The 72,089-nt window shown below is 44.6% G+C and overlaps 1 protein-coding gene and 2 long non-coding RNA genes across 3 annotated transcripts; all 3 read left to right on the forward strand.

Moving 5' to 3' along the window:
* Positions 1 to 8,221: 8,221 nt before the first annotated feature.
* Positions 8,222 to 38,949, forward strand: LOC145337317 (immunoglobulin kappa light chain-like). Its single transcript, XM_080182117.1, has 3 exons — positions 8,222 to 8,513; positions 8,604 to 8,824; positions 38,800 to 38,949. The coding sequence occupies exons 1-3, from the start codon at positions 8,222 to 8,224 to the stop codon at positions 38,947 to 38,949; spliced, it is 663 nt and encodes a 220-aa protein (XP_080038243.1).
* Positions 38,950 to 43,409: 4,460 nt separating this feature from the next.
* Positions 43,410 to 52,509, forward strand: LOC145337308 (uncharacterized). Its single transcript, XR_013885338.1, has 3 exons — positions 43,410 to 43,709; positions 52,268 to 52,369; positions 52,475 to 52,509. It is a non-coding gene; the product is annotated as an uncharacterized LOC145337308 (long non-coding RNA).
* A 572-nt stretch (positions 52,510 to 53,081) lies between these two features.
* Positions 53,082 to 58,320, forward strand: LOC145337335 (uncharacterized). The gene is made up of 3 exons (XR_013885345.1): positions 53,082 to 53,119; positions 57,172 to 57,221; positions 58,161 to 58,320. It is a non-coding gene; the product is annotated as an uncharacterized LOC145337335 (long non-coding RNA).
* Positions 58,321 to 72,089: the final 13,769 nt, after the last annotated feature.

A 72,089-nucleotide genomic window follows, 5' to 3' on the forward strand; every position in this document is an offset into this window, starting at 1 on the left:
CAGCCTCCAACAATCAGTCGTGGACAACTCCTTGTCCTGGAAGGAGGAGGCGTTGGCCTAGTGACATTGTCGCGGGACTATTAATCCAGAAACTCAGCTGATGTTCTGGGGGACTGGTGCGAATCCCGCCACAGCCACTGACAGAATTTGAATGAGATACAAAGAAAACCTGGAATTAAGAATCTACTGATGACGATGAAAATATTGTTGATTGCAGGAAATCCTCATCTGGTTCAAAAATGTCTTTCAGAAAGGAAATCTGCCGTCCCTACATTGACATTCTGATATACACGTGACTCTAGAGCCACAGCAATATGGTTGACTTTCAACTGCCCTCAGGCAACTAGGGATGGACAATAAATTCTGGCCAGCCAGCGATGCCCATGTCGCACAAATGAATAAAAAGAAAACAGACCAACTAATTCCGGGCAGACCTAAGAACGTTTTTCATTAAATTGGCAATCCTGCAGCAATAGTTGATGTTTGACTTCGTGTGCGTCCCTGGGAACAGCCCCATGCGCATAGAGTCCTGCGTCACAGAAATGAACCAAAGCTTAAAAAAAACACATCATCTCTCTCCAGAGCTTTCTTTGCAAAAGAAATGGACATTAGACTTTTCCCCTTCACAGTCATGTGGAGGGCAACATGTTGTTCCAGCGAGTCTTCGGGCATGTTGGAAGGATCTAACGGCGGGGGGGGGGGGGGGTGTTGCTTTTCTCACCACTAAGGAATCTCGCTTGGAAATTGTGGCGATGAACCGTTTTGCAAAATGGCCCTGAAAGTCTACTCAGGGAAACATCGTTCCACCCACGGTGACACATTGGTTAGCATGGTAATTTCTCTATCAATCTCAGCAAAAGGAAGAAGATAGTCACCAACTTCAGAAAGCATAGTAGATGACGTGCCCCTGTCTACATCAAAGGTGATGAAGAAGGGATGGTCGGGAGATTCAAATTTCTAGGTGTTCAGATCACCAGCAACATGTCCTGACCCTTCCACGCTCATGCAATAGTTGAGAAAACCCATCAACGGTTCAAGATGTTGTGGAAATTCGTTATGTCCGCTGTGCAACTCACCAACATTTACAGAAGGCCCATGGAAAGCATCTATTGTCTATGTATCACAGCTTGGTATATGTCCTGCTTCAAGACTGCAAGAAATTACCATGAGTCGTGAACGTCGCTCAGTCCATCTCGCAAACCAGCCTCCCATCTATTCACTCTGTCTACAAGTCCCGTTACCTCAGAATAGCAACTAGCATAATGAAGGACCCAACACATCCTGGACATACTCTCCTTCATTATTTTCTATGCGGGATATGACACAAAAATCGCAAACATGTACCAACCGACTCAAGGACACCTTCTTCCCTGCTACTATCGGACTTTAGAATGGTCCGATCACTTGGGTCAAGGGTGGAGGAGGGAAAACACAATGTTAAGATGGCGGCGCGGGCTCGTTGGGCTGAAGGGCCCGTTTCCCGTGCTGTGTTGTTCTTTGATCTTTGTTCTTTCTTTATTAAGCTGAACTTTGTCTGCACAAAATCGGTAACTGCAGCATTATATTCTGTGCCCTCTCTTTTCCTTATCTCTACGTACTCTTTGAATGGTATTTTTTGTGTGTATGGTGCGCAAGAAACAACACATTTCACTGTATCCCAATACATGTGACAACGGAAAATCACGTCATTCCATCCGTCTTTTACTTGCTCCTTTCTACAAGAAGGTGGGTATACGAGATCAGTTGCCAGAAATTCCACAACACTTTTGATGTTTTTAAATATTAAAGTTATGCATTTATTAAAAATGATACAAAAATTACACATAGAAAATTACATTACACCATTAATAATGATAATACAGAACATTTTCCAGCAAAGATTCGTACCTGGTTAGACTCATAAATAAACATACCTTTCGGGTGCAGTCCCTATAGCAACTTAATCTATAAAATAAATCCAGTAACATTACCACAAGCCACCCAGTGTTTATGTCGGGAAGAAACGTCCAAAGATTCTCAAACTCACTCGTCCGTGGAAAGATCCAAACACATTGAAATCAATCATGTCTCTCTAAAATTATTATTATGGATATTTCTAATAGAAACCCATTATCTTAACATTGTTTAGTTGGTTGTTGAGACTCTTCGATATTTAGATTGACCGTTTAGTTCCTGTTCCTGACTGTCGTGGACCCGTTCGGAAATGTGAGATAATCCACTTCTAGCCTCCTTCTTGTTTTTCTATCGGCCTTTGTTCAATGAAGAAAAATGTTTTAAGTGCCTTGTTGTGCGCCCCCACTGAACCTGGGAAATAGATTAAAGCAAATATATACATATATACAGTTGTCTGAAATACTTCAAATGAAAAACCATGCCACTATTTTTTAAAATTAAAATGTCATTTAAGAGAAGTAGACTACTTGATTTGTAAAACAGGGACACAGTGCACCCATGGTAATACCCTTCGACATGTCCAGGCTAATGTGTATGCGATACAGAATAGAATTCGGAAAATGTGGAATTAACATTCACTTAGTAACAGAAGTAACTGGATTAATCATCCAGAAACAGGCCCTGGTTATAGAAACCCTGTAACCGTGATCGATCCCTCAATCTGGAAATAATTCTCTAAATTTGCACACCTTTATTGTGGAGTCCAATAGGCGTAGAAAAAGGTCATAGGTAGAAGAGGGCATTCACAATGTTAAAATGGCGGCGCGGGCTTGTTGGCCGGAAGGGCCTGTTCCCTGTGCTGTGTTGTTCTTTGTTCTTTGATGGTCATAAAGAAACATTGCAGGTATTACTCTCATTTAGGGTATGAACTGTGCGCCCACTCTGACCTTGTCCACTTATGATTCCGGACCTTTGAGATAGCAGTTATGTCACCCCATTGTATAAAAATGGGACAATAAGAATAGATCAGGAAGAATCGCCTAATATTCATAGAGACACCAAAAACAACAGTAGAGAAAAGTGCGAAGTTCACGCTATTGACTTTTCAAAGTAGTTGTTAATAACATCTGGGGGGCCTCTTCCAAGTTTAGAGGAAATGCATTCTCTTCCCCATACCCCTCCCGACCACTCCCCACTACCCACCTCCCCCGCCGGCCCCTACCCCCGAGTCGGAAAACGCTGTAAATCGTCAGACTCAGGAAATCACATTCGGCAGAGGCGATCCGAGACACTACCAACACCATCCCTAAGGTGGCGCTAGAGTACTATGAAGTCGGAACGCAGTTAGAATCGCAGATTTATACATTGAGTTCCCAACATCTTCTCGGGAGCACAAGACGTTACTTGCCAACAGCACATCCATGGACAAGGAAACGTTCTGCTATTTGCCTCATACTGTCCGCCTCAGCTCATGCATCAATATTCCTCCATCTTGAAATCCACTTGAAGGATGCACTGACTGAGGAGAACCTTAAAAAGTACAATGTAACGTCGTTAAGGTACAACACAGGAAGACTTGTGTGACAAACAGCGAACGCAGCATGCGATAGACAGAGCAAATGTCCCTACAATGAGCAGATCATTGTCAACTGCAGTCCTGCCGAGAATGGAGGTATTAAATGCGATAGTTAACAGGTTAGGAAGCTCCAAACATATTTCTAAGCTCAATGACGGGGATCAGGCTCATCAGTGCAAAATACAAGGCTGGATCTGTTCTAACAAACTTCAACTAGAAGTGTCCAGTGGATGACGCACCCCAGCCTATTCCAGGAATTGCCAATATCACAGATAAATGAGTTCGTTAGATTTGATTAAATTATCTGAAAATAATAAAGTGCAGATGGCATCATTCACAACCATTTGAAGTTTTTTGCAGTCTTGGTCAGAGCAGGGGCCGAACCAACCTGTGAGACATCCAGAAAGGATGTTTTCTATGATACATCTGTAAAAGTTGGTGAGAGGCCTAGCAGAAATGCCGAATTTCCATAGCCATCTGAGAAAGTGAAGGCGTTGGTGGGGCTTTCCTAAACCTATCTTCGGCATGGAGGGACCAGGACAGATTGAAGGTGATCTGGACACCAAGAAAGTTGAAGCTCTCGGCCACAAGAGTAACAATGTTTTTGGTCAACATTATGAAAAGGATCATTCGCTCAGTTTTCCTTGAGGGAGCTGTTCACTCAGATTTCAGGTGGGGGCCGGAGGAGGGGGGGCGGGGAGGGCAAACGAACTACAAGTGGCGTTTCAAACCAATGCAAGTTGAAACAAAACATTAATTTTAAAATGTACCTGCTAAACATCAGTTCTCACCTGATCAGCTGTCTTAAGACTTCAAATCCCAATGAGAATAAGGAGTAGAATCCTGATCAACGCAGCAGTTATTGCAAAGGGTCAATATACATCATTCTACCAGACAGAATACTTGGAACTGTTAATGGGGCAAATGTTGATGCTGTTGGATTCTCTCATTGGAAACATGACCTAGTTCTGCAATGAATTCAGTGAAACGAGCAAATTCTCTAAGATCCCTCAGGATCCCCTGTCACACAATCTTCAGTAGAAAGATGGGGAACGCACTTTGCCACAAAAGGGTCATACATTCATGGGACTTGGCATCGCTGGCTATCCAGCAATTCTTTTGCCTATCCCTGGTTGCCCGAGGGCAGTTGAGAGTCAACAACATTACCGTGAGTCTGGAGTCCCATATAGGCCAGAACAAATAAGGGCATCAGATTTCCTTCGCGAAAGAATGAAAGAGTTGGGGTCTTGTCTAACCTCTTAATGCATCTGGTGTTTGATCTGGTCCCAAACTGTGCAGTTTTGGTCGCCGCACTTGCGCAAGGATATATTGTCCTTGGAGGGAGTGCAGAGGAAGTTCACTAGGCTGATACCGGAGATGAGGGGGTTGGACTATGAAGAGAGACTAAATAGACTGGGCCTGTACTCGTTGGAGTTTAGAAGGATGAGGGGGGATCTTATAGAGACGTATAAGATAATGAAGGGGATGGATAGGGTAGAGGTAGAGAGATTCTTCCCGCTTAGAAAAGATAGCAGGACTAGAGGGCACAGACTCAAAATAAGGGGGATGGGGGGGCAGTTTAGATTGGAGTTGAGGAGGAACTTCCTCACTCAAAGGGTGGTGAATCCCTGGAATTTTCTGCCCGTTGAAGTGGTGGAGGCTACCTCGCTGAATATATTTAAGTCACGGGTAGATAGGTTTCTGATAGACAGGGGAATTAAGGGGAGAAAGAGGGAAAGTGGAACCGATCCACTTAAGATCAGCCATGAACTTATTGAATGGCGGGGCAGGCTCGAAGGGCTAGATGGCCTACTCCTGCTCCTATTTCTTATGTTCTTGTGTTCTTATTTCCTTCGCTGAAGGATATTGGTGAAGCGGATGGGATTTTCCTGGCAATCGACAATTGTTTCATGGTCATCAGTAGACTTTGAATTCCAAATATCTTCTATTGAATTCATTTTCTTCCAGCTACCGTGGCGGAATGAGAACCAAGGTCACCAGGGCACCAGTTGAGTGCCTGGATTAATAGTCCAGCGAAAATACCACTCCGCCATCGCCTCTCCTTCTTTCATATGAAGATATTAGTAGAATGAACTTGTAGAATGGCTTCTGGCTACTGGGAACTGAGTGCCTGAACTGTCCTGCATAAGTGCATGACCTAGAATGAAAATGAAGCGAGTCAGTCGACAGGGCCAACAGAGGGTTTGGTGTGGGAGCAAAGTGGCCCATTCTCTCTGGTCAGGGCTCCTAGCTTCTACCCACACAAGGACGGCTCGCATGTTCTGCCGTCTGCAGAAGATATCGAGGGGCAGAGGTCGCCAGCCAAGATTCTATCCACTTTACACCACTGATGGAAAATTATTCGAGCCAGAAGCTCTCAGCGATTTGCTTGTTTTCACCGTTGAGACGCTGCACGCTCAGAGCTGCCTGGGGAGGGCACACCTTGGCTCTCAGCTTCTCACCGCAAGTAGCAGACTGTCTGCTGCCAGCTTTGATATAATGAACAAAGACCAGGCTACTGTATGAATGACCTTATGTACAATGTCCTCATGAATGCGAGACTAGGTCCATGTGTTTCTTCAAGGCCCAGTTTGGAAGACAAGTTAAAGACAGCCTGATTAACTCACAAATGAAGTATTGTGTCAGTTAGCGGGCAATGTATTCTCTCTGTACAGGGAGCGTCGAAATAACTCACTAAGGCTGCAACTGTGCATTCCAAAGGTATCCACCCACAGTCCATCCGGTATTTTACAGTTTCTGTGCAAGCAGATTGTGTCATGACCGAGGGATCATACATGAGGATATAGAACATAGAAAATTACAGCGCAGCACAGGCCCTTCGGCCTTCGATGTTGCGCCGACCAGTGGAACCAATCTATTGACACTCCAGCCTAAACTTATCCATATGCCTATCCACTGACCATTTGAACGCCCTTAAAATTGGCAAGTCCACAACTGCTGCAGGCAGGGCATTCCACGCCCTTACTACCCTCTGAGTAAAGAACCTACCTTTGGGTAATCAGTTTAGAGTTAATTTATTAGTCTTGAGTAAAGCTTATATTAACACTACAATCAACTTATTGTCAAGTTTGAAATCCCTCCCCCTAGCCGCGCCCCCCCAGCCGCCCCCCCCACACCCAAACCCCCACCCCCACCCCCACCAGCCCCCACCCCCCACCCCACTGTCGCCACAGCCGGGCTCCTGTTCGGGTCGATGGACCGCACTGGTACGTCTTTCAGAGAGTGGAAGGGACCCAGAGCATCCAGAGGAATCCCGCGCAGACACGGGGAGGACGTGCATACGGACAGTGAGGAAAACCGGGAATCAAACTCAGGTCCCTGGTGCTGTGAAGCGGCAGTGTTAACCACTGTGCCACCGTGCCGCCCCAGTTTTTGGACTGAACTGAGGAGAAATTTCCTCACCCAGAGAGTGGTGGATGTGTGGAATTCATTACCACATGGAGTAGTTGAGGCCAAAACGTTATGTGATTTCAAAAACAAACCTGGAGTGTTGGGTACAATTTTGGTTGCCCTTATCTGAGAGAATAATCTTACCCTTGCTACACAGGAAGGACAGTGATGGTGCACCAGGCTGATTCCTGAGATGACAGGTCTGTCAAGTGAGGAGAGACTAAGTCGGTTCGGATTGAATTCTTCAGAGATTAGGAGGGTGAGAGGGGGTCCCGTTGTAACTTACAAAGTTCCATCAGGTTTAGACAGAGTAGATACAGAAAGAATGTTCCTGAGTGTGGGGATTAGCTTGTGATTAGCTTGTGGCCCCCTCGGTATGTCAAACCAGTCAAGCTCTGTGTGGATGTTCTATCACTTGGCCCCTGTGACGCGTAGGCGGTGACCACAGTGCGTCAAATGCACGTGGCATCCAGCGGCGCAACGTCACCAGCACTACGTCATGCTTTCCATTGCCTCTTGTCATAGTTTCCACCCAATCACAAAGTGCAACAACTCACTGGGACTGAGACCAGGTGAATCCTTGACAGCTCAGCAAAATCAAACTGGTGTGAGTGGAAACAGGGAGATATTACCCATCTGTGCAAAATGTCCCAGCAATCTTTATCCCTGATACTCATTCTCCATGCGTTGTGGGCTCATGGTGAGTGTTTGCCAGGTGAGACATTGAAAATGGCAGCAGCCATGTTAGTTTTTAAGCATTAGTGTCACAAGTCGGCTTCCAGGGGAACTTCACAGTAACTTCATTACAGTGTTAATGCAAGCCTTACTTGTGACTAATAATCTTTATTTTGACATCGACACCGCAATGAAGTTACTGTGAAAAGTACCCAGTCGCCACACTCCTGCGCCAGTGCGGGTACACCGAGGCAGAATTTAGCACGGCCAATGCACCGAACCAGCACGGCTTTCGGTGAGTGGGAGGAAACTCCCATGCAGGCACGGGGAGAACGTGCACAGACAGTGACTCAAGCCAGGAATTGAACCGGGGTCCCTAGCGCTGTGAGGCAGTGGTGCCAACAGCCATGCCGCCTGGCTACAGCACTGCAAATGCGGCTCAGTGTTCGGTAGAAAGGATTTTCTGCTTCCTCCTTTCAAGTGAAGAAAACACAAATTGGGAAATAATCTAAGGAAGTATCATTGAAGATATTAACCAGATTGTTCTTAATTTACAGGCGATTTTTTTTTCAAACGGCAACTTTCTATGTCGAAATCTGTGGTAATGTTTGAATAATCTCTCTAGTTACAGATTCCGAGTCCTCGCTAACTCAAAGGCCCATCACAATGACAGCTGGAGTCGGCCAGACGGTGGATTTAACCTGTCACTACATATATGAGGTGGAATCCGTGGCTAGCTATTTCTGGTACAAACAAAATGTTGGTGAAATCCCGAAACTAATCGATACTCAATCCTGTCCGGGGGCCGATTGTAAGTTTGTTTCTAAAAAAGGCCACGACAAACGTGAATTGATACTGGAAATTCGCAATGTCCAGCCGGATGACTCAGGTTCCTACTACTGTGCTGATAAGGATAGCTATGCACCGCTCCAGAATGGACCCACACTACTGGTTGGAGGTAAGAGAGCAAGTGAAATGAATTCGGATTGTGCACAGCAATACCATTTGGTGTAAATAAATCGTAAACTGTGTCCCATTTTCTGTCCAGACAGGTCTACCAACAAGACGGCCCTGCTGGTATTTGTCCCGCCGGCTGGGCCGGATGTGAATGATGCCGTGCCCTTAGTGTGTTTGGTCAGTGGAGTTTCTTCCAACCAGATTGATGTTTTCTGGAATATTTCCGGTCGGGTCACTGAAGGATCGAGTGATCCCGGGACAATGGAGGGGGACGGGACCTACAGCATCAGAAGTCATGTCATGGTGTCGGGGGTAACCTGGAAAAGCGGCGCTGTCTGCACTTGTATTGTTCAACTGGGGACTCCAGGGAAAAACTGGACGAAGCGTGTGTCGAATTCCAAAACATGGAGAGGTGAAATGTTACTTTGTATATTGAAAGTTTCTATTCAACTTTAGAGACATTTAGATTAATTTATTAACGGATTGATCCCATCTTCTGGGAATATATAGAAGTATTTATGTAAATTTATATAATTTATATATATATATGTGTGTGTGTGTGTGTGTGTGTGTGTGGAAGTATATCTTTGAGTGTATGTGCATTTGATTTTCTTTGATTTATTTTTGTCACATATTCGTATACAGTGTAAGTATTGTTCCTTGTGCACTATACAGACAGAGCATATCATTCATAGAGTACATAGGGGGAAGGAAAGGAGAGGACACATAATGCAGGGTTGCAAGGTATAAAGAAAGGTCACCTTAATATGAGGATGGCCCATTCAAAATCCCAAGAGAACAGGGAAGAAGCTGTTCTTGAATCGGTCGGTATGTGATCTCAGACTTAAATGTTCGTATATATACCTGAACGTGTGTATACAGTTATATATCTGAGTGTGTGTATATAGATAAATATTTGAACGTTTGTTTACATAGTTATATGTGTGAGCATGTGTACATAAATACATACCTGACCTTGTGTGCATTTGTCGATAAATACCTGAGCACCTGTGTGTCGATGTGCGCGCAGAGGTAAATATCTGAGCGTGTTTGTGTCTATGTATGTGTATAGGTAAATACCTGAGTGTGTGTTTACATGTGTGTATATAGATAAATACCTGAGTCTGTCTTTACATATGTGTGTATAGATTTATGTCTGAGTGTGTGTGTGTTTATGTGTGTGTACAGGTAAATATCAGAGTGTGTGCGTGCATATGTGTCTGTATAGGTAATTGTCTGAACACATGTGTTTCTATATGTATGTACAGGAAAATACCTGAGCATGTGTATGTCTATGTGCGTGCATAGATAGATATCCGAGCGTGTGTAAGTCACTGTGTATATACAGGTAAATATATGAGCGTGTTTGTGTCTAGGTGCGTGTTCAGATAAATAGCTGAGCATGTGTGTGAACATGTGTGTGTACTGATAAGTATCTAAGTGTGTGTTTCTGTGCATAGGTAAATATCTGTGCGTGTATGTGTCTATGTGCGTGCAGAGATAAATTTCTGAGCATGTGTGTATATATGTGTATTTATTGATAAAAATCTGAATGTGTGTTTCTATGTGTAGGTAAATATCAGATCTTGTGTGCATATATGTGTGTAGGTAAATATCTGAGCGTGCATGTATATGTGTGTATAGGTAAATATCTAAGTGTGCGCGTATATGTGTGTGTAGGTAAATATCTAAGTATGCGTGTACGTGCGTGCATAGGTAAATATGAATGTGTGTGTATATGTGTGTACAGGTAAATATCTGAGTGTGCGTGTATATGTGTGTATAGGTAAATATCTGAGCGTTTGTGTGTCCCTGTGCATGTATAAATACATATCTGAGCCTGTGTATGTGTGCGTATAGAAAAATATCTGAGCGTATGGGTATGTGCATGTATGCATAAATATCTGAGCGTCTGTACGGATAAATATCTGAACGCGTGTGTGACTACGTGTGTAAAGATAAATATCTGTGTGTGTGTACAATATATGTCCGTTCTCGTGTGTGTGTGTGTGTCTGTGTGTGTAGATGTTTATCTGAACATTTGTGTGCATTCGAATTGCACCTGCCCCAGAATAGGTTCGTGTTTGTTACATTCTTCTCCGTTTCGCTTCGTATTTCTGAAAACATGTGCAAATATTTGAAATATGCAACCAGAAAAATCTCATTCAGCTCACTATCTTCGAAAGAGCTATCTTTTTCGGCCCATCATTTCCCCCTAGGCCTTTCAAGGTAGCTCCTTCATATCCAGATGTGATTTGCTCCCGGGAGGTTATTACTTGCTCCCGTCTCCCTTTCCGGGAAGTGAATCTAGGCATGACCTCTCTAAGGAAAGCAGCAGCGACCAAACTTGTTGCACCATGGTTGATTCTGCTGCAGAGGGGAGAGATAGAAAAGAGTGTCAGTGCAATACTTACAGGGGATTCAACTGTAAGGGGAATAGACTGACGTTTCTGCGGCTGCAAACCAGAATCCAGGATGGTATGTTGCCTCCCTGGAGCTGGGGTTAAGGATGTCTTGGAGCAGCTGTAGGACATTCTGAAGGGGGGAGGGCGAACAGCCAGTGGTCGTAGTAGCCATTGTACAAGCGACATAGGTAAGAAAATAACTGAGGTTTTAACAGTAGAATACACGGAGCAAGGAAGAAAGTTAAGAAATCGAGTTTCAAAGATAATGATCTCAAGATTTCTACCGGTGCCCCGTGCTGGTCAGAGTAGAAATGAAATAACATATCGGATCAATATGTGGCTGAAGAAATGATGTCAGGGGGATGGTTTCAGATTCCTGGAGCATTGGGGCCGGTTCTGGGGAGGTGGAACCTGTACAAATTGGATGGCTTACACCTGGGCAGGACTGGGACTGATACAAAGCCGAGCGTTGGCTAGAGCGGTTGGGGAGGGTTTAAACTAATATGCCAGGGGACTGGAAACTTACGTAAAGAGCCCTAGAAGGAGCGAGCTAGGACAGAATGTGGGGAGAATGTTCTAACTGAATCAAAATGAGGATGATTTTAAAAGGAAGGAGAACTCAGGAGATGTTATGAGAACTCAGGAAGCGTTAGAATTCAAAAACAAGGTACAAACACGAGCGTAAGGATACTTTATCTGAATGCTTGCGCATGAGCCGCAAAAACCCAGTCTGCAGGTGCAGCAGGTGGTCAGGAAGGCGAATGGGATGCTGGCCTTTACAGCGAGGGGGATTGAATATAAAAGCAGGGAGGTCTTGCTGCGACTGTACAGGGCACTGGTGAGGCCGCAGCTGGAGTACTGTGTGCAGTTTTGTTCGCCACACTTGCGCAAGGATATTTTGACCTTGGAGGGAGTGCAGAGGAGGTTCACCAGGCTGATACCGGAGATGAGGGGGTTGGCCTCTGATGAGAGACTAAATTTGGATCTGTACTCGTTGGAGTTTAGAAGGCTGAGGGGGGATCTTATAGAGACGTATAACTCAATGAAGGGGATGGATAGGGTAGAGGTAGAGAGATTCTTCCCGCTTAGAAAGGACAGCAGGACTAGAGGGCACAGCCTCAAGATAAGGTGGTGGGGGGGATGCAGTTTAGGTCAGACTTGAGGAGGAACTTCTTCATGTGTCCCCCCCATCCACTGTCCCATGGCCATCCACATTGAGGGAAACTCATTTAGCGATAATTTACCACTGCCAATCAGCCTAATAGCACATCTTTGGGGTGTGGGAGGAAACCGGAGCACCCGGAGAAAACTCACGCAAGCACGGGGAGAATGTGCAAACTCCAACAGACACTGGCCCAAATCCACGTGTCTGCACAGCAATCAGTGATAGCCACTGAGCTGTCGTCTTGCCCAGTATCTGGTCCAGTTTAAGCACACACTAACGACATGAGCACACACTAACGACATGAGCACTAATGGATGAGGGGGGATCTTATAGAGACGTATAAGGATAATGAAGGGGATGGGTAGGGTAGAGGTAGAGAGATTCTTCCCGCTCAGAAAGGACAACAGGACTAGAGGGCACAGCCTCAAGATAAGCCGGGGGGGGGGGCAGTTTAAAACGGAGTTGAGGAGGAACTTCTTCACTCAAAGGGTGGTGAATCTCTGGAATTCTCTGCCCGTTGATGTGGTGGAGGCTACCTCGCTAAATATATTTAAGACACGGGTAGATAGGTTTTTGGTAGGCAAGGGAATTAAGGGTTATGGGGAGAAGGCGGGAAAGTGGAACTGAGCCACTTCAGATCAGCCATGATCTTATTGAATGGCGGGGCAGGCTCGAAGGGCTAGATGGCCGACTCCTGCTCCAACTCTTATGTTCTTATTCGAAACAATATAAATGAGTTGACGTCACAAATCATTGCAAAAAAGTATGATTTGGACGCCATTACAGAGACATGTTTGCAGGATGGTCACGGCTGGGAGTTGAATATCCAGGGGTATCAAGCTGGTCGGAGTGAGGAACAGAAAGTTAAGGGAGATGGTGAAGCTCTGTTATTTAATGATGAGATTAGGGTGGTAGTGAGTGATAATAAAGGATCTATGGAAAATAAAGGTAGCATCCATGTTGAAACTAGAAATAGACAGGAGAAAAAGTCTCTGATAGGCGTAGTCTATAAGCCACCAGATACTGACATCATGGTGGGTCGAGAAATAAACAAAGAAATAACTGAGACATCTCAAAATGGTGCAGCAATTAGCATGGGGGATTTTAATCACCATATCAATTGGCCACACCAGGTCGGTCAAGGCAGCCTTGAGGAGAAGTTCATAGAATGTTTCCCCGATAGCTTCCTTGAACAGTATGACGTTGCCGCACCAAAGACTGCTACAAAAGATAAATGTGCACAGTGTTACGGTTAATGTATGAGCACGGATAGAGGATTGGTTAACTAAAAGAAAACAAAGAGTGGGGATAAATGGGTGTTTTTATCTGGTTGGTGATCAGTGGCTAGTGGTGTGCATCATGGATCAATGTTGGGACCACAATTGTTTACGATTTACATGGATTATTTGGACTTGGGGACCGAGTGTAGTGCGTCAAAATTCGCAGATGACACTAAGGTGGGTGGAAGAACAAAGTGTGCAGAGGATGCTGAAAGTCTGCAAAGGGATATTAATAGTCTAAGAGAGTGGGTTAGGGTGTGGCAGATGGAGCACAATGTTGGTAAATATGAGGTCATCCATTTTGGTAGGAAAAACAGCAAAATTGACTTTTATTGAAATAACAACAATGCAGCATGCTGCTGTGCAGAGGGACCTGGGAGTCCTTGTGCAGGGAGCTCAGGGGTTGGATTGCAAGTGCAGCAGGGAATTCAGAAGACAAATTGAATTTTGCCCTTCATTCTAGAGAGATGGAGTTTAAAAACTGCGAGATTATGTTGCAGCTGTATAGGATGCTGGTGAGGCCACACCTGGAGTAATGTGTACAGTTTTGGTTCCATATTTGTGAAATGATATATTGGCACTGGAGGGGGTGCAGAGGAGATTCACTAGGGTGATTCCGGAGTTGACAGGTTTGGCTTATGAAGAGAGACTGAGTAGACTGGGGCTATAATCATTGGAATTCAGAAGAAAAGTATAAGATTATGAAGGGAATAGATACGATAGAAGCACGGAAGTTGTTTCCACTGGTGGGTGAAACTAGGCATGGCCTCAAAATAAGGGGGAGCAGATTTAGGACTGAGTTGAGGAGGAAATTCTTCACACAAAGGGTTGTGAATCTTTGGAATTCCCTGCCCAGTCGAGCAGTTGCGGCTACCTCATTGAATGTTTTTTTAAGGTAAGGAGAGATACATTTTTGAACAGTAAATTAATTAAGGGTTATGGTGAGCAGACTGGTAAGTGGCGATGAGTCCACGAAACGATCAGCCATGAATTTATTGAATGCGGGGCAGGCTTGACGGGCCAGATGTCCTACTCCTGCTCCAAGTTCTTATGGTCGAGTGGAGGTGAGATCAGTTCTACTCCGCAGACTCCTTGGAAGCAGAAAGTTTTTGGACACCAGGTGTCCAAGTTTAAATCAGGTGGATTGGCCATACTAAATTGTCCCTCAGTGTGCAAAAATGTGCAGGATAGGTGGATTCGTCATGCTAAATTGTCCGTTAGTGTGCAAAAATGTGCGGGTTAGGGGGATGGCCATGTTAAATTGCCCCTTAATGCCCAAAGGTGTGCGGGTTAGGGGGATTGGCCATGCTAAATTGTCCCTTAGTGTCCAAAGATGTGTAGGTTAGGTGGATTGGCCATACTAAATTGCCCCTTGCTGTCCAAAGATGGGTAAGTTAGGGGGATTGGCCATGCTAAATTGCCCCTTAGTGTCCAAAGATGTGTAGGTGAGGGGGATTGGCCAAGCTAAATTGTCCCTTAGTGTCCAAAGATGTGCAGGTTAGGGGGATTGGCCACGCTAAATTGCCCCTTAGTGTCCAAAGATGTGCAGGTTAGGTGGATTGGCCATGCTAAATTGCCCCTTAGTGTCCAAAGATGTGCAGGTTAGGGTGGATTGGCCATGCTAAAACGCCCCTTAGTGTCCAAAGATGTGTAGGTTAGGGGGATTGGCCATGCTAAATTCTCCCTTAGTGTCCAAAGATGTGCAGGTTAGGTGGATTGGCCATGCTAAATTGCCCCTTAGCGTCCAAAGATGTGTAGGTTTGGTGGATTGACCATGCTAAGTTGCCCCTTAGTGTCCAAAGCTGTGTAGGTTAGGGGGATTGGCCATGCTAAATTGCCCCTTAGTGTCCAAGGACGTGTAGGTTAGGGTGGATTGGCCACGGTAAATTGCCCTTTAGTGCCCAAAGATGTGTAGGTTAGGGTGGATTGGCCATGCTAAATTGTCCCTTAGTGTCCAAAGATGTGCAGGTTAGGGTGGATTGGCCATGATAGGTCGTCCTTAAGTGTCAGGATGAATATTTGGAATTAGATGCTTGGGAGCTGGGTGGGACTATTTCGTGCATGCTCGATGGATCAATAGGCCTTGTTCTGTACTGCAAGCATACCCCCATCTGTCCACTTGTTTTATCTTCCCCTGTTTACCCCATCTCTCTCCCCACCAACTCCACATTCCCATCCACCAATCCTCCCTCCCACCCCTCCCCCCTCCCCCTGCTTTCTCTCTGTCGATCTTCAAATTTTACCCTGGTGTCGCTTTCTCGGTCAGTCTGTCCCAGCACACTGTTTGCGTCACTTTCACTCTCGCTCTACCTTCAGCGATTGATCACCCTCTGTCTCTCTGTCTCTCTGTCTCTCTCTGTCTGTCTGTCTCTCTCTCTCTGTCTCCCTCCCTGTCTCTCTGTCTCCCTCCCTGTCTCTCTCTCTCTGTCTCTCTCTGTCTCTCTGTCTCTCTCTCTCTCTGTCTCTCTCTCTCTCTGTCTCTCTGTCTCTCTCTCCCTCCCTGTCTCTCTCTCTCTCTGTCTCTCTGTCTCTCTGTCTCTCTCTCTCTCTGTCTCTCTCTGTCTCTCTCCCTTTATTTATTGATTTATTTAGTATTCTCCAGCGTTCTACGTTGACAATTCTTGTGTCAGTCACATGGTTCTCCATTTAAATGTCTATCCATCGCTCTCCAAGAATATTTATTTTGTCGTTTCCTTTTCTCTCTTTCTCAAAATCTCTTTGCTTCCTTATTGGAAATCGAGCTAACTACTTCTGTACAAGTTATCTGCTCTGCCTATCTCTCTATCTTTGAACAGCATTCTCTCAGATTGCTGCTCTAACTTTGAATAATTTATTCTGTCAATATATCTGGGACTTTTTTTTCACGCAGAGCGTGTTGAGTGGCTGGAACGAGCTGTCAGAAGCAGTAGTAAAAGCGGGTACAATTTTGTATTTTCAAAAAATTTTAGATAGTTACATGGTTTGGATGGGAGGGGAGGGATATGGGCCAAACACGGGCAAATAAGGCTAGCTTAGTGGTTAAAAAAGGGGCGGGATGGACAAGTTGGTGCCAAGTGCCTGTCTCCGTGGTTGTGAGACTCTGTTACTCTATGATTCTGCTTCGTGCTTTATCCTCCCCCCTTTCCCTATGTGCCCCTGTTCAAAAAGTGATCAGTCCCTCTGTCATGATGTCTCTCTGTCTCTCCCTTTTCGTTTTGGAAAAGTGTTTTTTAAAATCTCTCGATTGGGAAACACGGTGTCACAATTATTCGCACTGATGCCTCACATTGCTAAGTGCCCCGGGTTCAATTCCGGCCTCGGGAGTTGCCTGTGTGGAGTCTGCACATCCTCCCCGTGTCTGTGTGGGTTTCCTCCGGGTGCTCCTGTTTCCTCCCAGAGTCGAAAGATGTACGGGTTAGGTTGATTGGCCATGCTAAATTTACCGCCCACCGTCAGGGGGTTTAGCAGGGTAAATACGTGAGGTAACGGGGATAGGGTAGTGCAGACCCGATGGCCCGAAAAGTTTTCTTCTGCATTGTGGGATTGTATGGTTACTCCATCCCTGAATTTTCCATTCATTTCCCACCTCCCCCGCCCCCGCGCACCCCCCGCCATTTCTATGTATGCTCTTTTCAAAGAAATGCTCAGTCTCTCTGTCACTATATCTACCAACCTCGCCTTGCGTTCCATTGTAAAAATGTTACTCTGTTATATGATGGGAAAGTGTGCAAAACTTTTTGCCATTTTCCGGTCAAATTGGACAGTTAGATTGAACAAAATCCTTCGCTTGTTTAATTATTTCCACACTTGATTTTCGTTGAGTGAAAGTTTCAATTCTTTTTTGTAGATTCTCCCGTCTCGACCACCTGTCATTCCCTGTTTTTTTGGCGTTTGTCGGCCGCGGCGCTTCTCCTTCTGGGGATGGTCCTTGTGGCCGGAAGAAGGATCTGCAGGAACCGGCAGAGAGGTCGCGATCGTTGGGGGGGCGCTGTTACTCCGCGGCTCTCTCAATCCACCCATTCATCAGTGAGTTATTGACACTTCTGAGCGGGTTCGGTGTGAGATGAATCCATTTTAAATTTCAGTTTAAATCCCTCTTTCGAACAGGAACCGGGAACAGTGATGAGGAACTGACAGAATCCAGAGAACACAAACAGAATAAAGAGGTGAATAGATGGAATTATTATTGATAAACCACACAGATACTTTTCATTAATTATTAATCCGCGGTTTAGAATGCATCACCACCACAGAAAGTTCTGGAAAACCTCAACGAATGGCTTCCAGGGGCAGAGAAAGTTTCGAGGCCGAATGACAGCTCTTCCAAGTTAGTTTTTTTTTGTCCAATTCGATCGTTGGACATTTGATTTGATTTGATTTCTCCCAAAGTCCGAAAGGTGTGTAGGTTAGATGAATTGGCCATGCTAAATTGGCCCTTAATGTCCAAAGAGGTTTGGTTTGATTTATTATTGTCGCATGTATTGGGATACAGTGAAAAGTATTGTTTCTCGCGCGCTATACAGACAAAGCATACCATTCATAGAGTACATAGATTTGATTTATTATTGTCACATGTATTGGGATACAGTGAAAATTATTGTTTCTCGCACGCTATACAGACAAAGCATACCGTTCATAAAGTACATAGATTTGATTTATTATTGTCACATGTATTGGGATACAGTGAATAGTATTATATCTTGCGCGCTTCACAGACAAAGCATACCGTTCGCTGAGTACATAGATTTGAGTTATTATTGTCACATGTATTGGGATACAATGAAAAGTATTGTTTCTTGCGCTCGATACAGAGAAGACATGCCGTTCATAGAGAAGGAAGGGAGAGCATGGCGAATGTAGTGTTACAGTCACAGCGAGGGTGTAGGGAAAGATCAACCTAGTCCGAGGTAGGTCCATTCAAAAGTCTGATGGCAGCAAGGAAGAAGCTGTTCTTGAGTCGGTTGGTAGGTGACCTCAGACTTTTTCCCCACAGAAGAAGATGGAAGAGAGTAAGTCTGGGATGCGCTGGGTCCTTAATTATGCTGGTTGTATTTCCCGAGGCAGCGGGAAGTGCAGACAGAGTCAATGGATGGGAGGCTGGTTTAAGTGATGGGGCAAGACCGGTTCTTGTGGTCTTGGACAGAGCAGGAGACATACCAAGCATATGGTATGGAAGGATGTTCTGCCTCTGGAGGGAGTGCAGCGAAGGTTTACCAGGGTCATTCCGAGAATGAGGAAAGATTGACTAGGTTAGGATTGTTTTCGCTGGAGTTCAGACGAATGAGGGGGGATTTCACAGAAACTTATAAAATTCTAACAGGACTAAACAGGGTAGAAACAGGGAGGATGTTCCCGATGGTGGGGGGAGTCCAGAAACAGAGGTTTGAGGTGTTGGGGTAGACCATGTAGGACGGAGGTGAGGAGACATTTCTTCACCCAAAGGTGAACCTGTGGAATTCATTCCCACAGGAAGTAGTTGATGCCAAAACATTGAATGCATTCAACCGGCGGTTGGATATAACACTTGGGGGTGAAGGTTATGGGGAGAAAGCAGGGTTAGGCAATTGGGCTGGACGACCGGCCATGATTGTAATGAATAGTGGAGCAGACTCGAAGGGCCAAATGGCCTCCCCTTACTGCTATCTTCTATGTTTCTATGTAGAACATGAGGCAGCATAATCAGAGACCCTGCCCACCCTGGACATACTCTTTTCCAACTTTTTCCTTCGGGAAAGAAAAGATACATAAGTCTGAGGTCACGCACCAACCAACCCAAAAGCAGCTTTTCCCTGCTGCCATCAGACATTAGAATTGACCTGCCTCACATCAAGTTGATCTTTCTGTGCACCCACCTATGAGTGTAACACTATAACTTGCACCCTCTCCTATCATTCTCCATACACGGTACGCTTTATCTGTATGCTGGGCAAAAAAACAATAGTTCTTAAAGCATAGACCATAGAACATTACAGCGCAGTACAGGGCCTTCGGCCCTCGACGTTGCGCCGACCAGTGGAACCAATCTAATGACCCTCTAACCTAAACTTTTCTAATGTTATCCATATGCCTATCCAACGACCATTTGAACACCCTTAAAGTTGGCGAGTCCACAACTGCTGCAGGCAGGGCATTCCAAGCCCTCACTACCTCTGAGTAAAGAATTAAAATACATGTGACAATAATGAGTCCAATGAAATCAAATCAAAATATTTCTTCACACACTGCAGGATTGAATTCTAAAAAGTTATACAAAGCATTGGGCAATTCTACATCTCAAAACTGAGATGGATGAATGTAAGTTAGGGAATGGATTAAGGATTATTCAACGTTGGTGTGTTACTGTGTGTGTGTGTGTGTGTGTGTGTATGAGTTGAACCGATTGAATAGCGTAGAGGGTTTCAATGGCCTCATCTATCCTAGTAATAATGGTATGGATTACACTAACTGATCACTTTTCATCCGTAGACGCTGTGGGACAGGCCTGGCCTTTGACCAGGATCCAACCCTCTAACTCGAGGGGAAACAGAGAGAGAGAACACGCCGTGTGCTTCTTGGATGTCTAGTGTTGTAGAAACATTCTTCTTATTGCACGGTAAATTTCGAAAGTACAGCCAGTGCAAAGTCGGACGGCTCGATATTATGATGGCGCCCAAAGTGGAAAACGAATATATTCTTGATGTCCGCCATTCTATGACGGAATATCGCCTGTAGTGCAAATTCACCTCTCCATGGTTCTAATTTCTCATATCAGTTTTTAAAATTCTATTCTGGATATTCTACCGTAATTGTGCAAGTAATAGTTCAAAATGTAACTTTGCCCGAGTTACCTAAATACTGATAAAAGTTTGTGAATACCAAATATAAGCTGTGTGATTCCGGTTTCTATAAGGGTTTAGGACAAATATATTTCCGGTGGCTCTTCAACTAATTTACAGAAACATTTTTAGGGTGAATGCGTGTGAGTTGGAGATGGGATTAAGGACTGACAAGACATTTTAGCAACTGGTTGGGATTTCGGCTGTCTGAATATGTAATCTGCATGATAAGATATGTCCCGAGCCTTAACTGGATGTACCCTGGTTTTGGACACTGGTATATTTAATCCTGAACGAAAATTATCTACAATCCATACTCCCATCTGATAAAGCGGGTAAATGGATTATACAGACGCGAAGCTTAGAACTGTGACGATTTCCAGCGCAGAAACAGGCCATTCTGCCCGTCAAGCCAGTGATATTTGTTTGAACCGGAAATTTAATCTAAACTCTCGTTTTATTTTCCAATGCCCCTTTAGAATTATTCGTCTTTCACCACACCACCCTTTAAATGGTGATTTTTCTCCTTAATTCTTAATAAATGTTGACGCCTGGATGCCGAGGCGATAGCTAGTGTTATTGCTAGACTTATAATCCGGAAAGTTAGGTAATGGGGAGCAGGGTTTGTGTCCCACGACGGCAGATGGTGAAATTTGGATTGAATAAACAAATAAAAAATCTCTGTAATTACGAATCTACTGATGACCATTGGCGATTGTCGAAAAATAATGTGATTGATTATAACCTGCCCTCCATTGGCAACTAGGGGTGGGCAATAAATGTTGTCCAGCCAACGGTGTCCATGTCCCACGAATGCATAAATAAAATCCATACAATTTGAAGCAGAACCCGTTGGGTTGAACTGCAAGCTGGCGAACTGTGCTAGGGACAATTCTTCAGACGCATGAGCAGATTAGCCAAATGAGTGAGTAAATTTCAGATGATTCCTCACTGAGATAGAACATAGAACATAGAGCATAGAGCATTACAGCGCAGAACAGGCCCTTCGGCCCACGATGTTGCGCCGACCAATTAAAAAAGCAATGACCCTCTAAGCTAAACCAATCCCTTTCCATCCATAAACGTATCCTATATGGTGTGACTTATTGCCATGATATTTTTAATATCATAACAATTAAGAATCTGTAATGTTGAGCGATGATTTTTGGATATAATTGCTAGTTTCTGAAGTAGTGTAGAACCTTGGACAATTCCTGATACAAATGAGTCAATGCAAGTTCAAATTAACACCGCTTTCCACTGGCCCAATAAATCATTCTGCACAGGATTTGCAAAGAATTTGTGAAGTCATTTGCTACATTACACAGAATTATAGAATCATAGAGTGCAGATTCTATGGGCTTTTCGGCCGATAGAATCTGCACCGTGACCTGAACTCCCAATAATCCCATCTACCAGCACGTGGCCCACAGTCTTGATGTTATGACGTACCAGTTGCTTATGCGGATACTTCTTGAAGGACTTGAGGCAACACACATCTACCACGCTCTCAGCCAGCGCATTCCACCCCCTGGGTAAAATATTTTTCCTCATAGCCCCCCACTAAACTTTCTGCCCCTCACCTTGAACCTATGTCTCTTCGTGAGACACCTTCAAGTAAGGGCAGTGGCTGCTCCTTTTCCACCCTGTTCCTGTCCCGCATAATCTTGTACACCTCAATCAGGCCTCCCCTTAGTCTTCTCTGCCCCAACGAAAACGACCTAAGCCTACCAACTGCTCTCCATAACTTCAATGTTCCATCCCAGGCAGCATACTGGTGAACCTCCTCTGCACTCCCTCCAGTGCAATCACTTCCTTCCTGTAATGTGGCGACCAGAATGGCGCACGGTACTCCAGCTCACCAAAGTTCTATATGGCACCAATATGACTTTGCTGCTTTTGAAGGGAAGGGAAGAGATGGGAAAAAAATCGTGTGCTCAAGACAGCTCATCCTTCCCACGAGGACTTGAACGTCACATCCACCAGGAAAATTGTTCTTGAGGAATGCAGGGATTTTGTTCAACCATCCCCCAACTCGCTCTACCCAGAGAACCATTCTCAATGCCAATCACTTCTTGTGTGATAGGCTCCTAACATCATTCCTAAATTTGCCTTGGAACATAAGAACACAAGAAACAGGAGCAGGAGTAGGCCATCTAGCCCTTCGAGCCTGCCCCGCCTTTCAGTAAGATGCCCCGCCATTCAGTAAGAATATGTTACTGCTACGGTAATCGGTAGATTCTTCATTCCAGGTATTTTTTGTTCCACTATCTGCCGCGATGAGATTTGAACTTGGGTCCCCGGAATATTAGCTGAATTTCTGGATTAATAGCCTAGCGAAAATACCATTCAGCCATCATCATCATCATCATCATCATCCCACCGATTCCCCCCGCGATGTGGAGTTACGTGTGAAGGATAAGTATCAGCCTGAAAGAGATTATCCGTGTTCCAAATGATTAAGAGGATAATAGAGGGATAGACAGGGAAGTAGGAGCTGGACGCAACGATAACTAAAACGTTCACTCCTCTTCTAGTTATCTTCAATCTGACACCGTCTGGTTGAAAGGAGAATGAATGAAGATATTCAGAATGAATTCAATGCAACACTCGGTATTAGTCTGCTTTCCCCTGTGCTCAGGTAAATAACACAACAAGTAGTATTGTTGATTTCAGCAACTTGTCCAAGCTGCCCAACAAAGGGCGGCAGGGGGGGCACAATGGCTAGCACAGCTGACTCATAGCACCAGGGACCCAGGTTCAATTCCCGGCTTGAATCACTGTGTGGAGTCTGCACGTTCTCCAATATTTGCATGTGTACCCTCAGGGTGCTCCGATTTTCTCCCACAGTCCAAAAGATGTGATTTTTAGACGAATAGACCGTGCTAAATTCTCCCTCAGTGTACCTGAACAGGTGCTGGAATGTGTCGGCATGGGGATTTGCACGGTAACTTCATTGCAGTGTGAATGTAAGCCTACATTAGAAGAATGAGGGGAGATCTCATTGAGATGTATAAGATGATGAATGGGATGGATAGGATAGAGGTGGAGAGACTCTTCCCGCTCAAAAAAGACAGTAGGACTAGGGGGCACAGCCTCAAGATAAAGGGGAGGCGGTTTAGAACAGAGTTGAGGAGGAACTTCTTCACTCAAAGGGTGGTGAATCTCTGGAATTCTCTGCCCGTTGAAGTGGTGGAGGCTGCCTCGCTAAATATTTTTAAGAAGCGGGTTGATGGGTTCTTGATAAGAGAGGGGATTAAGGGTTATGGGGAGAGGGCGGGAAAGTGGAACTGAGCCACGACAGATCAGCCATGATCTTATTGAATGGCGGGGCAGGCTGGAAGGGCTGGATGGCCTACTCCTGCTCCTATTTCTTATGTTCTTATGTTCTACCCGTGAGCAATGCATAAATAACTAAATGTTGCCCATCCACCACACTCTGAATCAGTCTGAAGCACGTAGTTCAGCATAAACTGTGAGGGTTTTTTCTCCCTGTGGTCTGTGGTGTGGTCAGCACAGAAAGAGAAACACCTCACAGCTTATGCTCAACTGCGCGCTTCAGACTGAGTCAAACTGTGGTGTAAACAGGAAACTCTGAGACAAAATAAACATAGCGCTGAATTTTCCAGTACTTAACCACTGCACGTAGCCTCTGCAAAATGTGCATTTCCACCATGTTTTCCAGTCCCCGGGTATCCAGTAATCACTTACCCGAGAGAAAAGCTGGCATGTGTAGAACAGCAGAAAGACATGGGATCCCTGCCCGTCCATTGCTTTCTGCCCTAGAAGATTTGCGTCATCTTCACTTAGTCTGGTATCTTCGCATGGTTAGCACCATTGCGCGGCACGGTAGCACCGTGGGTTAGAACTGCTGCTTCACAGCTCCAGTGTCCTGGGTTTGATTCCCGGCTCGGCGCACTGTCTGTTTTGAGTTTGCACATTCTCCTCCTGTCTGCGTGGATTTCCTCCGACAGTTCAAAGATGTGCGGGTTAGGTTGATTGGCCATGCTAAGAAATTGCCCGTTAGTGTCCAGTGATGCGTAGGTTCGAGGGATTAGTGGGTATAATATATGGGGGTAGGGCTTGGGTGGGATTGTATTCGGTGCAGACTCGATAGGCCGAAGGGTCTCTTTCTGCACTGTAGGGTTCTATGAAATAGTTCTAGTTTATATTTTGTGTAAATGAACATTTTGATTTCAGTTATTATTATCACATGTATTGGATACAGTGAAAAATATTGCTTCATGTACGCTATACAGAAAGGCATACTGTTCATAGAGTATAAAGGGGAGAAGGAAAGGAGAGAGTGCAGAATGTGGTGTTACAGTCATAGATAGGGCGTACAGAAAGATCAACTTAATACAAGGTAGTTTTATTCAAAAATCTGATGGCAGCAGGGAACAAACTGTTTTTCAATCGGTTGGTACATGACCACAGACATTGGTAACTTTGTCCTGATGGAAAAAAAAAGGTGGAAGGGGGAATACCCGGGTTGTGTGTGGTCCTTAATAAGGCTGGTTGCTTTTCCCGAGGCAGTGGGGAGTGTAGACAGAGCTGATGGATGGGAGGCTGGTTTGCAAGATTAGAATGGACTACATTCTCAACCCTTTGTAGTTTATAGCGGTCTTGGTCAGAGTAGGGACCCATAGTAAGCTGTGGGACATCCGGAAAGGATGCTTTCTATGGTGCGTCTGTGAAGGTGGTGAGAGTCGTAGCTGACATAGAACATAGAACACCACAGGACAAAAAGGCCGTTCGGCCCACAAGTTGCGCCGTTCATATCCATACCTACTAGGCCTATCTATAACTCTCAATCCCATTAAATCCCATGTACTCATCTAGAAGATATGAAGGGGTTGGACTATGAAGGGAGGCTGAATAGACTGGGTTTGTAATCATTGGAGCTTAGAAGGATGAGGGGGGATCTTATAGAGACGTATAAGATAACGAAAGGGATGGATAGGGTAGAGGTAGAGAGATTCTTCTCGCTGAGAAAAGATATCAGGACTAGAGGGCACAGCCTCAAGATAAGGGGCGGCACTTTAGAACGGAGTTGAGGAGGAACTTCTTCACTCAAAGTGTGTTGAATCTCTGGAATTCTCTGCCCGTTGAAGTGGTGGAGGCTACCTCGCTAAATATATTTAAGACACGGGTAGATAGGTTTTTGGTAGGCAAGGGAATTAAGGGTTATGGGGAGAAAGCGGGAAAGTGGAACTGAGCCACTTCAGATCAGCCATGATCTTATTGAATGGCTGGGTAGGCTCGAAGAGCTAGGTGGCCTACTCCTGCTCCTATTTCTTATGTTCTTAAGTCTCTTAAAAGACCCCAGCGAGTTCTGACATGCCAAATTTCCTTAGACTCCTGGGGAAGTAAAGGCGTTGGTGGGCTTTGCTAACAGTAGCGTTGGCCTGGGAGAACTAGGACAGATTGTTGGTGATATGAGCACCGGGAAAGTTGAAGCTCTCAACCATTTCCACATCATCCCCATTTGTATAGATAGGGGTTTGTCCTCCATTTTGCTTCCTGAACGCGATGAACATCTCTTCCGTTTTGTTGAGGGAGAGATTATTATTGCGGCACCAGTTCACCAGATTCTATCTCTTTCTCCTGCCTCTAACCTCATGCTGAAGGAGTGAATTATTTACAGCTAATCGGAATCAGTCACATGCCAATATTCTACAATCAATTGAAACAAAACCCTGTGTCTACTCTCCTGAGATTTAAAGTACGCCATGGCTACTTTTAGCAGGGCAGCTGGAGAGTGGGGGCACATGTGAGCTTATTTCTACCTCAAGCAACATCACTGAAAAAAAAACTGGATATGAACATACAAAGTTAGAAAAGCCTCAGCTCTTCGAGCCTGCTCATCCCGTGAATCCGATTTTGCAAATCTAATTGTAAATTAAACGCCAGATTCCCGCCAATTATCAAGAATCTATCAACCCCCCCGTGGAAACATTTTTAAAAAACATTCGAATATTTTGTTTCTGCCAGTTTCCTCTCTCTGTGTGCCTCTCCATCTGTCTGTTTCTCTCTCTCTCTCTCTTTGCCTCTCTCTCTCTGCTCTCTGTTTGCCTCCCAGTCTATCTTTTTTTCCCTCTCTCCTGCTCTCTCTCTCTTTGTCGCTCTCACAGGCTTTCTCTGTTTCTTTTGCTGTCTCACTCTCTCTTTCGCTCTGTCCCTTTCTTTCTCGTTCTATGTCACCCTTTCTCTCTCTCTCTTTGTCTCACTTTATTTTCCTGTCTCTCTCTGCCTCTCCCTCTGCCACCCTATCTCTTTCTCCGTCTCATTCTTTCTCGCTCTCTCTCCCTCTCGTTCCATCTCTCTCTCTGGCTTTCTCCCTCTCTTTCCCTCTCTCTCTATGTCTCTGTGTATCTGTCTTCCTATCTACCTCTCTAGCTCTCTCCGCCCCCCACCTCTGCCTGTTTCTCTCAACTTTATCTCGCTCTGCTTCATATCTCTATCTCTGGCTTTCTCTCTCTCTCTCTCTCATCTTCTCTGTCTCACTTTCTCTTTCTCAATCTAAACGCTATTTTTTGCGATGTGAAAACAACGGATTAGGGAAATAAAAATATCTAAATGGAAAAAGACCATAAGACCATAAGCTGTATGAGCAGAATTAGGATATTCAGCTCATTGGGTCTGATCCGCCATTTAACCTCATTCTCCCGCCTTTCCCTCTTAACCTCTGATCCCCTTACCAATCAAAAACCTATATATCCTTGTCTTACATGGCCCGGCATCCTCCGCCTTCTGTGACAATGAATTCCACAGATTCACCGCCCTCCAGCTGAAGAAATTCCTCCAGACCTGGGTTGTAAAGGGTCATTCCTTCACTCTGAGGCTCTGCCCTCGGATAGTAGGCCCTCCTACTAATGGGAACATTTTCCCCACGTCCACTTTACCCAGGCCTTTCAGAATTGGATAAATTTCAATGTGATCCCCTTCATCCTTCAAACAAGGGAATCAAATTACCATTAGTCACGTGAGCATTAGCCTGCGCTCTTAAACCCATGAAGAGGGTTTTTTGTCTGAGGGAGGTTTTGGTTTTGATTGGGAAATCTTATCTATTTTAATTAAGAATGATATATTATCGTGGTTGTTTTGTTTCTTTCTTGTAATTGATGAAAGTTCTTGCTACTTTTCTTACCATACATGTTAACTATATTCTTAACTAAACTTCGTTTGGTAAAAACTCTCTAGTGGGATTCTGAATCTCTCCTGAAGGGAAACATCCCATGCTTATCCGAGCCAAATTCAAAATGCAAAACTTATGATTCAGATGGTTTTCGTAAAACATGTTGGCGTTTCTAACCTGAACCATAACACATGATGCAATCATAATGCAGTTGGCATTGCGAAATAGGTTAGCAGTATGTCTACAAGGGACACACATGTGGGGAGGGAATCCCTTAATCAGGGTCTCGGTTGGAACAATAGGTGTGAGGTCACTTTTTCCTCCAAAACACACAATTCTCACACTGTGGATCAAACCTAGACTTCAAGTTAAACATCAAACCACACCGTGTAAAAAGTAGTTTTTTTTCGAGCTTTTTATTGATAAAATATCTCAAAATTCACTAAAACGATGATACATGACCACCACAGGAAGTGACGAAACATGCAGCGCGTTCTGCAGAGATCATAGAGTATTCTGAATTGCTTCAATGTCACAGAAAGGAAACTCGAGAAATTTCGAATTGTTTTTTGCAGAAAGGATGATGATACTCAAGTGTCCTGCTTAGGTTATGTTGCAATAAGAGAAATAATAAATGCTTTTAAAAATACAGAGGGCAGGTGCACTCTGAGTTGCTTCAATACAATTGTGATACGTGGAAAATTCATTGCATATATTCAACGTTCATTGCATACGTCATAGCTTTCTATGGCTCCTGCTGCTCTGTCCAAAGCTGCAAGAAACAACAAAAGATTGTGAACATAGCCCATCCTTCACGCAAACCAACTTCCCATCCATTGACTCCGTCTACATTTTCTGCTTCCTCGGGAAAAGCAGCGAGCATAATCAAGGACACATCCTTGATTAGAGGAGGGCACTCACAATGTTAAAATGGCGGTGCGGGCTCGTTGGGCCGAAGGGCCTGTTTCCCGCGCTGTGTTGTTCTTTGTTCTTTGTATCGCACTCCGGACGTACTCTCGTCCACCTTATTCCATCGGGAAAACATATATAAAAGTTTGAGATCACATACCAACCGACTCAAGAACAGCTTCTTCCCTGCTGCCATCAGACCTATGAATGGACTAATCTTATAAGTTGATGTTTCTCTACATCCCCGCTATGGCTGCAACTCTATATTCTGCACCCTCTCCTTTTCTTCTCTCCTATGCACTCAATGAATGGTATGTAAGTGTGCAAGAAACAATGCTTTTCATTAATGCCAATATATATAACAGTAATAAATCCAATCTATGTTCTCTGTAAACGACAGATTTGTCTGTATAGCCTACAAGAAACAATACTTTTAACTGTAACCCAATACATGTGACAATAATAAACCAAATCAATTTAATGTTAGCTGTTTAAGATTAATTAAATGACGCCAATATCATGTGATTGTTCTATTTCGGACTGTTCATGATAAAGCAAGTCATATTAATGTCAGGTAAAGGCAAACTGTTAATACCAGGACTGAATCATAGAAGATACAGCCCAAACCTCCCCATCAAATATTAATCTAATTCCCCTCATGAAAATAACAATTTAATCTGCATCCCCATTTCAAACATCATTCCAAATCACAACCCACCGTGTTGTTACACTTGTGACACTTAACATTTTGATCTGTCATTTGTTCTTTCAACTCACACAAGTTCACTACTTCAACCAAATGGCTTCCTGGTTGCTTAGCAATAAATTACAAAATTTCAACTTGCTCAGCGTTTTGTGGAGAAGTCAAAACTAGTTAATCTGCTGGATGCGGGCCCAATCATCTTCCCACGTTTCCAGGTTTGATTCCCTGTATCCAATACAAAATTGCATTATTTATTCCTTTAAACAATGCATGATTTCACAATTTTGCCAAATTCAAGTTACATTTGCAGCAGATTTGTATGTTTTACTAACTTAGTAACACAATCAGTCCTTGAATTAATTTATTACTGGCAGGCATATTAGCTGCACATTCATTTTGAAAATATCATTAATGCAAATGTCCATTTTATTCTATAACCTTATGCTAAACTATAAGCTGCTGGATATTCTTATGCCGGATATTATACGATTAAATATTCCCTTCATCTGACTTCCACGATGTTTCATATCTCTATTATATCTCCACTCAAATTCTCTGCTCGAAGCAGAACAATATCAACTCAATACCGACTCCCCCAATCTCTTCACTTTAACCAACATTGCTCTCCTCTGATCTGCTCGAGAATTCCCCCAGATGCTTGACATCGTTCCAGAAGTTTGGTGCTGGGAACTGAAGGAAATGCGGAAAACCTATCCAAGTACTGTTTCACGAATGCTTACCCGGTGTCTCAATTAATAAACTTAACGATTCACGTGAGTTTTGACAGCCATTAAATGTAAGAGTTTGGGTGTGTGCACGTGTACAAGTCTGTGTTTTTACCTGTGAGTGTGTGCCAGTGTATGAGAATGTGTGCGTGTGTGTGTGTATGTGTGTATGTATGTCTGTGTCTGTATATGAATTTCTGTGTGTGTGTGTGTGTGTGCGTGTGTGTCTGTGTTAGCACATCAGTTTGTGTGTGTGTGTGTATGTATGTCTGTGTCTGTATATGAATTTCTGCGTGTGTGTGTGTCTGTGTCTGTGTTAGCATATCAATTTGTGCGTGTGTGTGTATGTGTGTGTGTGACTGAGAGAGAGCATGTGTAAATGTATGTGTGTGTATGCAAGTGTATATGTGTGTATGTCTGAGTGTTGAAAAGTGTGTGCGTGAGTGCATAGAAATGTATGAGTGTGTGTGTGTGTGTCAATATGTGAGTGTGTTTGAGAGTGTGTGTGCAAGTGTATGAGTGTGTATGTTCGTGTTTGTATGTTCAAGTATGTGTGTGTGTGTGTGTGTGTGTGTGTGTGAATGTGAACAAAGAACAATTACAGCACAGGAACAGGCCCTTCGGCCCACCAAGTGTGTGACGACACACAGATGCCTCTCTAAACTAATATTTTCTTGTCAGTGTATTTCTCTGTGTGCCTTTGTGTGTACGTTTGTGTGTGAGCGTATGTGCATGTGTGTCTGTGAGTATGTGTGTGTAAGTGTATGAGCGTATGTATAAATGTGTATGAGTTTCTCTGGGTGTATGTGTGTGTATGAGAGAGGGAGCACGTGTAAGTGTATGAGTGTGTGTGTGTGTGTATGCGTGTGTGTGTGCGCGCGTGTGTGTGTATGAGAGAGAGAGCATGCTTAAGTGTATGAGTGTGTATGTATGTGTGTGCGTGTGTGTGTGTATGTGTGTGTGTGTGACTGAGAGAGAGCATGTGTAAGTGTATGAGTGTATGTGTGTATGCGTGTGTGTGTGATTATGTGTGTGTGTGTGCTTGAGAGAGAGCATGTGTAAGTGTATGAGCGTGTATGTATGTGTGTGCGTGTGTGTGTGCATGTGTGTGTGTGTGAATGAGAGAGAGCATGTGTAAGTGTATGTGTGTGTGTGTGTGTGTGTGTGTGCACGTACCATTAGGAGACGCTGTTATTCAACAAATTAAGAAGAGAGCTTGACCCTTGTAACTCGCAAGAAGTTTTTTTTTCGGTGACGTGCCAAGCAGAACAAATTCTTCTCTCACCACTAGGGGAGCCAGAAAACCGGTTTCTATTTTTTTGAAGAATTGTACAGTGTGAGAAATTGGGAATAGTCCCCCTTCAACATGGGACGGCAGAGACCGACAGATATACAGAAAAACTGGATTGATTGGTCCTGTCTAACAGCCAAATAGTCCCGTTTTCTGACTGGATATTTTGGTTTGAAAAATAATCTTAATTAATTCTATTTTAATTATTTTCTTATTAGAACATATTCCCAATGAAATCAGATTCGTGTTTGATGCAGAATGAATAAACTGATACGAATCTAATTTCCATATTTGCCCTGTATAAAATGTTTTACAGGTTTAGGGCGGTGTTGCAGCGCCCAGGGGTGGATGTTGCTGTATTGAAAACACCGCTAATAGGAGAGAAGCGAGTCACAGATGGATTCTGTAAGAATGGAACCACTACTCGTGGAGATTGGAATTTTACATTCAATGTAACACATTCGATACACCCAGCGAACAATTAAATAATCTTAAGCAAAGTTGTTTCCGGTAGTGTCACGTCCAATGACCAGGAGTACAAAGGACAAAGAACAAAAACAGCCCAGGATAACAGGCCCTTCGGCCCAACGAGCCCGCGCCGCCATTTTAACATTACCAGTCCCCCCTTCACCCATAACCCTTATCTATGCTTATGGCCATCCACACTGAGGGAAACTAATTTAGGGACAATTTATTACCTCCAATCAGCCTAATAGCACATCTTTGGGGTGTGGGAAGGAACCGGAGCACCCAGAGAAAACCCACGCAAGGACGGGGAGAATGCGCAAACTCCCACAGACACTGGCCCAAATCCATGTGTCTGCACAGCAAACAGTGATAGCCACTGAGCTGTCGTGCTGCCCAGCACCTGGTCCAGCTTAAGGACACGCTAACGACATGAAGCACTAGGCTATTCTCGAACGTCCAAGAGCAACCCCAGTACGACCCATCGCGATGGATCTGTAAATGTGTCTATGTCTAATTCTGACATTACCCAGTAGCGGGAAGAGTGGTAAAGGTTTGAGTGTGTGTGTGTGTGTGTGTGTGAGAGAAACATTTTGACTATCTGTGTGTGCGTGTGAGTGTGTGTGTGCGTGCGCGTGCGCGCGCGTCTGGCTTTGTGTGTGTCTGAGAGGGAGAGAGGGAGAGGCGACATAGATTATGTTTGAGTCAGTCTGTGTGTACGTGTGTGTGTGTGTGTGTGAGAGAAAATCTGGCTATCTGTGTGTGCTTGTTTCTGTGCATGTGTGTGTGTGCGTGTGTGTCTGTGTCTGCGTGGGTCTGTGTGTGTGTGTGTGTGTGTGTGTGTGTGTGTGTGTGTGTGTCGGGTGTGTAATTCTGACATTATCCAGCAGAGGGTAGATTGGTTAAGGTTTGTGTGTTTGTATGTATCTGTGAGATCGGGAGAGAGAGAGGATTTCTATGTGTGTGTGTGTCTGCGTGTGTGTGTGTGTGTGTGTGTGTGAAATTCTGGTTGTCTGTGTGCCTGTGCGTGCGGGATGAAAGCTGTTCTTGAGCCGGTTGGTACGTGACCCCAGACATTTGTAACCTTTTCCAGACAGAAAAAGCTGGGAGAGAGAATATTCCTGGTGTGTGCTGTCCTTCATTTGGCAGGCTGCTTTGCCGAAGTTTTGGGAAGTGTCGACAGAATCAATGGATGGGAGGCTGGCTTGCTTGATGGATTGGGCCATGTTCACGAGCCTTTGTTATTTCCGGCGATCCTGGGGAGATCAGGAGTCTTACCCGGCTTTGATACAACCTTTCTATTACCATATGCCAGCCCATAGTCTTGTATGACTTGATCTCGCTAGTGGACATCAAAGTACTTTTTAAACGTTACAAGCGTCTCTTCCTCCACCAACCATTGAGGTAGTGAGCTGCAGACTCTCAACCAACCTTTGTTTCAGGAGTCTGGCACACTACTATACTAAAGGGATCAGTGCTGTGTGAGAAAAGACACAGGAGCGGGAGATCAAAATGTGTAATTAGTCTCCGTATAATTAAGAAATAACAAAGGAAAGAAGTGCTTGGAAGGAGTCATCTATTGGTCTCCAACTAATCGTTCCGCAGTTTGGACAAGATAAACTGCGAAACACTGCGTGCTTGTAAGATAGGCATAACAAAAAATCATGGGTGATTTTACGCATATAGATCTGAAAACAAAAACACATTGGCAAGGATAGCGTGGAGGCAGGGTTTACTGAATGTATTCGAAATTGTTTCTTGGATCAGTAGTAGAGATTTTTTTTTTCACACAGAGGATGGTGAGTGTCTGGAATAATCTGGCAGAGGTAGTAGTAGAGGCGGGTACAATTTCGTCTTTTATAAAAAGCATTTAGACAGTTACATGGGCAAGATGGTTATAGAGAGATATGTGCCAAATGCGGGCAATTGGGATTAGCCTTCGGGTTTAAAAAAAAGGTGGCATGGGCAAGTTGGGCCGAAAGGCCTGTTTCCATGCAGTGAACCTCCGTGACTCTATAACAATAAGTTGGGGAACCGACCCGGAAGTAGGCTACTCTGGACCTGCTATTGTGCAATGTGGAGGGATTTACTGATGACGTCATAATTATGGATCCTCTGCGGAGTAGTAGTGACCATAGCACGATAGAATTCAAAACTCAGTTTGGGGTGAAATAGTGGAGTCCCACATTAGCGTTTTGGAATTAATCAAATGAAATGCCGCAGGCATGAGGAGACACTTCAGCGTGCTCTGGTGCAGAGGGATCTGGGTGTCCTCGTTCATGAGTCACAGAAAGCTAACATGCTGATACAGCAGATAATAATGAAAACAAACGAAAAGTTGGCGTTTATAATTAAAGCAATAAGATATACAGGTAAGGAAGTACTGTTGCACCTATACAAGGCACCGTTGAGACCACACCTGGAATATTGTGCACAGTTTTTGTCCCCTTATTTGAGGAAAGATGTAATGACTTTGGATGCAGTTCAAAGGATTTTCACTCGATTGATTCCAGAGTTGACTGGTTTGCCGTGTAAAAAGAGATTGAACAATTTTGGACTATAGGTTATTGAACTTGAAAGAATGAGGGGAAATCAAATTGAGTTATACAAGATGATCAAATATGGATAAAATAGATATGGAACAAATGTATCCTGTTTTGTGGCATTCTAAGGTGTTCAAATAATTTCCATGAATCCCATTTCCTGTTGTTTGCCATGAATGGCACATGGGACTCAATGTACATTCCACAGAGAATCAAACTACCATCAGCTGTGAATGGACTTCAGGCCATCGGCAAACCAGCCTCCCATCCGTTGACTCTGCCTACACGACCCGCTGTTTTGGGAAAAAAACAGCCAACGTAATCAACCCAACCCAACCTTTGCATGCTTTCTTTTACCATCTTCCATCGGGAAAAATACACTACAGTTTGCAAAGATGTACCAACCGACTCAAGGGTAAATACTTACCTGCTGCCATCGGACTTTAGAATGGTCCTATATCATACATTCAGCTGATTTTTCTGCTCACCCTATCGGTAACTGCAACATTATATTCTGCAACCTCTCCTTTCCTTCTCTCCTACATATTCTATGAATGATATGTTTTGTCTATATATTGTGCAAGGAACAACAATTTCATTATATCCAATATACCTGACAATGACAAATCACATCATTTCATTGTTTTTTTTAATTTGCTTCCTTCCACAAGAAAGTTACTTAAATTACTTAGATAGACACATGACTGAAATAGGGATGGAGGGTTATAGGAGACTGTTTTAAATAAGGATCAGAGCCTCGGGACGTTCCTGTAAATCTAATGCTACATGTGTTGATGTTTTTCTCTTTTACTCCGCAGGTGCGTCGGTCCACCTTGTTGTCTAACGAGGGGCGTGCACATGGTGGGTCGTGCGTGGGCTGTTCTTGGTTGTTTCGAGAGTGGCCTAGTACTTCGCGTCGTTTGTGTATGCTTAAAACTGGAGCAGCAGATGGGCACCACAACAGCTCAGTGACTATCACTGCGAGCTGTGCAGATACATGGACTTAAGCCATTATCTGAGGGAGTTTGCACATTCTCCCTGTGGTTGCGTGGGTTTCCTCCGGGTGCTCCAGTTTCCTCCCACACCCCAAAGATGTGCTCTTAGGCTGATTGGTGTGAGAAATTGTTCCTAAATTATTCTCCCCTTAATCTGGTTTCCAATGGGGGCACCATAAGCATAGACATGGGTCAAGGGTAGAGGAGGAAAAACACATTGTTAAGATGGCGGCGCGGGCTCGTTGGGTTGAAGGGCCTGTTTCCCGGGCTGTGTTGTTCTTTGTTCTTAGTTAATGTGTGTGCTCTCAGATCAGGTGCCAGGCAATCCATAACAAATTTGGCTTTTTTAAAAATTAATTTAAAACATTTATTAAAAAGATTTACAACAATTGCACATAAAAGATTACATTTACACTAATAGCATGAATTTGTAGAACATTTTTCAACAAAGATTCTTACCAGGTTAGACTCATAAATAAACACGCCTTTAGGGTACAGTTTATATAGATTAAGTATCTATATCAAACAAATCCAGTAATATTACCACAAGCCATCCATTCTTTAACTAAGGAAATAACATCCCAGGGATTCTCACTTGTCAAGGAAAATTCCAAACACTTCGAAATCAATCACTTCTTCCTGAAATTATTATTACCGATATTGCTCATACAAACCCATTATCTTAACACAGTTTAGTTGTTTGTTGAGAGTCTTCGATGCTTTAGGTTGAACGCTTAGTTGCTGTCTCTGATTGCTGCGGACAATCTTTGGAAATCTGAGATAATCCAATTGACTTCTCACCTCCTTCTTGTCTTCTCATCAGCCTTTGTTCAATGCACAGGAATGTTTGAAGTGTCTGGTTGTGCACCTCAACTGAACCAGGGAATTAAACTATGTATGTATGTATGTATGTATGTATGTATCTATCTATCTATCTATCTATCTATCTATCTATCTATCTATCAATTTATCTATCTATCTATCTGTCTATCTATTTATATATGTATATATAAATATAAATAAATAAGTATACATGTGTGTGTGTGAGTGTGTGTGTGTGTGCGTGTGTGTGCGCGCGTGCGTCAAAATCAGTCTCAGATCAGTTCATTCGTTATGTTTACAGCATGAAACTGGCATGTGGATCATGGACAACCTGTGACGAATATCGGCCATGAAATAGTTCAAACGAAAACATACCATTCATTTTTAGATCCAAAGATCATTTCAGAGAGGTAGGCCACGTGACTTGTAGAACATGGATGCGGTGCTCTTGTGGTAACATCATTGGACATGTCCAGGCAAATAATTTAGGGATATAGAATCGAATTCGGTAGCTGGTGGAATTAACATTTAGTTAATAACGGAAATAAAAGAAATAACAGTCCAAAAGTAATTCCAGATAATAGAGACCCAAAACAGTTGTCGATCATCGCAAAGAAACATTGTATGCATTATTTTAATTTGGGAATGAAACGGTCAGTCTACGCCTAGCCTGACCTTGCCTACACATAATTTCCGACCTCTGAGATAGTTTTCATGACACCATATTGTATAAAATCTGTGCAATAGGAAATGACCAGGAAGAATGGCCCAGCATTGATAGAGACACCAAAAACAGCAACAGAAAAACAAATGTAAACTCAATGCTATTGAGCCATCAATGCAGTCATTAGTAACATCTGCGGGGGCCTCTTCCAAAGTTAGAGAAAATGCACTCCCCCACCCCTTCCTCCACCACCCCGGAGTAGGAAAACAAAAGTCTGATCTCGTCATCCTCAAGGAATCATATCCAATAGAGGAGATCCCAGACACTGCCGTCACCATCCCTTTGGTGGCGCTATAACAGTATGCAGTCCGAACGGAGTTAGAATCATAGTTATCCAGTGAGTTCCCAAAACAATTCTCCAGACCACAAGCTGCTACTTGCCAATAGCACATCTATGGGCAAGAAAACGTCCTTCTATTTATTTCATACTGTCCGCCTCAGGTCATGAATCAATACTCCTCCATCTTGAAAACCACTCGAAGAATAGACTGACTGTGTTAAAGGTGCAAAATACCCTCTAGTGGGGGAATTCAGTGACGAACACCTAGTGGCTCGCTAGCGCCACTGCTGGCCGAACTGGCCGGGGGCTAAATGGCATAAATCTGACTGGAGTCCAGCTGCGACTGGTGATGATGGAACCAAAAAGAGGGAAAAGGAACTACTTGAAATCTAACTGTTGCAACCGCATCTACAGGTGACCGTACAGATCGGAAAGGTGTCTGTGGGAGTTTGCACATTCTCCCAGTACTTGCGTGGGTTTTCTCCGGGTGCTCTGGTTTCCTCCCACACCTCAAAAACGTGCTTTTAGGCTGATTGGTGTTGATAAATTGTCCCTAAATTGGATCTCCCTTAATCTGGCGCACATATAATTCCCTAAATTTGCATCCCCTTTATTGTGGAGTCTCCTCGATGTAGATAGTCGTAGGTAGAAGAAGGATTGGAAACGAGGCACTCATTGAGAGTTAAAATGGGCGGTGCGAGCTTGGAGGGCCGAAGGGCCTGTTTCCTATGCTGTGTTATTCTTTGTTCTTCATATTGAGCACATTCTCTGTAGTTTGAGGTTATAAGAACATAAGAAGTAGGAGCAGGAGTAGGCCATCTAGCCCCTCGAGCCTGTCCCGCCATTCTGTAAGATCATGGCTGATCTGTCGTGTCTCAGTTCCACATTCCCGCCCGCTCCCCATAACCTTTAATCCCCTTGCCTATCAAAAACCCATCAACCCGCGCCTTAAGTATATTTAACGAGGCAGCCTCCACCACTTCAACGGGCAGGGAATTCCAGAGATTCACCACTCTTTGAGTGAAGAAGTTCCTCCTCAACTCCGCTCTAAACCGCCCCCCCCCCCTTTATCTTGAGGCTGTGCCCTCTAGTCCTACTGTCCTTTCTGAGCGGGAAGAGCCTCTCCACCTCTATCCTATCCATCCCATTCATCATCTTTTATGTCTCAATGAGATCTCAATGAGATCAATGAGATTATTTCACTGAAGTGCGATAGAGTTGAGAGAGATCTAGAAACTAGATCCTGGGAATTCAAGAGACTCCGTGCAGGAGAATTATACTCAATGAAAATTGGAACCTGATGAATCAGTATGCTCTCCAGGTCAACAGTTAATATCAAGCGGGGCGATGAACCCTGGTTAAATGATATGCACAAAAGAACAAAAAAACACAGCACGGGAAACAGGCCCTTCGGCCCAACGAGCCCGCGCCGCCATTTTAACATTCTGAGTCCCGTCTCCACCCATGACCCTTGTCTATGCTCATGACATTCCACATTGAGGGAAGACTAATTTAGGGACATGTCCCTACTTGGAGGAATTCTAACAAGGGTCCCCAGAACAGTAACTGAGTGTCTGGATCCCGGGAGCACATTGGTTATCACTGCTGGTTCACAACTCCAGGGACCTGGGTTCGATTCCAGGCTTGGGTCACAGTCTGTGTGGAGTTTGCATATTCTCCCCATATTTGCATGGGTTTCCACCAGGTGCTCCGGTCTCCTCCTATAGCCCAAATATGTGTGGTTGATTGACCGTGCTAAATTGCCCCTTAGCGTCCCGGGATAGATAGGTTCGAGCGATAAATAATGTGGGGTTACGGGGATAGGGCCTGGGTGGGATTGTTGTCGATGCAGACTCGATGGGCCGAAAGGCTTCCTTCTGCACTGTAGGGATTCTATTCTATTCTAACAGTTTAGCCATGAAACCAATAGGTTTTCGCCTCTCCTTCTATGATGTAAAGACATTTGTAGAATGAAATACTGACAGAACACTTTCTGACATCACCGGGAACTGAGCGCTTGAACTGTTCTGCATAATTGCATGACCTAGAATGAAAATGCATCCAGTCAGTCGAACCTGCAACAGACGGTTTGGCGTGCCAGCAAACAGGAGCATTGGCTCTGGCTGTTAGCTTTCACCCCCCACAATGACGCGTTGCATGTTCTGCGGTGTGCGGAGGACGTGGAGGGGCGGAAGTGACTAGTCAAGTTTCTAACCACTTTACACCGCTGATGGAAAAAATTATTTGAGCCAGAAGCTGTCAGTGGTTTTCACAGTTGAGAAGCCGTACGCATAGAGCTGCCTGCCCAGGGCATACCTTGGCGCTAAGCTTGAAACCGCAAGCATAGACTGTCTGCCGCTCGGCCTTGATGCAATGAACTAAGACCAGGCTATTGTATGAATGACCTCATTTACAGTCTCCTCACAAATTCGGCACTAGGCCCATTGCCTTCTTCAACGCCCAGTTTGGAAGAAAAGTTACAGATACCCAGCTTCACTCACCAATGATGTATTCCCTTCACTCACAAATGATCAGCGGCAGTGTAAGTCTCTACACACAGGGAATATTGGAACAACTGCCACTGTGCATCTCAAATATGCGCACTTTTGTATATTCCAATTTCTGTGGAAGCAGGTTGTGTCTTGCGGGAGTTTGCACATTCTCCCCGTGATTGCGTGGGTTTTCTCCGGGTGCTCCAGTTTCCTCCCACATCCCAAAAAACGTGCTCTTAGGCTGATTGGTGTAACAAATTGTCTCTAAATTAGTTTTCCCTCAATCTTCCCCAATAAGTATAGACCAAGTTCACGGGTAGGGGAGGGCACTCATAATGTTAAAATGGCGGCGCGGGCTCGTTGGGCGGAAGGGCCTGTTTCCCGTGCTGTGTTGTTCTTTGTTCTTAGTGATCATAGTTTGAGAATATGGGATCAATCTTTCCGGACTGAACTGAGGTGAAATTTCCTCCCCCAGAGAGTGTTGAATGTGTGGAATTCACTACCACAGGAAGTGGCTTGGCCCAAAACGTTTTGTGATACCCAAAGTAAACCTGGAGTATTGTGTACAGTTTTGGCGTTCTTATCTCAGGAAGGATGTCCTTTCTATAGAGGGAGTACAGCCAAGGTTTACCAGGCTGATTCCTGGGATGACAGGCTTGTCATATGAGGAGAGACTAAGCCAGTTAGGATTGTATTCTTTGGAGTTTCGAAGAGTGAGAGGGGATCTCGTAGAAATAAGAACATAAGAACATAATGATAAAATTCTAATAGGATCAGACAGGATCGATTGAGAAAGAATGTTCCCAATTGTGTGGATATTCCAGAACTCGGGGTCATAGTTTGAGGATAATCTTTTCGGAGTGAGATGAGGACAATTTTTTTCCCCCACAGGGGGGCGAATTTATGGAATTCACTCCCACAGAAAGTAGTTAAGGGCAAATGTGATCTCAACAATAAATTAGATATACCTCATGGTGTAAAAGTATCGAAGGATATGGGGGGGGGGGGCGCGGTGGTATCAGGATATTGAATTTGAAGGTCAGCCATGATCAAAATTAGTGGCGGAACAGTTTCAAAGGGCTGAGTGGCCTCTCTCTGCTAATATTTCCAATGTTTCTATGTCAATAATTGTACTAATAAAACATTTTGTTTCAGAATGGCTGATAGGGTGTACCATTACATTCAATCTATTTTCCTGTCGTTCACCTTGCAAATCCCACACATTAATTGCTCAGAAGGACAAAGGCAGCAGACGCATGGGGACACCATGATCACACTCTCCTCCCAGTAAGAGACAATCTGATGGAAATCTATCACTGTTCCTTCACTACGGCGAGGTCAAAATGTTGGATCTCGCATCTTATTTAGGGCTGTTGGTTAGCAAATAGATGCCATGGAGAAGGTGAAGAAGTTATTTTCTTTGGAGCGGCGGACGCTGAGGGGAGATCTCATAGAAGTCTATAAAATTATGATAATCCTCAATCGGGTTGACAGTCAGAATCTTTCTTTTCCCCAGAGATGAAATGTCAAATAGCAAGGGGCATGCACTTAAGGTGATAGGGGGAAGTTCAAAGATATGAGGGGCAAATACTTGGCACAGGGAGCGGTAGGTGTCTGGACCGGCCTGCCTCGGATGGTGGTGGAGGCAGAGAAGATAGGGGTGTTGAAGGGGCTTTTAGTTAAGCACTTGAATATGCAAGGAATAGGGGGATATGGACCACACCAGGCAGAAGGGATTAGTTCCATTCGGTGTCATGTTTGGCAAAATATCGAGGCCGTAGGGCCTGTTCCAGTGCTGTATTGTGCAATATTCTGTGTTCTTTGTTCTATTAAGGCAACTCACCCCCACTGATCAACTGCCCCATTGAAATAGTTCATATATGCGGCCCCAGTCAAACGAACAGAATTAGGCCATTAGGCCCATTGAGTCTGCTCTGCAATTCATGGCTGGTATGTTTCTCAGCCCCATTCCCCCACCTGTACTTAATAACCTTTTAGCACCTTACACATCAACGATCTATCTATTTCTTTCTTAAATGCACTCAGTGACTTGCCCTCAACAAGTGACAATGAATTCCACAGATTTATCACCCACTTGCTGAAGAAATTCTCCCTCACCTCTGTCCTAAAGGGTCAACTCTTTACTCTAAATCTGTGCTCCAGGAGCCTAGCCTCTCCAATAATGGGTGGTGCCACATTGGTTACCATTTCTGCCTCACCGTACCATGGATCCGGGTGGAATTCCGGCCTTTGGTGACTGCATAGAATTTGCACATCCTCGCTGTGTACGCACGGGTTTCCTCTGGGTGCTCCAGTTTCCTCCTGCACTCCAAAGATGTATGTATTAGTTCAACTGGCCATGCTAACTTTGGCGACTGCATGGAGTTTGCACATTCTCGTTGTGTATGCACGGGTTTCCTCTGGGTGCTCCAGTTTCCTCCCACACTCCAAAGATGTATGCATTAGTTCGACTGGCCATGCTAACTTGCCCCTTATTCCCAGGGGGCTAGCAGTGTGTGGTGTCAATGTGGGGATATGGCTAGGGTGGGATTGCTGTCAGTGCAGGTTGGATGTGCTGAAGGGACCCCCTTCTGCACAGTAGGGATTCTATTCTATTCTGTTCAATCCTGATCATCTTCCCCATGTTTTTCACTATTCTGTAAGTTTCAATGATTTACCCTTGGCCATCCTTCTGAACTAAGCCCCGTACCCCACACCCTGAAAATAAATTAAACTTTTACTTACATATTCAACACATATCCACACATTAGTTTTGATCCCCTTGGAAAGGGAAGCCAGTCCAGCTCTGTATGGATACTCTATCTCTTGACCCCTGTGACACGTATGCGGCGACCACAGTGCGTCAGATGCATGTGGCATTCAGCAGGACACTGCCCCCAGTATTGTGTCATACTTTCCATTGCGCCTCTTGTCATATTTTCCATCGCATCTTAAAGTGCGTCAATTAACTGGGACTGGACCCAGGTCAGTCGGCGAATGCTCACCAAAAACAAACTGTTACCAGTGGAAACTGGGAGATATTGCTCACCTCCGCGAAATGCCCCAACAATCTTTATCCCTGATAATTATTCTCCAACTGTTCTGGACTTATGGTGAGTACATGCCATTTAAATTGGACACCAGCCAAAAATAGATTTTAAGCATTAGCGTCACAAATGGGTTTACATCCACATTGCAATGAAGTTACTGCTAAAATGTCCTGGTCGCCACACTCTGGCGCCTGTTCGGGATCAATGGGGGAGAATTTATCATGGCCAATGCACCGAACCAGCACAGCTTTGGGACTGTGGGAGGAAACCGGAGCCTCCGGAGAAAACTCACGCGGACACGGGGAGAATGTGCACAGAGAATGAAAAAGCGACGGGTTGGAGCCCGGTGCCCAGCGCTGGGAGGTAGTGGTAGCAACACCGTGCCCAACCCCCCGCCCCCCCCACCCTCCCCCACCGCTCTCCCCCCCTCCACCCCCGGGCTACAGCAACGCCAATGCGAGCCAATGATTGGGAAAAGGGATTTTGTTTATTTTCTGTTTCCTGCTTTCAAGGGAAGAAACACAAACTGGGAAATAAACCTAAGCACAATAATTGAAGAGATTAGTGAGATTGTTCTTAATTTACAGATGATTTATTTATTTTTTCAAACGGCTGTTTCCTATGTCGAAATAATCCGTGGTGATGTGTCAATAATCTCTCTAGTTACAGATTCCGAGCCCTCTCTACCTCAGAGACCCTTCACAGTGACAGCTGAAGTCGGCCAGACGGTTAATTTAACCTGTCAGCTCAGATATGAGGTGTTATTGGCGGCTAGCTATTTCTGGTATAAACAACGCGTTGGTGAAATCCCCAAAGTAATCGATATCCCAGCCTGTTCGGGGGGCGGTTGTAAGTTTATTTCCAGAAAAGGCAACGACAAACGCGAATTGATACTGGAAATTCGCAATGTCCAGGCGGATGACTCGGGTTCCTACTACTGTGCTCGTAAGGTTGGCTATGCACGGCTCCAGAATGGACCCACACTACTGGTTGGAGGTAAGAGAGCAAGTGAAATGAATTCAGATTGTGCACAGCAATACCATTTGGTGTAAATAAATCATTAACTATGCCCCATTTTCTCTCCAGACATGTCTACCAACAAGACGGCCCTGCTGGTATTTGTCCCACCGGGTGAGCGGAATGTGAATGATACTGTCCCCTTAGTGTGTTTGGTCAGTGGAGTTTCCTCCAACCAGATTGCTGTTTTCTGGAATATTTCCGGTCTGGTCACTGAAGGATCGAGTGATCCCGGGACAATGGAGGGGGACGGGACCTACAGCATCAGAAGTCATGTCATGGTGCCGGGCGTAACCTGGAGAAGCGGCGCTGTCTGCACTTGTATTGTTCAAGTGGGGAGTCCAGGGAAATATTTGGCCAAGAATGTGTCGAATCCCAAAGTATCTGAAAAACGGAAAGGTGAGATGTTACTTTGTATATTGAAAGTTTCTATTCAACTTTAGATCTGGGTTCATTCATTAATTCGATATGCGTGCAGAGTTAAATCTCTGACCGTGGTTGTGGGTATGTATGTGTATACATCTGAGTGTGTGTTTACATGTGTGCATATAGATGCATATCTGAGTATGTCTTTAGATATGTATATATAGACTAATATCTGAGCGTGTGTGTATCTATGTGGGTTATAGAGTATTGTGTGCAGCTTGGGTCACCTAATTACAGGATGGATATTCATAAGGAGTGCAGAGAAGGTTTACAAGGATGTCGCCGTGACTTGAGAAACTGAGTTACAGAGAAAGGTTGAATAGGTTAGGACTTTATTCCCTGGAGCGTAGAAGAATGAGGGGAGATTTGATAGAGGTGTATAAAATTATCATGGGTATAGATTGAGTGAAGGCAATCAGGCTTTTTGCACTGAGGCTAGGGGAGAGAGAAAAAAAACTAGAGGACATGGGTTAAGGGTGAAAAGTTTAAAGGGAATACAGGGGGATGGGGTGGGGGGGAGGGTGGTATTCACGCAGAGCATGAAATGAGCTGCCAGGTGAAGTGGTAAATGCGGACTCACTTTCAACACTTAAGAAAAACTTGGACAGGCACATGGATGAGAGGGGTCTGGAGGGATATGGTCCAGTTGCAGGTCAGTGGAACGAGGCAGAAAAATAGTTTGGCACAGCCAACGAGGGCCAAAAGGCCTGTTTAGCTGCTGCAGTGTTCTATGGCTCTATGCATTGACCCTAGGCATCTGGGGATGTGTGTGTGTGTGTGTTTGTGTGTGTGTGTGTGTTTGTGTGTGTGTGTGTGTGTGTGTGTGTGTGTGTCTGTGTGGAGTTTGTAAGTATATCTCCGAGCGCATGTGCGTTTGGTTTCATTTGATGTATTATTGTCACATGTATTAGTATACAGTGAAAGTATTGTTCCTTGTGCACTATACAGACATTCATTGAGTACATAGGAGTGAAGTAAGGAGTGGACGCAGAATGCAGTGCTGCAGGGTATAAAGAAAGATCACCTTAATATGAGGATGGTCATTTCAAATCCAATGAGAATAGGGAAGAAGCTGTTCTTGAGTCGGTTGGTACATGATCTCAGACTTAAATGTTTGTATATATATATATATAAATATATATATACATATATATATATGAACGTATGTATATAGTTACATATCTGAGTATCTGTATATAGATAAATATCTGAGAGTTTGTTTATCCGGTTATATGTGTGAGCATGTCTATATAAATATATACCTGACCTGGAGTGCATATGTAGATAAATACCTGAGGGCCTATGTGTCGATATGCGTGCAGAGGTAAGTATCTGGGCGTGTTTGTGTCTATGTATGTGTATAGGTAAATACCTGAGTGTGTGTTTACATGTGTGTACAAAGATAAATATCTGAGTATGTTTTTACACATGTGTGTATAGCCTAATATCTGAACATATGTGTACCTATGTGTGTGTATAGGTAAGTATCACAGCGTGTGTGTGCATGCGAATGTCTGTGTATAGATAAATATCTGAGCGCATATGTTTCTATATGTATGTACAGGTAAATACCTGAGCACGAGTATGTCTATGTGCGTGCATAGATAGATATATGAGCACGTGTGTGTCTACATGTATGTAGAGATAAGTAGCTGAGCATGTGTGTGAAAAATGTGTGTGTATCGATAAATATGAGTGTGACTTTCTGTGTGTAAGTAGGTAAATATTTGTGTGTGCATGTGTCTATGTGCATATAGAAGTAAAATTCTGAGCATGTGTGTATATGCGCATTTATCGACAAATATCTGAGCGTGTGTTTCTATGTGTAAGTTTAAGTGAATATCTGAGTGTGTGTGCATATGTTTACATAGGTAAGTATCTGTGTGTGTGTGTATGTGTGAATAGGTAAATATCTGAGAGTGTGCGTGTGTGTGTGTGGATGTGTGTGTGCATTTGTAAATAAATACCCGAGCCTGTGTATGTGTGTGCGTAGAAAAATATCTGAGAGTGTATGTGTCCCTGTGCATGTCTGCATAAATATCTGAGCGTGAGTGTATGGATAAATATTTGAACACGTGTCTGTCTATGCGTGTGTAAAGATAAATATCTGAGTGTGTGTATATCAATATATGTCTGTTCGTGTGTGTGTGTGTAGATGCTTATCCGAGCGTTTATTTGCATTCAATTGTTAAAATATGTCAGCCTGCATTCGAATACATCTGCCCCAGAATAAGTTCGTGTTTGGTACATTCTTCTCCGTTTCGCTTTGTATTTCTGAAAACATGTACAAATATTTGAAATATGCATCCAGAAAGATCTCAGCCCATTATGCTTAGACTGTCTCTTCGAAAGAGCTGTCTTATTCGGCCCATCATTTCCCCTCTCGGCCTTTCAAATTTTCTCCTCCATGTCCAGATGTGATTTCCCTCCTGAAGGTTGTTATTTGCTTCCATCTCTCTTTCCAGAAAGTGAATCTAGGCATGACCTCTCTAAGGAAAGCAGCAGCAGCCAAAGTCATTGCACCGTAGTTGATTTTGCTGCAGAGGGCAGGGATAGAAAAGTGTGCCAGTGCAATAGTTACAGGGGATTCAATTTTAAGGGGAATAGACAGGCGTTTCTGTGGCCGCAAACGAGACTCCAGGATGGTATGTTGCCTCCCTGGAGCTAGGGTCAAGGATGAATTGGAGCAGCTGCAGGACATTCTGAGGGGGACGGCGAAGAGCCAGTGGTCGTAGTAGACGTTGGTACACGCGACATAGATAAGAAAAGAGATGAGGTTCTAAAAGCAGGTACAGGGAGCTAGGAAGAAAGTTAAAAAATTGGACCTCAAAGGGTTAGGGTTAGGGTTAGGGATCTCAGGATTAGAACATAAGAGCATAAGAAATAGGAGCAGGAGTAGGCCATCTAGCCCTTCGAGTCTGCCCCGCCATTCAATAAGATCATGGCTGATCTGTCGTGGCTCAGAGAGTAGAAATGAAAGGATATATTGGATAAATATGTGGCTGAAGAGATAATATCAGGGGGATGGTTTCAGATTGCTGGAGCATTGGGACCTGTTCTGGGGCAGATGGGACCTGTACAAATTGGACGGGTTACGCCTGGGCAGGACTGGGACTGATACCTGCGGGGGAGTGTTTGCTGGATCGATTGGGGAGGGTTTAAACTAATATGCCAGAGGGATGGGAACCTATGTAAGGAGTCTCAGAAGAAGGAAACAAGGGCAAAATGTGGGGAGAAGATTCCAACGCCATCAAAAATCAGGAAAAAAAATGGAAAAAGATCTCAAGCGATTTTATTAATGGAAGTGTTTGAATTCAAAGAGAAGATACAAAAACTAGTATAAAGGCTCTTTATCTGAATGCTCGATAACTAACAGAAAACAAAGAATGGGGTTAAATGGCTGTGTTTTTCTTGCTGGTGATCAGTGACTAGTGGTATGCCTTATGGATCAGTGTTGGGTCCGCAAGTGTTTACGATTTACATAGATGATTTGGAGTTGGGAACCTAGCGTAGTGTGTCAGAATTCGTAGATGACACTAAGATGGGTGGAAAAGCAACGCGTGCATAGACATTGAAAGTTTGCAATGGGATATAGATAATCTTAGTGAGTGGGCGAGAGTCTGGCAGATGGAGTACAATGTTGGTAAATGTGAGCTCATCCATTTTGGTAGGAAAGAAAGAGCAGAATTGACTGTTATTTAATGACAAAAATTGCAGCATAGTTCTGTGCAGAGGGACCTGGGTGTCCTTGTGCGGGAATCTCAAGGAGTTGGTTTGCAGGTGCAGCAGGTAAGTCAGAAGGCAAATGGAATTTTGTCCTTCATTCTAGAGAGATGGATTTTAAAAACAGCGAGATTATGTTGCAGCTGTATAAGGTGCTGGTGAGGCCACACCTGGAGTTCTGTGTACAATTTTGGTCTCCTTACTTGAGAAAGGATATACTGGCATTGGAGGGGGTGCAGAGGAGAGTCATAAGATTGATTCCGGAGTTGAGAGTTTTGGCTTGTGAGGAGAGACTGAGTAGACTGTGGCTACACTCATTAGAATTCAGAAGAATGAGGGGAGATCTTATAGAAACATATACGATTATAAAGGGAATAGATAAGATAGAAACAGGGAACGTGTTTCCACTGGCGGGTGAAACTAGAAATAGGGGGCATGGCCTCAAAATAAGGGAGAGCAGATTTAGGACTGAGTTGAGGAGGAACTTCTTCACACAAAGGGTTGTGAATCTGTGGAATTCCCTGCCCAGTTGAGGCTCCCTCACTGAATGTTCTTAAGGCAAGGATAGATAGATTTTTGAGCAGTAAAGGAATTAAGGGTTATGGTGAGCAGGCGGGTAAGTGGAGCTGAGTCCACAAAAGGATCAGCCATGATCTTTGGAATGGCGGAGCAGGCTTGAGAGGCCAGATGGCCTATTCCTGCTCCTATTTATTTGTTCTTATGTTCTAATGGAGGTTAGGTCAGTTCTACACTGCAGACACCTTAGAAAGAGGCAGTAGACAAGCGGTGAAATTGACTTTTTTGTTCTGAAGGGCGATAAATTAATTTATAGAAACACAATAAATAGGAGCAGGAGTAGGCCATCTAGCCCTTCGAGCCTGCCCCACCATTCAATAAGATCATGGCTGATCTGAAGTGGATCAGTTCCACTTTCCCGCTTTCTCCCCATAACCCTTAATTCCCTTGTCTATCAAAAACCTATCTACCCGTGATTAAATATATTTAGCGAGGTAGCCTCCACCGCTTCAACGGGCAGAGAATTCCAGAGATTCACCACCCTTTGAGTGAAGAAGTTCCTCCTCAACTCCGATCTAAACTGCCCCCCCCCCCCTTATCTTGAGGCTGTGCCCCCTAGTCCTGCTATCAGTTATCTCGCTTTGCTCCCTTTTGATCAATTTACAAATGACTCGTCACTCATAATATGAATTTAAATTTAGCATCCTGATGTCAGTAACTTTGTACAACATTATTAATCATCATTAGAATCCTACAGTGCAGAAAGAGGCCATTTGAACAATTGAGTCTGCAGCGACAACAATCCCACCCAGGCCCTATTCCCATAGCCCCATGCATTCCACTCGCTAGACCCCGACACTAAGGAGTAATTTAGCATTTCCAATTCACCTAACCTGCACATCTTTGGGCTGTGGGAGGAAATCAGACCATGGGGGAAAGCCACACAGACATGGGGAGAATGTGCAAACTCCATACAATGACCCAAGCCGGGAATTGAACCCGAGCCCCTGGCGATATGAGGCAGCAATCCTAACCCCTGTGCCACCGTGCCACCCCATGATCATATGGCAGTAGGCTCGATGAGCTGAATGGGCTATGTTTGCCCCAGTGCTGCTATTGTATATGCATTAAGAGCAAATATTGAATTTAGGTTGTTGGAAAAAAGTCTAACTCATCCATCACACGGCAACTAATTGCTTGGCCGTGGATCTAGACAAATCATACAATCCTGCAGTGCAGAACGGGGACACTTAGGTCATTAAGTCTTCACCGGTTCTCTAATAGCGCATTTTACCCAGGCCCTATCCCTGTAACCCTACGTATTTGCACTGCTAGTTCCCCAACCTATACATCTTGGAGTACTAAAGCACAATTTAGTACAGCAAATCCAATTAACCGGCACATTTTGGACAACTAAGGGGCAACTTAGCTTGGCCAATCCAACAAACCTGCTCATTTTTGGATTGTTGGAAGAAACCAGAGCACCCAGAGGAAACACAAGTAGAGAGGGGAGAATGAATGTGAAATACAATATCCGGAACTGTACTGGAGGCCCAATTACTCGAGGTTGCCCAAAACGAATTGGGGAATTAATTAAATTGGTTAGAACAAAGAACAGCACAGCACAGGAAACAGGCCCTTCGGCCCCACAAGCCTTTGCCGCCCATTTTAACCACTCAGTGAGTGCCTTATTCAAGTTTTTGTCTACCTCTAGTGGAACTCCACAAGAAAGGGGGCGAAAATTTAGTGAATTATATGTACACCAGATTAAGGGAGATCCAATGCAGGGACAATTTATCGACGCCAATCAGCCTAAAAAACACGTATTTGGGATGTGGGAGGAAACCGGAGCACCCGGAGAAAACCCACGCAAGCATTGCTCCAAGCCGGAGATCTGAGCCGGGTCCCTGCAACTGTACAGCAGACAGTGATAGTCACTGAGCTGTCGTGTTGCCCGTCAATTGGACCAGATCAAGCGTACATTAACGGACGTTTTTTAAAAAAAGGGTCGAGGAGAATAGCAGAGAAATGTAGTGCAGGTATCAAAGAACAAAGAACAGTACAGCACAGGAGCAGAGCCTTCGGCCTACTAGGCCTGCACCAATCACGTTGACCTATCCAGCCCAACCATTTATATTCATCTGCCCTTCCGTGTGTCTACTCAATAAGCCTTTGCATTCCAGGCCCCCACCATCCTCTGTGTAAAGAATTTCCCTTGCACAGCTGTATTGAACTTTTCCTTCTTACATTGGACTTGTGCCTCATTGTAGTTGTCTTGGTAAAAAAATTACCAACTTTTCACCCTTATAATTTTCTAGATTTCTATCAGGTCGCTCGTCATCCTCTGTCTTTCCAGCATTGGCTAAACAGTTTGCCTGTGTGGTATAATCATTCTGAAATTCCATAAATCTTGGGAGATGGAAAGATAACTCACGTGGCTGCTGAAGGACATGTACATGAACCCTGAACTTTTAAAATTGAGAAATCAAGCTAGGAGATGAATTTAAACCTATTTGAGTCACTTGTTGAACATGTTTATAGCATGGCCTTCAGTTGTGAGTACTAACTTTTGGGAAGAATCATAGAATCACAGAATCATAGAACTCTACAGTGCAGAAAGAGGCCATTCGGCCCATCGAGTCTGCACCGACCACAATCCCATCCAGACTCTATCCTCAAATCCCTAAATATTTTACCCGCTAATCCCTCTGTGCTATGCATCTCAGGACACTAAGGGGTAGTTTTAGCAAGGCCAATCCACCGAGAATATCGAAGACTCGGAGGAGATTTGCAAAGGAGAATTATGAGGGAGGAATGAGCGAATTCAGTTAGCGTGGAGACACGGGAGGAGCTGGACTTGTACTCTGTCTTGCAGTCAAGGTTAAAAAAATTAAAAGTTCCAAACTCGAGGGCATTTGATTGGTAATAAATAAAACGTTTCCATCCTCAGTAATGTCAGTAAGAACTCTCACAACACCAGGTTAATATCCAACAGGTTTATTTGGTAGTAAAATCTTTCGGCGTTTGCCCCTTCGTCAGTATTGTGAAATGCGCGTGTGCCTTTAGATGCACTGTTTGTGATTAGAACTCCCACTCACCTGACGAAGGGGCAAACAACGAAAGCTAATGGCTTTTACAACCAAATACACCTGTTAGACTTTAAGCTGGTGTTGTGAGAATTCTTATTGTGTTTACCTCAGTCCAACACTGGCATCTCCACATCATGAGTAATGTCAGTAACCAGGGAGGGGTGGGGGGGGGGGGGGAGTTGTGGGATGCAGAGACTGAAGATGCTTCGTGATTAATAATGGAATCTGAGGTTATGGAGAATTGAGATAAGAAAAATATCAGCCACGATTGAATGGCAGAGCAGACTCGATGGACCAAGTCGCTAAATTCCATTCCTATGCCTTGTGATAACAAAGAACAACACAGCACGGGAAACAGGCCCTTCGGCCCAACGAGCCCGTGCCGCCATTTTAACATTGCGAGTTCCCTCTTCCACCCATGACTCTTGTCTACGCTTATGGCACTCCACACTGGAAACCAGATTGAGGGGAAACTAATTTAGGGACAGTTTGTTCCACCAATCAGCCTAAGAGCACATCTTTGGGGTGTGGGAGGAAACTGGAGCACCCGGAGAAAACCCACGCAAGCACGGGGAGAATGTGCAAACTCCCACAGACACTGGCCCGAATCCATGTATCTGCACAGCAAACAGTGATAGTCACTGAGCTGTCGTGTTGCCCAACCCCTGGTCCAGTTTAAGCGTCCACTAAGCGTGAAGTACCAGGCTACTCTCGAAACATCCAAGAGCAGCCCTCGCACGTCCCACCGCGTGTATGCCTCTTGTTGGACAACAAGGTGGACCGAAGCACCTATGGAGTAAAAGGGAAAAACATCAATAACATGCACATCTCATGCAAACATTCAAGGGAATCCCCAGAAGCTCAAAAGTAAAACAAGTGAGCCAGAAAATATGTTGGAAGGTCCATTGATTCCCAGGAACGTCCCAAGGCTCTTGATCCTTATGGTCTTATCCATACTGATACACTGTGAATATGGAACAACTGGTAGTGCTGTCAACTAATAATACTCTACTCGCAAATATTGCGTCATTGATTCTATTCTGTGTGTTCAATCTCCACTATCCATCCCACCAGCTTTGTTTCATTTTCACCCTCTGTTTTGGTGAACCTATATTTTTAATTGGGTCATGTTTCCCTTCAGAGAAGCCGGAAATGAATGATTTGTTCGATTCCCGTTTCTAAGTGTGTTTTTTCTCTCTATAGAATGGTGCACACTGGCTGTTCCTATTGGAATTCCTGTCCTGGTCATAATGATTGTACTGTTGATTCTTATTTCCATTTGGAGTTGTAAAAAAGGCAGATCAGGTGAGGATTAATTATTATGTGGGACACTTTAATACCTGTTTCTCCAATACAATTTCCACCTTGTGGATTTTAATTCGCTAATTACGTTTTTTTTTTCTATTTTAGGAGACAGAGACATAGGATCCCACAATGCAACGTGAGTAAGACAAGCATGAGCAAAGCTCATTCCTCTTTCTCTCCTCTGTTTTATATTTTGTCAAACCTGTTTCAACCTGATCAAAGGATTGGATAGGGTGGACAGTGAGAGCGTTTTCCTCAGATGGTGATGGCTAACACAAGGGGACATAGCTTTAAATTGAGGGGTGGTAATTATGGAACGGATGTCAGAGGTAGGTTCTTTATTCAGAGGGTAGTAAGGTCGTGGAATGCCCTGCCTGCAGCAGTTGTGGACTCGCCAACTTTAAGGGCATTTAAATGGTCAGTGGATAGGCATATGGATAACATTGGAATAGTTTATATTGGAGGGTCATTAGATTGGTTCCACTGGTCGGCGCAACATTGAGGGCCAAAGGGCCTGCACTGCACTGTAATGTTCTATGTTCTATAACCTCAAAAAACTGATTCCACTGGTGTGTGCCTGTGTTTTTTTTATTATTTCTGTAAGATTACTAGACAATCTTACTTTCAACAATGTGTAGCATTTGAGACAGGATATCCAAAATCTAACATTTGTTTGGTGTTCTTTTTCCACATACGATTTTCTCTTCAGTGGAAGAAGGCAGCAAGGGGGATGTAAGGAGCGAAAAACGGGTAAGCCTTTTTGACATGTCTGTGGAGGTCAAATGTCAGAATGAAAATTAAAGGTGGAGGAAATTGATTGGTAGAGGCGTTGCCATGGAGAATGCACCAGTTGATTGGTACTGATAGTTAACTGTGAAGAACTGTTTGAAAGAAGAGTTGAAGATTGAGTACCACTGGGAGAAAAACACATTATTAGAGCTATTGGCCTTTTATTCATTAGCAAAAACAAGAGTAAGAAATTTTAGGGAAACAATTATACATTTTTTGCCGAAAAGACAATGTCCCTGTTTGGCATGTGGAGTCTGCTTGATTGTAGCTTTTTATGGAGAATGCAGGAGTTAACTGATGATTGGGTGCTATGTACCTGCACTTGTTAATGTAGAAACATGGAATCTAGAAGGAGGAATAAGCCATTCGGCTATTTGAACCTGCTTTACTATTCATTATGATCATGGCTGATAGAATATAAAAGCAGGGAGGTCTTGCTGCAACTGTACAGGGCACTGGTGAGGCCGCAGCTGGAGTACTGTGTGCAGTTTTGGTCGCCGCACTTGCGCAAGGATATTTTGGCCTTGGAGGGAGTGCAGAGGAGGTTCACTAGGCTGATACCGGAGATGAGGGGTTTGGACTATGAAGAAAGACTTAATATACTGGGTCTGTGCTCGCTGGAGTTTAGAAGGGTGAGGGGGGATCTTATGGAGACGTATAAGATAATGAAAGGGATGGATAGGGTAGAGGTAGAGAGATTCTTCCTGCTTAGAAAGGATAGCAGGATTAGAAGGCAGAGCCTCAAGATAAGAGGGGGGGGGGGGCAGTTTAGATCGGAGTTGAGGAGGAACTTCTTCACTCAAAGGGTGATGAATCTCTGGAATTCTCTGCCCATTGAAGTGGTGGAGGCTACCTCGCTAAATATATTTAAGTCACCAGTAGATAGGTTTTTGACAGACAAGGGAATTAAGGGTTATGGGGAGAGAGCGGGAAAGTGGAACTGATCCATTTCAGATCAGCCATGATCTTATTGAATAGCGGGGCAGGCTTGAAGGGCTAGATGGCCTACTCCTGCTCCTATTTCTTATGTTCTTATGTTCTTATGGCTGGTCATCAAATTCAGTACGCTGATCCCCCCTTTCCCTACATATCTTGATTCCTTTTGCTCCCAGAGCTATATATAATTTCTTCCTGAATTCAGTATTTTGGTCCCAACTAGTTTCTGTGGCAGTGAATTCCAGACATTCGCCACCCTCTGGGTAAAAAAAAAATCTACTCAGCTCAGTTCTACAAGATTTTTCCCGTATCTTCCAAATTTGACCCTAACTTCTCTACTACCCCGCCAGAAGCAAAAAAAAATAATCTACCCTCTCTAATTTTCTGAGAATTGTATAATTTTCTTTGGGATCCCATCTCACTCATCTAAATTCCAGTGATTATAATCCTAACCGACTTAGTCTCTCCTCAGATCAGAGTCTGACGGGCAACATGACAGCTCAGTGACTATCACTGTGCTATTAGGCTGATTGGAGGTAATACATTGTCCCTAAATTAGTCTTCCCTCAATGTGGAATGCCATAAGCATAGATAAGGGTCATGGGTGGATGGGTAATGTTAAAATGGCGGCGCAGGCTCGTTGGGCCGAAGGGCCTGTTTCCTGGGCTGTTTTTGTTCTTTGTTCTTTGTTTGCTGTGCAGATACATGGATTTGGGCCAGTGTCTGCGGGAGTTTGCACATTCTCCGCGTGATTGCGTGGGTTTTCTCTGGGAGCTCCGGTTTCCTCCCACACGCCAAAAATGTGCTCTCAGGCTGATTGGTGTAACAAATTATCCCTAAATTAGTTTTCCTTCAATCTTCCCCAATAGGCGTAGACAAAGGTCATTGGTAGAGGAGGGCACTCATAATGTTAAAATGGCGGCGCCGGCTCGTTGGGCCGAAGGGCCTGTTTCCCGTGCTGTGTTGTTCTTTGTTCTTTGTACCAGACATCCCAGGCATCAGCTGGTAAATCTTCGCTGTTCGCCCTCTATAGCAAGGAGATCCTTCCTCAGATAAAGATACCCAAACTGCACGCAACATTTCTCAGGAAATACGCTATACAATAGCAGTAAAACATCCCTATTCCAAGAAAGAAATCCCCTCCCTCTGAATGTCAATATATTGTTTGCCTTCTTTACTACCTGATGTCAAATTAAAAAGAGGTCGTTTGACTAATTGGTCAAAGCACTGGCCCGATGAATGAACCAGGGAATGGCTGCACCTCCCTATGTTTAGGTGAATCAGCCGCAATGTGTACACTTGCTATTTCTGTCCACAATGTGTATTCCTCAACAAGTTCAACAATCACACTTGTATCTGCTATTTTCATAGAAGGGAAAATCACTGATATTAATACAAGGAGTAGTGTACCAGTTGGACAACAGGCGCTAAGTACTGGTGTGAGATTTTCCTCATCCATCCATTGGCAGCTTCGCATAGGATCATCCAAAATAGGAGCAGGAAGAGGCCATCCTGTTCCTTGATCCTGCTCTGCCATTCACTCTGAGCATGGCCGACTGTATCATTCCAGAAGGACGTGAAGGCTTTGGAGAGAGTCCACAAAAGATTTACCAGGATGTTGCCTGGTATGGAGGGTCTTAGCTATGAGGAGAGATTGGGTAAACTGGGGTTGTTCTCCCTGGAAAGACGGAGAATGAGGGGAAGCCTGATAGAGGTGTGCAAAATTATGAGGGGTATAGATAGGGTGAACAGTGGGAAACTTTTTCCCAGGTCGGAGGTGACGATCAGGAGGGGTCACAGGTTCAAGGTGAGAGGGGCGAGGTATAACTCAGATATCAGAGGGATGTATTTTACACAGAGGGTGGTGGGGGCCTGGGATGCACTGCCAAGTAGCGTGGCGGAGGCGGACACGCTGGGATCGTTTAAGACTTATCTGGATAGTCACACGAGCAGACTGGGAATGGAGGGGCACAAACAAATGGTCTACTTGGACCAATGAGTGACGCAGGCTTGGAGGGCCGAAGGGCCTGTTTCCTGTGCTGTATTGTTCTTTGATCTTTGACCACCCAACTCAGTAGCCTGGTCGCGCCTTCTCCCCAGATCTTTTCGTCCCCTTCATCTACAGTGCTACATCTAACTACGTCTGAACAGTTGTGGAATATCTCTCGTTTTGGAAAGAAAATAAGTAGCTGTGTGATAATGATTATAGCCTATCAACATATTGCGATGGCTTGGTGTCACATTGGTTAGCACTGCTGCCTCGCAACATCAGGGACCCATATTCGATTCCCGCCTTGACTCACTATCGGTCCACCTTGTTGTCTAACGAGGGGCATGCACACGGTGGGTCGTGCGTGGGCTGCTCTTGGATGTTTCGAGAGTGGCCTAGTACTTCGCGTCGTTTGTGTATGCTTAAAACTGGACCAGCAGATGGGCACCACGACAGCTCAGTGACTATCACTGCCAGCTGTGCAGATACATGGATTTGGGCCAGTGTCTGTGGGAGTTTGCGCATTCTCCCTGGGGTTGCGTGGGTTTCCTCCGGGTGTTCCGGTTTCCTCCCAGACCCCAAAGATGTGCTCTTAGGCTGATTAGTGTAACAAATTGTTCCTAAATTATTCTCCCCTCAATCTGGTTTCCAATGGGGGTACCATAAGCATAGACATGGGCCAAGGGTGGAGTAGGAAAAACACATTGTTAAGATGGCGGCGCAGGCTGGTTGGGCCGAAGGGCCTGTTTCCCGTTCTGTGTTGTTCATTGTTCTATGCCGATTCTGCATGTTTCCCCAGAGTGTGTGTTGGTTCCCTCCGTGTGCTCGAGTTTCCTCTAACAGTCCGAAAGACGCGCTCGTTAGGTGCATTGGTGATGCCAAATTCTCCCGCAGTGTAGTAAAACAGGTGCAGGCGTCTGGAGAGCAGAGGAATTTCACAGTAACATCTTTGCTGTGTTAATGTAAACCAACTTGTGGTACTTCAACTTTACACTGTTGACATCCTGGTGACCATTGGCACCCGATGTTTCTATGTACTTATAGATTGGGTGACATTTCAATTCATAATTTAACCCTTAACACACAGGGGATCACCGTCAAACAGAGGCAACATTGGAAACGCAGCGTGGAATACAGGTGAGTGCAGTGAGAACCTTGTAATAAAATGCATTGAAATGAATTTTGGGATCAAGGCCCATTGTTTTACCCACGTTGATTATTACTGTTGAATGCATTTAAATTACTATTACTATTAAACCACCATTTAAAGAGCGAGGGATTACTATTTAAAGGGCGAAAAGCTGCAGCATGCTACGGTGCAGAGGGACCTGGGGGTCCTTGTGCATGAGTCGCAAAAAAACAGTCTGCAGGTGCAGTAGGTGATCAAGAAGGCGAATGGGATGCTGGCCTTTATAGCGAGGGGAATAGAATATAAAAGCAGGGAGGTCTTGCTGCAACTGTACAGGGCATTGGTGAGGCCGCAACTGGAGTACTGTGTGCAGTTTTGGTTGCCGCACTTGCGCAAGGATATTTTGGCCTTGGAGGGAGTGCAGAGGAGGTTCACTAGGCTGATACCGGAGATGAGGGGGATAGCCTATGAAGGGAGACTAAATAGACTGGGTCTGTACACGTTGGAGTTTAGAAGGATGAGGGGGGACTTTATAGAGACGTATAAGATAATGAAAGGGATGGATAGGGTAGAGGTAGAGAGATTCTTCCCGCTCAGAAAGGACAACAGGACTAGAGGGCACAGCCTCAAGATAAGTGTGGGGGTGGGGGGGGGTGCAGTTTAGATCGGAGTTGAGGAGGAACTCCTTCACTCAAAGGGTGGTGAATCTCTGGAATTCTCTGCCCGTTGAAGTGGTGGAGGCTACCTCGCTAAATATATTTAAGACACGGGTAGACAGGTTTTTGATAGGCAAGGGAATTAAGGGTTATGGGGAGAAAGCGGGAAAGTGGAACTGATCCACTTCAGATCAGCCATGATCTTATTGAATGGCGGGGCAGGCTCGAAGAGCTAGATGGCCTACTCCTGCTCCTATTTCTTATATTCTTATGTTCTTATGTATTTGCCAGTCTCAGGGTGGACCTCTCTACGCCTCCCTGGATTTGGCTGCATTGGAAAAAAGGACAAAAAAGAAGAAACGGAAGTGAGAATCGGGGTATTTTGTCTATGATATATATGGCACAGGAGACTGAAATTACCAATCGGTGCTCTGCCCTTTGGAATTCAACATGGGAGCAACTGCATTCCCGTCAAACAGCTAAACTTTCCTCGCATACTGGCCACAGATTAGCAAGGGTGGCTCATTTTGTCAAATGTGTAACGAGATTTCTTCGGCACTATGAAAGATAGTCTACTATGTTCAGATTCTTCAAGTGTAAAATGACACTAGGGACTTTTTTCTAAACCTTCAAAAGGGATTCTATAACTCCGGTTACTGACAGGATTGCTATTCCTCTGAAAATTCATCTATGTAAATAAAATAAATGATGTTTCGATCATAACGCCGCGCCAGAGATTTCTATTGGCCAATAATTATGTTATAATTAAACACAATCTGCCTGAAACCGGAAACATTTCTTCATTTCAAATGTGAGCCCGATGAGATTTGTGGCTGGTGCTTTTCTCTGCCTGAGCAGTGGGGGGCGACTCTCTGCCCTCGTCAGATGGCAGGCGGGCATCCCGCTGGAAGGGGCGTGGGCGGAAAATCGGGATTCCCGACTGGCGTGGGGCTTCTCAGGATTCAGCAAGAATGCCTTTCCCATCACTCTTGGATTCTGATACAAAGTAGGTGGCAGCCCAATAAGGATGCAAATACCTTAACTGGGATGTGTTTAGTTCATTGATTAATTTAAGTTCATTTAGTAGTCACAAGTAGGCTCACATTAACGTATCAATGTAGTTAAAGCAAAAATCCCCGTGTTGCCACACGCCAATGCCTGTCGGCTATACTAAGGGAGAATTTGGCATGGCCTAAATATCTAACGGACATGTCCTTCGGACTGTGGGAGGAGAGCGGAGGTCCCCGAGAAAACCCACGCAGACATGGGGAGAACGTGCAGAGATAATGACACAAACTGGCAGCAAACCCAACCCCAGATTAAGTGGCCAAGTGATACCCAGCTACATTCTTACCAGAAGTCACTCGGGTGTAGTTTGGCATAACTCTTGACAAGAGAGGAACTGGTGGTGAGGGTGCAGGATGAGGTACGAGATAAGTGTTAATTTTCAAACGCCTTTGGCTTGCTTGAGGGGCATGTCTGACTGAACGGGGCCAACTGTAGTTGCGTTGGAGGGAAGGGGGTGACCTCGGGGTTTTCCCTGTGATTGAGAAGCCTTCCTTTCCCACTTCCATTGTCTCCTTGAAGTGATGCAGTGAACCGGATCCACATCACCTGCCATATGCCAAAAATGTTGGTTCCTCTCGGTGTCTGATCTGAACTCTGACCTTCTGGCATCATGGAAACCACCAAGGACATCTGGACTACTGCATACCTGGACGTGTTAACCTCTCACAGTATGGCATAGTCCTGTCCTCATGCCAACATAGCCACAAATCCCCTCACACACAGTGAGTGTCCCTGACCCAGCACCCCTCCCCCTTCAAACCCTTTGCCAGTGTTGGGAGTTGGCACAGCTTCCCCCAAAGTTTAATATGCCCTTCAGTCAGGAGTTTTCACTCGTTATCATTTCTGCCACATCCAATTATTTAGATCATAGAACCCTACAGTGCAGGAAGAGGCCCTTCGGCCCATCAAGTCTGCACCAAACGCAATCCCACCCAGGCCCTACCCCTATACCCCTACATATTATACCCACTAATCCTCTCTAACCTACGCTTCCTTAGACACTAAGGGGCAATTTCCTCGCATGGCCAATTAACCTAACCCGCACATCTTTGGACTGTGGGACGAAACCGGAGCACCCAGAGGAAACCCACGCAGACACGAGGAGAATGTGCAAACTCCACACAGACAGTGACCCAAGCCGGGAATCGAACCCAGGGCCCTAGAGCTGTGGAGCAGCAGTGCTAACCCACTGTGCTACCGTGTCACCCTATTTATGAGGAGGTGATGGCCCAGTGGTATTACCATTATGCCATTAATCCACAAACTCAGCTCATGTTCTCGGGACTCGGATTCAAACCCCGCCATGGGAAGATAGTGGAATTTGAATTCAATAAAAAAATGTCTGGAATGAATTCAGTGGTGATCATGAAATGATTGTCAGGAAAATCTCATCTGGTTCATTGATAACTATTAGGGAAAGGAGCCTGTTGTCCTTACCTGATCTGGTCTACATGTGACTCCAGGGCCACAACAATGTTCTAGACTCTCAACTGCTCTCAGTAGCTAGGGATGGGCAATAAATGTTCGCCCTCCCTGTGACGCCCATGTCCCATGAATGAATTTAAAAACTTGTCACAGTCCCAGGATATATCTCCCTTGTTCTGATTCAGGTCAGAAATTTCAAAGTGTTTTATTAAGTCCGCCTGAACTACAAGTTTTCCATCTTGAATTTGGCTCGGGTAAGGCGAGATGCTTCGCTTCAGTATAACCCAAGTGACCCACTAGGGAGCTTTTAACAATCAACATTTATTTTAGAATAAAATTAACATGTATAGTAAGAAAATTAACAAGAACTTTTAACAATTACAAACAAAAACAATACAACCACAATAATGAATATTCCTGAACCAATATGTATCAGATGTTCCAATTGAAAACAATATCCAATAAGCAAACTCAATGAATAGATGTATCACTGTACTGGCTAAAGCTCACTTGATACTGGATCCAGTTCCCTGCGCTGAATGCTGATTTCAAATGATCTTGAAAATTCTGAGCAGCTTATAGTCATGAGATCCCCGAAACCTAGATTTTTGACTGTAGAATGGAAAACAAAATGTGCCTTCAGTTAACTGGTAAAACTTTCAAAATAAAACAGAGATAGGGAGATTTCATTCTGCTACACTTCTAACACAGCAGCCAAAGCAAATTTTGAAACAACACTTGTCACCTGACTGGCACACAAATATTTTTCTCCTCCCACCAATGACGTCACCTAAGGCTAAGAGTTGAGAAACACGAACTGTGAGAGCTGCAGAGATCATGATTAAAAAAAACTCTTAAAGGAACACTAACATTACACCCTTCAAACTCTAACTATGTGTTTCATGTTGAAACACATTCTGGAACTCCCTTCATTCACGGTTCCACACCAGATCAGGGAGAGGAATGGAAAAGGTGATTTCATGCAATGATCAGGCTCCCCAGCAGCGGCTGGAAGAAATGCTTCCAGGTAATCCATATCAGGGCAAGTTGCAGTGCTGAGACGCACAGGGGAAGCTGCATAATGGACGATGTTCTATGTCTTGTAATAGCAGCTGTTCTGGCCTCTCTTCTACAGATCTCACTGGATGATATTAACACGCCCAGAAACTTCTTGGGTCTCACCAAAGAACGTGAGGGCAACTCAGATTCGAACCAGTGCCAGTGTCACTCAGTGCAACCCAACTTGCTCAGAGGGTCACATCCAGAACTGAAGGAAATCTTTAGCCTTATGCACTTTCAGCACATGCTAAAGGATTCCATAGGTGCTGTGAAGGGAGGGATGATGGGGACAGGGGGGTATGATGCAAGAAGGGGGCAATGGGCAAAGGTCTCACCATACAAGCTGGGTGGTGTGGACAGCAGCTGCTGTAAAGCATGATTGCACTGTGGGAATGTTGAAGATTGGTCAACCTCCAATCATTGTTCACATCGAGATGAGGGAATGTGTTAGAGTTCAATGAATGGTAGGATTGAAAACTCTTCTCTCTCTCTGTATCTCTCTCTCTCTCTATGGCCCAGTGAGAGCCTTTTTCCTCGGATGGTGATGACTAACACAAGGGGACATAGCTTTAAATTCAGGGGTGATAATTATAGGACGGATGTCAGAGGTAGGTTCTTTACTCAGAGGGTAGTAAGGGTGTGGAATGCCTGCCCGCAGCAGTTGTGGGCTCGCCAACTTTAAGGGCGTTCAAATGGTCAGTGGATAGGCATATGGATAACATTGGAATAGTTTAGGTTGGAGGGTCATTAGATTGGTTCCACTGATTAGCGCAACATCGAGGGCTGAAGGGCCTGTACTGCGCTGTAATGTTCTATGTTCTATATTTGAATTCAACAAAAATATGGGGTTCAAAGTCTAATGATAAGAATTAAACCATTGCGAATTGTTCTAAAATCCAACTGGTTTTGGGAAGGAAACCTGCGTCCTCACCTGGTGTGGCCCAGATTGGATTCCACACACCACAGCCACGTGGCTGACTCTCAAATGCTGTATGAATTAGAGGGAAGTTGGGGAGGGGAATTAAGCAAAGGAACAAAAGCTTTGGGAAAAGTTGACCCTTCAAAAGTATGACTTCTTCGAAAACACAGTGCAGTGGATCTGACGTGTAGGGCTGAAATAAAAACACATTTTATCGTGTAAAAGTAAAATGAAACCATCACAATTTTTTTTTGTATCCATTCTTGGGCGTCGCTTGCTGGGCCAACATTTATTGCCCATCCCTAGTTGCTGTTGGAGGGCTACTGGGAATGAAAATCATTGCTGTGGCTCTGGAACACGACAGCTCAGTGACTATCACTGTTTGATGTGCAGGCACATGGATTTGGGCCAGTGTCTGTGGGAGTTTGCACATTCTCCCCGTGCTTGCGTGGGTTTTCTCCCGGTGCTCCGGCTTCCTCCCACACCCCAAAGATGTGCTATTAGGCTGATTGGAGGTAATAAATTGTCCCTAAATTAGTTTCCCTCAATGTGGAATGACGTAAACATAGATAAGGGTCATGGGTGGAGGGGGGACTGGCAATGTTAAAATGGCGGCGCGGGCTCGTTGGGCCGAAGGGCCTGTTTCCCGGGCTGTTTTTGTTCTTTGCTCTTTGTAAACCAGACCAGGCAAGGAGAGGAAATTTCCTTCTCTAAAGGGCGTCAGTGAACCAGAGTTTTTTTTTCCAACAGTCGATTTATGGTCATCAGTTGATTATTAATTCCAGATTTATTTTAGTGAATTCAAAATCGGCCCACAGCCGGGGTCGGATTCAAACGCAGGTCACTAGAATATTAACACAATTTCTGGATTAACAGTTCATCAATAATGCAACTAGGCCATCACCTCGCTTAATTCTTGCATCAATGTCCGTGGGCTGAATAACTTATTTCAACGTATTTTGGCTGTGTGTCACCCCCAACCTCCAACACCGCCTCACCCTACGCATCTCTCTCCCTGTCTCTCTCTCGTACAAGAATAATAAGACCTAAGAGCAGGAATTGGCTTCTCTAGTCCGTTTTGCCACTCACTATTATCATAGCTGATCTGATCTGAACCTCAGCTACTCTGCCCTGCCTATCCATCATAGGCCTTCGAACCGTTCCTAATTAAAATATCGTCCACCTGATCATTAAATTTAATCAAATTCCCGACATCCATCGCACTGTAGGGCAGTAACTTCCACAAACTCATCATTCTTTGGTAGGAGTTAAATTTCCCCCATCTCAGCTTTACATCTGCCACCCGTTCTAGATTACCCCAGAAGAGTGAACTTTATCTTTCTCCCTCTCTTAGATAGATAGATAGACAGACAGACAGATAGACAATTATATAGATAGAGGGAGAAAGACAGAGAGAAAGAGAGAGAGAGACAGCTAGCTAGACAGACAAATAGATAGATAGACAGATAGATAGTTAGATAGACAGATAGAAAAATAGATAGATAGACAAGTAGATAGATAGACAGGCAGATAGACAGAATAATAGATAGATAGATAGATAGATAGATAGATAGATAGATAGATAGATAGATAGATAGATAGATAAACATATTGTTATATAGATAGAGAGAGGAAGAGAGAGAGAAAGAGAGAGAGAGAGAGCTAGCTAGACAGACAAATAGATAGATAGACAGACAGACAGACAGACAGAAAGTCTTCCCGCTCAGAAAGGACAGTAGGACTAGAGGGCACAGCCTCAAGGTAAAGGGGGGGGGGCGGTTTAGAACGGAGTTGAGGAGGAACTTCTTCACTCAAAGGGTGGTGAATCTCTGGAATTCTCTGCCCGTTGAAGTGGTGGAGGCTGCCTCGCTAAATGTATTTAAGATGCGGGTTGATAGGTTTTTGATAGGCAAGGGGATTAAGGGTTATGGGGAGAGGACGGGAAGGTGGAACTGAGCCACGACAGATCAGCCATGATCTTATTTAATTGCGGGGCAGGCTCGAAGGGTTAGATGGCCTACTCCTGCTCCTATTTCTTATGTTCTTAGATAGACAAATAGATAGATAGATAGATAGATAGGTTGGTAGATAGATAGATAGATAGATAGATAGATAGATAGATAGATAGATAGATAGATAGATAGATAGATAGATAGATAGATAGATAGATAGATAGATGGATGGATGAACAGATAGATGGATGAACGGATGGATGGATGGATGGATGGATGGATGGATGGATGGATGGATGGATGGATGGACGGATGGATGGAGACTGCATGTATTTCCACTGGGTGCTCCAGTTTCCTCCCAAAGTCCGAATGACAAGTTACTTTTTTGCATTGACGATGCTAAATTCTCCCTCAGTGTACCCGAACAAACACTGGGGGAGTGTAGCGATTAGGGGATTCTCACAGTTACATCACTGCAGTCTCAATGTAAGCCTACTTGTGACACTAATAAATAAACTTTAAATTTATTTTTTTTATTGCCCATCCCTAGTTGCCTGAGGGCAGTTGAACGTCAACAACATTGCTGCGGCTCTGGAGTCACACACCAGCCAAACGAGGTTAGGACGTCAGATTTCCTTCCCTGAAGGGCGTTAGTGAACATTTACTGAACATTTATGTGAGGAAAATGAAACAAACTATCATGAGCAGGATATTTCCCTTCGCCTGAATATTGGGCCTTGGTTCCTACTGTGTGAACACTGATTCTCGCTGACTGCAACGTATAGTTCTTCTCCTCTTCTACTCACCATAAACCCGCAAAGACAAAAATATGAGTCTTGCAGATAAGCATTCTTTGGACATCCTTACGCGTTATTTATTCATGTTATGTGACCAGTTTGTTTCTTTTGGGTTAATGGCCGCTGGTTGATCTGAGCTCAGTCCCAGAGAATTACGCCCCTGCCCGATACAGTGGAAACTATGATGAGCTATGCAATGGAAAGTGTTACACCATTTTGGTTCGGTTTGCAGGTGAATTCCACATTCATTTGACACAATGTATTAATCGACTGCGTCACCGCGATGAACAGGAAGCATGTCGTCAGGAAGTGTTACAGGACAGTAATCGTGTGGTGATATGTTTCTATTTGAGCTAAATTTCAATTTATTCTTGGGATGCAAACTTCCTTGGCAAGGGCAGATTGTATCATTCTTTCGAAGAAGGTGATGTCCAAAGATTGGGGTGGCATAGTGACACAATAGTCAGCAGTGCTGCCTCACAGTGCCAGAGACCCGGGTTCAATTCTCATCTTGGGTCACCGTCTGTATGGAGTTTGCACGTTGCCCCCGTGTCTACGTGGGTTTCCTCCGGGTGTCCCTGTTTCCAACCACAGTCCAAACATGTGCAGGTTAGTTGGATTGGCCATGCTAAATTTCCCCTTAGTGTCAGGGTAGGGTATATGCATGGAGTTAGGGGGATATGGCTGGACTGGGATTGTGTTTGATGCAGTCTCGATGGGCCGAATGGCCTCCTTCGGCACTATAGGAGTTCTATGAATTTATGATTTGTAGGTTAGGTGGATTTACCATGTTAAATTGCCACTTAGTGCCCAAAGATGAGCAGGATGTGTGGATTGGCCGTGCTAAATTATCCCTTAGTGTCCAAAGATGTGCGTGTTAGGTGGATTGGCCGTGCTAAATTGCCTCATAATGTCCAAAGATGTGCGTGTTAGGTGGATTGGCCATGCTAAATTGCCTCATAATGTCCAAAGATGTGCGGGTTTGGTGGATTGGCCATGCTAAATTGCCCCTTAGTGTAAGAGAGACTAGCTAGCATAAATGCATGGGGCCATGGGGATAGTGCTTGCGTGAAATTGTGCTCGGTGCAGACACGATGGGCCGAATGGTCTCCTTCTGCTCTGTAGGATTTAATGATTCTATGGTGACCGCCCTTTTAGCCTTTGGAGTACAAATTGTGTTCGCTCACAGTTCGTGCTAGGGCGGGAGTGAAGGAATGGTGATATTTTTCCAAGCCAGAATGTTCTGCAGCTTCGAGGGGCACTTTGAAATTTTGGCGTTCCTATTAATCTGTCCCCATCGCCTGCGGCTAAACTCTCAGTGTTACAATGTGAAGTGGCAGGAATTCAGAATGTAATTATAAACTCCCTACATTGCATTTTACCCAGGTCCACTTCACCTCACCTTTTCTCCATAACTGCGTAGATTTAGCATGGCCAATCCACCTAACCTACACATCTTTGGACATTAAGGGGCAATTTAGCATGGCCAATCCAGCTAACCTACACATCTTTGGACACTAAGGGACAATTTAGCATGGCCAACCCACCTAACCTGCACATTTTAGGACGCTAAGAGGCAATTTAGCATGGCCAATCCACCTAACCTACATATCTTTGGACACTAAGGGGCAATTTAGCATGGCCAATCCACCCTAACCTGCACATCTTTGGACACTAAGGGGCAATTTAGCATGGCCAATTCACCCTAACCAGCACCTCTTCGGACACTAAGGGACAACTTAACATGGCCAATCCAACTAACCTTCACATCTTTGGACACTAAGGGGCAATTTAGCATGGCCAATGCACCCTAACCTGCACATCTTTGGACACTAAGGGGCAATTTAGCATGGCCAATCCACCCTACCCTGCACATCTTTGGACACTAAGGGGCAATTTAGCATGGCCAATCTACCCTAACCTGCACACCTTTGGATACTAAGGGACAATTTAGCATGGCCAATCCACCCTAACCTGCACATCTTTGGACACTAAGGGGCAATTTAGCATGGCCAATCCACCCTAACCTACTCATCTTTGGACACTAAGGGGCAATTTAGCATGACCAATCCACCCTAACCTGCACATTTTTGGACGCTAAGAGGCAATTTAGCATGGCCAATCCACCTAACCTACATATCTTTGGACACTAAGGGGCAATTTAGCATGGCCAATCCACCTAACCTACATATCTTTGGACACTAAGGGGCAATTTAGCATGGCCAATCCACCCTAACCTGCACATCTTTGGACACTAAGGGGCAATTTAGCACGGCCAATCCACCCTAACCTGCACATCTTTGGACACTAAGGGGCAATTTAGCATGGCCAATCTACCCTAACCTGCACACCTTTGGATACTAAGGGACAATTTAGCATGGCCAATCCACCCTAACCTGCACATCTTTGGACACTAAGGGGCAATTTAGCATGGCCAATCTACCCTAACCTGCACACCTTTGGATACTAAGGGACAATTTAGCATGGCCAATCCACCCTAACCTGCACACCTTTGGATACTAAGGGACAATTTAGCATTGCCAAGCCACCTAACCAGCACCTCTTTGAAAACAAAGGGACAAATTCCCATGGACAATCCACCTAACCCGCACACCTTTGCAGAAGAAGGGCGGTTTAGCATGGCCAATCCACCTAGCTTGCACATCGCCGGACTGTGGGGGGAAAGGGGAGCACGCAGACGCAACCCACACAGACACGGGGAGAACGTTGAAACTCCACACAGCATGTCACCCCAGGTTGGAACTGAAGCCGGGTCCCAGGCGCCGTGAGACAGTACTGCTAACTACTGTGCCAGCTTGCTGGAATGTAATTGTGCTTAACCTAATTCATTCCGTAAACAGTTTACACGTGATATCTGATGCAAGAAAGAACTGAAAATATTGTATGAATTGCATTGAAATTGTGTCGAAAGTGAATTGCTGCTTTGAGTATAGACAGTACAAACTGCGGTTCCTCGGAGCTTCAGATGAAATGAGTGCATCTGTTGTGAATCAGAGGGAGTTTCTGCAAATTGTACCCAACCCTCGGAATGTTTGCAAATAGTTGCCTTTTGGAAAGAATCATGTGATATGGCTTAATTTTAAACAAACAGGTTCTCTGTTCAGCTAAATCTATCTCCAGTGCCCAATTGTCTTCTCGCTGCGGTTTAACATCGTGTCTCAGCTTCTGACCTCTGGAGGCAGTTGAGTAGGTGTAGCGGCTCAACTATAAACAAACGAAAAACCGCAAAGAGTTGCTGCCTCGGACAAGTTTCCATCTCAAGGGTAATGTGATCAGAATCTCGACCAGCGATTGCTGCTTTGATGCGCTTTGCACTGTCCCTGAATGGGCTGTGAGCGAGGTGTCTTTCTTAAGTTCATACCACGCAAGTGTGGCCACAACCAACGCCTCTCTGTCTTTCTCTATCTGCTGCCAAGCCCCGCTCTCTGCTGCAAATTCTCATGACTCTTTTCCTTGACTTTAAAGGTCATAGCTTTTTGCAAGAGCATTTCAGTTACTCTGGAAGGAGCACCCTCTCTACTTGTTTCCGGACCTGTTAAGAACATAACAAGAACATAAGAAATAGGAGCAAAAGTAGGCCATCTAGCCCTTCGAGCCTGCCCCGCCATTCAATAAGATCACGGCTGATCTGTTCTATGTTCAAGTTGAATCACTCAGCAATTATTTGCATTTAATAAGCAGTTGATAAATAAAAGCAGTTGCTTTGAATTAAACAGTCTAATGTAAATTGGTATTTCCAGTCTTGCTCGCTCTTGGGAGTGCCAGTATTGTCTCTGGATGTACAGATTCTAGTGAGCTAGTAGTCGGAGTCAACAATTAAAGAATTCACTGTAACCGATTAATTGGGATTTGATTTCTTTTATTGTTGTCACTTGTTTGATTGTAAAGTGAAAAACATTATTTTTGCATGCTCTACATCCGAAACATACCGTACATAGTGAAGGAAGGGAAACAGTGCAGAATGCATTGTTACAGTCATAGCTAGGGTGTAGAGAAAGATCAGCTTAATGTGAGGTAGGTCCATTCAAAAGTCTGATGGCAGAAGGGACTAAGTGGTTTTGTGGTGGTTGGTACCTGTCTTGAGGATTCTGGATCTTTTTTTTCCGATGGAAGAAGGTGGAAGAGATTATATCCGGGGTGAGTGGAGCCCCTGAATTTTCCGGCTGCTTTTCTCAGACAGCGGGGAGTGGCCTGATCACGTTGGGAGACTAAAGAGTAATTTAGTCTGGTCATGAGCTATGATATTATTGAATGGTGCAGGCTTAGACCGCCGAATGGCCTACTCCTGCTTTGTGTTTGTGAAAGTAATACTGTGATGTACAGTGTTACAAAGAACAAAGAACAACACAGCACAGGAAACAGGCCCTTCGGCCCAACAAGCCCACGCCACCATTTTAACACTCAGTGACCTCCTCATTCCAATCCTTTTTCGACCTCTGACTTTTGCCTACGCCTTTTGGACTCCACAATAAAGGCGTGCAAATTTAATGAATTACATGTATACCAGATTGAGGGAGGTCTAATTTAGGGACAATTTGTTAACACCAATGAGCCTAAGAGCATGTTTTTAGGGTGTGGGAGGAAACCGGAGCACCCGGAGAAAACCCACGCAAGCACGGGGAGAATGTGCAAACTCCCACAGACACCGACCCAAATCGGAGATCCAACCCGGGTCCATTTATCTGCACTGCAAACGGTGATAGTCACTGAGCTGTCGTGTTGCCCGTCAGTTGGTCCAGTTTAAGCGTACACTAACGACGTGACCTTGCGGTGAAGGATCCTCTTGGGGAGAGTGATCATTGTATGGTGGAGTTTCTGGTGCAGATGGAGGACGACAAAGTGGGTTCCCAGACACGCGTCCTTTGTTTGAACAGAAGGGAGTACCGTAGGATGAGAGAGGAATTGGCGAATGTGGACTGGGGGAGCGCGTTGGAAGGTAGGTCTGCTGAGGAGCAGTGGAGGATTTTTAAGGAGATCTTTCTTGGTGCTTAGCAGAAATTTATTCCAATGGTCAAAAAGGACCGTAGGAGGAGAGGTAATCAGCCGTGGATAACGAAGGAGATGAAGGAAAGTGTTAAATTAAAAGCGGAGACGTTTAGAGTAGCTAAGAGTAGTGGGCGAGAAGAGGATTGGGAGAGGTTTAAATGTCAACAAAGATTGACAAAGAAATTGATAAAGAAGGGTAGGAGAAACTATGAAGCTGGGCAAGCGCTTAATATAAAAAAGGATAGCAAGAGTTTTTATAAGTATATAAAAAGGAAGAGGCTGGCTAGGGTGAACGTTGGACCCTTAGAGGATGAGAAGGGGGACTTAGTGGTAGGGGATGGGGAAATGGCTGAGGTCTTGAATGACTTTTTTGTTTCGGTCTTCACAGAGGAGGACGTGAATAATTTGCCGGGTGTTAGAGATGGAAAGGTGGTAGGACTGGAGGGTCTCGATGACATTATTGTTACTAGAGAGGTGGTGCTCGGCAGACTGGAGGGGCTGATTGTGGACAAGTCCCCAGGACCGGATGGAATGCATCCGAGGATCCTGAAAGAAATGGCGGAGGTGATAGTGGATGCCTTGGTGGTTATTTTCCAGACGTCGCTGGATTCCGGGAAAGTGCCGGAAGATTGGAAAACGGCTAATGTTACGCCGCTGTTTAAGAAGGGTGCCAGGCAAAAGGCGGAGAATTATAGGCCGGTTAGTTTAACGTCTGTTGTAGGTAAAATGTTAGAATCCGTCATCAAGGAGGAAATAGCGAGGCATCTTGAGGGGAATTGCTTGATAGAGCAGACGCAGCACGGTTTCGTTAAGGGGAAGTCGTGTCTGACAAATTTACTGGAGTTCTATGAGGATGTGCCTAGGGCGGTGGATAGAGGAGAGCCGGTGGATGTGGTCTTTCTTGATTTTCAGAAGGCGATTGACAAGGTGCCTCACAAGAGGTTATTGCAGAAGGTCAGGGGACATGGAGTTGGGGGTAGGGTGTCAGCGTGGATAAAGGATTCGTTGTCAAATAGGAGGCAGAGAGTGGGGGTCAACGGGTGCTATTCGGATTGGCGGATGGTGACTAGTGGAGTGCCCCAGGGGGCGGTGCTGGGGCCTCATTTATATAGATGATCTGGAAGAGGGAACCGAGTGTATGGTGTCGAAATTTGCTGATGACACCAAGATTGGAGGAAAGGCAAATTGTGCGGAGGGTGTGGAGAGTCTGCAGAAGGATCTAGATAGGCTGGGCGAATGGGCCAGGAACTGGCAAATGGAATTTAATGTTGGCAAGTGCGAGGTGGTCCACTTTGGTAGGAATAATGGTAGGAAGGATTATTACTTACGTGGAGAAAAACTGCAGCAGGTGACGGTGCAGAGGGACCTCGGGGTCCTTGTGCATGAGTTGCAAAAACCCAGCTTGCAGGTGCAGCAGGTGGTCAGGAAAGCGAATGGGATGCTGGCCTTCATAGCGAGGGGGATTGAATATTAAAGTAGGGAGGTCTTGCTGAGGCTATATAGGGCATTGGTGAGGCCGCAGCTGGCGTACTGTGTGCAGTTTTGGGCGCCGTACTTACGCAAGGATATTTTGGCCTTGGAGGGAGTGCAGAGGAGGTTTACTAGGCTGATGCCGGAGTTGAGGGGGTTGAGCTATGAGGAGAGGCTGAATAAACTAGGCTTGTACTCGTTAGAGTTTAGAAGAATGAGGGGAGATCTCATTGAGACGTATAAGATGATGAATGGGATGGATAGGATAGAGGTGGAGAGACTCTTCCCGCTCAGAAAGGACAGTAGGACTAGGGGACACAACCTCAAAATAAAGGGGGGGGGGGGGACGGTTTAGAACGGAGTTGAGGAAGAACTTCTTCACTCAAAGGATGGTGAATCTGTGGAATTCTCTGCCCGTTGAAGTGGTGGAGGCTACCTCACTAAATATTTTTAAGAAGCGGGTTGATGGGTTTTTGATAAGAGAGGGGATTAGGGGTTATGGGGAGAGGGCGGGAATGTGGAA

Source organism: Carcharhinus amblyrhynchos, unplaced genomic scaffold, assembly GCF_965287045.1.
Source record: "Carcharhinus amblyrhynchos unplaced genomic scaffold, sCarAmb.v2.hapA scaffold_46, whole genome shotgun sequence".
Taxonomy (NCBI): Eukaryota; Metazoa; Chordata; class Chondrichthyes; order Carcharhiniformes; family Carcharhinidae; genus Carcharhinus; species Carcharhinus amblyrhynchos.

Excerpts from the sequence above, each read along its gene's own strand:
- LOC145337317 (XM_080182117.1), top strand. The coding sequence starts at position 8,222 with ATGACAGCTGGAGTCGGCCAGACGGTGGATTTAACCTGTCACTACATA. Across the intron at positions 8,514-8,603 it reads ACCCACACTACTGGTTGGAG|ACAGGTCTACCAACAAGACG; the intron begins GTAAGAGAGCAA and ends TTTTCTGTCCAG. Across the intron at positions 8,825-38,799 it reads GTCATGTCATGGTGTCGGGG|AATGAAAATGCATCCAGTCA; the intron begins GTAACCTGGAAA and ends TGCATGACCTAG.